Here is a 72089-nt window from a genome sequence, read left to right as displayed (position 1 = left end):
ACAAACTATAAATTAAATAAGAAAAACCTAAACAAATTACTGTAAAAAAAATCAAATATAAACATACATGTAAAAACAAATCAAAAATACAAAGAAAACTTATTGTGCTGACAATTTAATCTTATTTGCCCAATGACCTTAGATTTGGTGTAAACTATATTTAAAAAAATTATTAAGAAAATCAAAATAGAAACACATTGACTGAACAATCTTCACCTAGACCTTTACAAAGAAACATTCAAGTAACAAATTTTCAATTTTTTAGAAGAGGTTTTTATCAATTCTATCTGACATCCCTAAAAGAGTAAACTTACGACATTAAGATTCTAGTTTCACCTTTACAAATGAGAAGAAAAGTACTTTTGAAACTAATGTTAAGTTAAAAGCACAACATAAGAAGAATAAGTTCACTCCTTCTAGGAATACAAAAAGATAAATAAAAATCTTAAAAAATTACCCGTGAGTGTAACATACAAACTGATTTTGATGGTCATATCTTTTGCTACCAAAATCAAGTTTTGGTGGCACTTGATCGGAAATTTTTTCATAGCAAGAACTATCTTTTTATGACCTTGAAGAAATATGTACAAAATAATGGACAGACACTAACAGTAATCTATAGAATAACATATAGTCTTCGATTCCCATGAATTAAGAAATATGATAAAACTAAAGAAGAACATCAGTAAAGTTAATAAAGAAACTCCATTCACTTTTGTCGTTATTTATCCTGCAATAAATTAGAATTGTCCAAGTTTCCATGTTTACCTAACGTTAGGTAAGTTTTTGAAGTTCTCTATTTCTCTTTTTGTTAGAACTTAGAATAAAAAAAATCATCTAATTGATTTTAAAGGCGTAAACCTTATGTAAATAAGGAAAGATTTAATAAATTAAATTTTATTTGATTTTAGTGTCCTAAATATTTGGAGAAGCACTAAATAACAATATAACCCGATGTAAAATCATGTTTTAAAGAGTAAAAAAAAGCGAACGATATTTCACTAAGAACATTTGTGTATAGATATATGATCTTGAACAATTTTAGAGACCGACATATTTTTTTTATGTTAGGCTACCCATGTTATGACTTATGATATTCCATGGTCAGATATTTTATCTTGGGGCGCATGTGAAAGGAAAAAGGGGATATTGTTACAATACCCACATTATTTTAAGTGTATTGGTGTAGTCTTCTTATAAATTTCTGACGATTGTCACCGCTTGGACTATATTTTTAGGGTTGAGTTAAGCTCAATTTCTATTTTCTACGAGATATATACAAGGAGCAAGAAAAAGATTATTATGTTAAAGAGAGAAATCTTAAGCCAATTCAACAAAAAAAATATTTTCTTATCTATGATTAATGAAAGTCAAAGGAAATGGAGAGAAATCTTAAACCAATTCAACTAAAAGTATTTTCTTATTGATGAAAGTCAAAGGAAATAGATGTGTATTATTGGATGACATTGTAGAAGATTATTGCCAAAAAGAGATAAGTTGTTAATGGCTTGTTGGCTAATATTAGTGATAGAACACTATATTACTAAGTAAATGAATGAGCATTAATTTTGGGAGGTTGGTCATTTAATTGTTCCAACAATAGTAATTCTAAGTTAAATGTTGTTATCTCACATCTTCATATTTTATCTGCACATCTCTCTATTCTAGTTTTAGTCGTGGGGCAGTCTTGAGTATTAGATACCTGACATTAGTATTCATTATACAAGAAGCTTTCACAATGGCTGCGTTTCTCCTCCATTACTTGTTCTTCATATTAGATGTCATTAAATTTTACTTGGTCTTTTTCTATCTAGAATTCATAAATTGTAATTTAGGATGAAAGTTTTCGGGATATTTATGGAAGAATGTGTCAAATACATTTTTTGGAATTCAAAATAAATATTACAAGGATATTTGGTGTTACTCCACGTCTCACTGTATAAGAGGAAGAATATCCTAGTCTTTTTCTTACTTGTATTTATATATATTATATATTTTCCTATTTTACTTAATTTAAAGACCTATCTTGTCACTGCCCGTCCGTCTGAGGATGGAATGCTGTGCTCAACTCGACCCGTGTGCCCAACTCACGCTGAACTGCTCTCCAGAAATGTGAGGTAAACTGCGTACCCCGATCAGAAATGATAGACACGGACACCATGAAGATGAACAATCTCCCGATATAGATCTCAACTAGCTTCTCAAAAGAATAAGAGACTGCCACAGGAATGAAATGCGCTGACTTAGTCAGCCTATCAACAATAACCCATACTACATCGAACTTTCTCTGAGTCCGTGGGAGTCCAACAACCAAGTCCATAGTGATACGCTCCCACTTCCACTCAGGAATCTCAATCTTCTGGAACAAACCACCAGGTCTCTGATGCTCGTACTTTACCTGCTGACTGTTCAAACACCGACAATATCCTTCTTCATCCTCCTCCATCACTAATGCTGCCGCAAATCCTGATACATCGGCGCCCGGATGAATAGAGTACTGGGAACTATGGGCCTCCTCTAGAATCAACTCTCGAAGTCCATCCACATTAGGCACACAAATACGACCCTGAAGCCTCAAAACCCCATCATCTCCTAATGTAACCTGCTTGGCACCACCGTGCTGCACCGTATCTCTAAGGACGCACAAATGAGGATCATCATACTGCCGATCTCGAATACGCTCCAATAATAAAGAACGAGCGACTGTGCAAGCTAATACACGGTTGGGCTCAGAAACATCCAACCTCACGAACTGATTGGCCAACGCCTGAACATCCAAAGCAAGCGGTCTCTCACCGACCGGAATATACGCAAGACTGCCCATAATGGCTGACTTCCTACTCAAAGCATCGGCCACCACATTGGCCTTCTCCGGATGATATAAGATGGTGATATCATAGTCTTTCAATAGCTCCAACCACCTCCCCTGCCCATATGGCCCTGAACCTGTGGGCAAAACCAACGCCGGCACCGTAGTCAAAGCTGTCTTGAGCTTCTGAAAGCTCGCCTCACACTCGTCCGACCACCTGAACTGGGCACCCTTCTGGGTCAACCTGGTCATCGGGGCTGCAATAGATGAAAACCCCTCCACAAACCGACGGTAATAACCTGCCAAACCCAAGAAACTCCAAATCACTGTAGCTGATGTGGGTCGAGGCCAGTTCTTGACTGCCTCTATCATCTTCGGATCCACATGAATACCCTCTGCTGAAACAGCGTGACCTAAGAAAGCAACTGACCCCAACCAAAGCTCGCACTTCGAAAACTTGGCATACAACTGACTATCTCTCAAAGTCTGAAGGACAACTCTCAGATGCTGCTCATGCTCCTCCCGGCTGCGGGAATAAATCAAAATGTCATCAATGAAGACTATCACGAATGAATCCAAGTAAGGCCTGAACACTCGGTTCATCAAATCCATAAAAGCTGCTGGGGCATTTGTCAACCCGAATGACATCACCAAGAACTCATAATGCCCGTACCGAGTGCAGAAAGCTGTCTTAGGGACATCGGAGGCCCTAATCCTCAACTGATGGTAGCCAGATCTCAAGTCGATCTTAGAAAACACTTGGGCACCCTGAAGCTGGTCAAACAAATCATCAATCTGCGGCAATGGGTACTTATTCTTGATTGTGACCTTGTTCAATTGCCGGTAGTCTATACATATCCTCATCGATCCGTCCTTCTTCTTAACAAACAACACCGGCGCACCCCAAGGCGAGACACTAGGCCTAATAGTTGCCTTATCAAGCAAGTCTTGCAACTGCTCCTTCAACTCTTTCAACTCAGGCGGGGCCATACGATAATGCGGAATAGAAATGGGCTGAGTGCCCAGAGCCAAATCAATGCAGAAGTCAATATCCTTGTCAGGTGGCATACCCGACAGGTCTGAAGGGAAAACCTCAGGAAACTCACAAGCAATAGGCATAGAATCCATAGAAGGAACCTCCGCACTAGAATCACGAACATATGCCAAATAGGCCGAACATCCCTTATCAACCATATGCCGAGCCTTCATATATGAGATAACCCTACCGGTAGAATGACCAGGAGTCCCTCTCCACTCAAGACGAGGTAAACCCGGTAAGGCTAAGGTCACAGTCTTGGAATGACAGTCCAAGATAGCGTGGTAAGGTGATAACCAGTCCATCCCCAGTATGACATCAAAATCAACCATATCCAAAAGTAACAAATCTGCACGAGTCTCAAGACCCCCAATCACGACTATACAAGAACAAAGAACACGATCTACCACAATAGAATTACCCACCGGTGTAGACACATAAACGGGAGCACTCAAAGAATCACTAGGCATGACCAGATACGGTGCAAAATAAGATGAGACATAAGAGTATGTAGATCCTGGATCAAATAGCACTGAAGCATCCCTACTACAAACCAGAATAGTACATGTGATAATTGCATCAGAAGCCTCAGCCTCGGGCCTGGCTGGAAGAGCATAATATCGGGGCTGGGCCTCACCACTCTGAATCACATCTCTGGGATGGCCTCCTACTGGCTGGCCTCTACCTCTAGCAGCCTGACCCCCACCTCTAGCACCTCTACCTCCACCTCTAGCACCTCTACCCCCACCTCTAGCTGGCTGAGCGGGCTGTGGAACACTCGGTGCCTGAACCATGGCACGGGAACCCTGGTGCTGAGAACTGCTCGATGCTCGAGGGCAAAATCTAGCAATATGCCTCGTGTCGCCACAAGTAAAACAAGCCCTCGGCTGCTGGGGCTGGCGACCCTGAAAACTCTGAAGCGGAGGTGCACTGATAGGAGCTAGCGATGCACTATAGGACTGCTGATCAGAATACTGCATGTGAGAACCATGGCCACTTGGAGCACTGTGAGAAGCCTGAAGTGCTGACTGAAAAGGCCTAGGAGGATGGCCTCTACAAAAAGAATCTCTTCCTCCAGATGAGGCACCACTGAATCTGCCTAAATGACGAGGCCTCTTGTTAGACCCCTGACCACCCCCCTGTGATAAAACCATCTCAACCCTCCTGGCCACATTGGCCGCCTCCTGAAAAGAAATCTCCTCCCTGTCTCCTTAGCCATCTGAAGTCGAATAGGTTGAATGAGTCCCTCAATGAACCTCCTCACTCTCTCTCTCTCAGTGGGAAGTATAAGAAGAGCATGACGGGTCAAATCAATAAACCTGATCTCGTACTGGGTAACGGTCATAGAACCCTGCTGGAGATGCTCAAACTGCCTCCGATAGATCTGTCTCTGAGTGATAGGAAGAAACTTCTCCAGAAATAGCTAAGAAAACTGATCCCAAGTCAAAGCTGGTGACCCAACTAGTCTAGCCGAACAATAATCTCTCTACCAAGTCTTGGCGGATCCAGATAAGCGAAAAGTAGCAAAGTCGACCCCATTGGTCTCCACTATCCCCATGTTCCTGAGAACCTCACGACAGTTGTCTAAATAATCCTGGGGATCCTCAAAAGATGCACCGCTGAAAGTGGTAGTGAAGAGCTTGGTAAACCTGTCCAATATCCACAAGGCATCAGCAGACATAGCTGCTCCATCACCGGTCTGAGCTACCACACCTGGCTGAACTACTCCAACTGGCTGAGCTGCTGGAGTCTGAAATTGGGGAGACATCTGCTCCGGAGTGCGAGTAGCAGGAGTCTGGGCTCCTCCTCCAGCCTGAGAGACGGCTGGTGCTACAGGAAGCAAGCCTGCCCAGGTGACACTCTCCATAAGGCCCACTAGACGGACCAGTGCGTCCTGGAGTACTGGGGTAGCAATGAACCCCTCTAGGACCAGAGCTGGGCCCACTGGAACTGTCTGGGCCGGAACCTCATCATCAAACTCAACCTGAGGCTCCGCCGGTGGTGCTACTGCTCTGGGCTGAGCTTTACCCCTGCCTCGGCCTCTGGTATGGCCTCGACCTCGCCCTCTACACCTCGTGGGAGCTGCTGCTGGGGGATCGGGCTGCTGATTAGTGGGTGAGGAAGCGCGTGTTCTCGCCATCTGCGAAAGAACGGAGTAGAAATTCAATTAGCATTGAGAAACCAAACCGCACGACAGAAAAGAATAGATGTGAAGTTTTTCCTAACTCTGTAGCCTCTGGGGGATAAATACAGACGTCTCCGTACCGATCCCTCAGACTCTACTAAGCCTGTTCGTGAATTGTGAGACCTAAGTAACCTAGAGCTCTGATACCAACTTGTCAAGACCCGGATTTCCCACCATCGGGAATCGTGATAGCGCCTACTCGTGGAAGCTAGGCAAGCCGAATATTATTAAATCATTACCCTTTTTTTTATTTAAGCATGTTCAACAATTCAAGGTAATAAGTGATTAAACAGCGGAATAAATTAAATAACCAGAAATGCGAAAGATGAAATCTTAATAGTTCAACCAAACACTGCTACATAATCTAAAGTACAATACTACCCAAAATTTGGTGTCACAAGTCACAGACTATCTAAGAATACTACAAACAAGGTCTGAATAGAAATACACAAATCTATCTCTGGATAAGTAAAAACAGAAGGAGAAAAGATAGGAGGAGACTCCAAGGCCCGCGGACGTCTGCAGGACTACCTCGGGTCGCCTGAATGGACTGAAGACAACACCCTCACTGCGGTCCAAACGCTCCGGTATCAGTATCTGCACACAGTGCAGAGTCTAGTATCAGCACAACCGACCCCATGTGTTGGTAAGTGCCTAGACTAACCTCGGCGAAGTAGTGACGAGGCTAGGACCAGACTACCAAAATAAACCTGTGCAGTTAAATCATATACTACAAAAAATAAAAGCAGATAATTACAGCTAAAGTTGGGCGGGGGAAGCATGCTGCGGGGAGTAACAGATAACAACAAAATACCAATAGAGAAATGTAAGGAACGCCATAAACTAATTACCGACAAAAGATAAGGAAATAAGAGACAAGTACACATGTAATACCGTTGCAGGCGTGCAACCCGATCCCATTTCATATAATACCGTTGCAGGCGTGCAACCCGCTCCCATTTCATATAATACCGTTGCACGCGTGCAACCCGCTCCCATTTTATATAATACCGCTGCAGGCGTGCAACCCGCTCCCATTTCATGTATTACCGCTGCAGGCGTGCAACCCGCTCTCATTTCATATATTACCGTTGCAGGCGTGGAGCCCGTTCCCATTTCATATATTACCGTTGCAGGCGTGCAGCCCGCTCCCATTTCATATATTACACCGTTGCAGGCGTGGAACCCGCTCCCATTTCATATTTCAACACCAATCATAAAAGAATCTCAGCAAGGAAACAATAATATAACAACAACATCCCGGCAAGGGAACAATAATATAACAACAACATCCCGGCAAGGGAACAACTATATAACAACAACATTCCAGCAAGGAAACAGTAATATAACATCATCCCGGCAATGGAACAGTAATATAACATCAACATCCCGGCAAGGGAACAATAATGATAATCCTCATATGAAACACGAATAAACCATAACAGAGTCATAACAATTACAATACAAGACTCACGGGCATGCTCGACACCGACGTATAGATACTCGTCACCATGCTTGCACGTCGTACTCCGCAATTAACACATAGCAATTAAGACACAACTCCTAATCCCTCAAGCTAAGGTTAGACCAAACACTTACCTCAAACTTCCACGGCCAACTCAAGCCTCAAACACCGCTTTTCCTTTAGAATTCGCCTCCAAATTACTTGTATCTAGTCCAAATTAATTGAACAACATCAACAAATGCTAAAGAATTCATATCCAACGCTTAATTATATGTTTTCTATCATTTTCCCCTGAAAGTCAAAAATCGACCCCGGGCCCGCTTGGTCAAAACACGAGGTTCGGACCAAAACTTGATCACCCATTCACCCACGAGCCCAAATATGCAATTAGTTTCGGAATCCGACCCCAAAACGAGGTCTAAATTCCAATTATTCAAAAAGCCCTAACTCTACCCAAACCCTCAATTTTTACCATGAAAATTCTTAGTTTTTGCTTTAAAAGTGATGAAAAACAATAAGGAATTGAAAGAACAAAGTTTAGATTTGATTACCTATGACTTGGGCATGATAATTGTTGAAGAAAATCGTTCTTAGGGCTGTAATCCTCGAAAATATGGTGAAGAAGAAGATTTGCGCGTTTTTAAAAGAGTATTTATATTAGCTGGGCAACAGACCTATGCGTTCGCATAGGGTAAGGGAAACTGGGCAGTGCGTTCGCGTGGGGTGGGGTGCGATCGCATAGAGTACTGGCCTCCCCTCCCCCAGGCATGTTTTAATGATACGCGTTCGCACAGTAGGGTGTGCGTTCGCACAGTAGGGTGTGCGTTCGCACAGCTTGCCCAGACGAAGCTTTGTGATCGCACACTTAGTGCTGCGTTCGCACAGTACACAAAATAAGGCCCCCTGAGACTACACTATGCGATCGCGAACCTACCTATGCGATCGCATAGCAGAAAAACCTGGACACCAGCAAACAACCAAAACACCAGATTTCTAAGTCCAAAAACACTCCGACGCCTATCCGAAACTCACCCGAGCTCTCGAGGCTCCAAACCAAACATGTACACAACCTCAAAAGCATCCTATCGGACTTACTCGTGCGATCAAATAACATCTTAAACAACAAATTTAGCATAGAAATCAAGGAAAAATCTCAAAACTCCCAAAGTATCAAATTTCACAACTATGGGTCCGAATCACATCAAACGACTTCCGTTTCTTCCCAAATTTTACAGGCTCAATCTAAACGCCATATAAGACCTGTACCGGGCTCCGGAACCAAGATGCGGGTCCGATACCATCAATTTCAAAAACATTCAAATTTCCAAAAACTCATATATATTTCAGAAAACAATTTTCTTTAAAAATTCATTTCTCGGGCTTGGGACCTCGGAATTCGATTCCGGGCATACGTCCAAGTCCCATATTTTTCTACGGACCCTCCGGTACCTTCAAATCACGGGTCCGGGTCCGTTTACCCAAAACGTTGACCGAAGTCAACTCCAATTCATTTTAGAAGCAAAATTTACTATATATCACAGATTTTCACATAACGGTTTTTCGGATATACGCCTGGATCGCGCACGTAAATCGAGGTGAGACAAAAAGGAAGTTTTTAGGCCTCGGAACACGGGATTTATTTCTAAAACAAGTGATGTCCTTTCGGGTCATCACATATCTAGTTGGTTCTTCATGCTCTGTTAATTTAAGTTATCAAAGTAATATACAAAAGTCTATACTAAAAGAAACTTACCATATCCTTAGAGAAAGTCAATGATTCAATGAATTTAAGTTTAGTGCAAAATATATAGTATATTTTTTTGACTCCCAAAATGAAATTGTTGTTATGAACAAATTTTCTGTGTAAATCCCATTCAGTCAACGGTCCAGGATAAATCACAATATGCAACAAAACATGGACTTATACATGTTTAATGAGCTCAAACTGTACCGAGTCCAAGTTAGTTAAAACATAATCAAGTTATCTTTTCAGGTAACTGCAATTCTAGCTTGTCTTTCTAACCGACACCACGCTTTTAGAGAAAATGAATAGTAAGTTAATTTTTCTTTCCTCCATTATTATTGTTGTACTAAGTCTGCCTAAAGATAACCTTAATATCGTTTGTGAAACTGTTTGTTTTAGGTCAAACTCAAAATGCCTCACACCATTAAACATATTATTACACCATATATATAAATTTTCAATCATTTCAATTTTCAATGTGTGACTTTATTCGCATACCTAACAATTATATTAAAAGTCACAAAAGAATTTCAATCTAGCTTGTCTTCCTTTTTTTTTTTTTTTTTTTTTTGCTAACTCTCTTCCTATGATCACCATCATATAATTTGAGGGAACCAATGCACCCTCCCATAAAAAAAATATAGAGTGAGGATCGCAAAACTTATAATCGCATTACATATGACATAATTTCAATGAAGTTACTTAACTCCACTACTTTAAGAAACAAAAAGATAAATAAAGGAAAAGGATCGGAATTGTCTATTTAGAATGAGAAAAAGATAATAGTTACCATTTCTTATGCTTTCAATTCAATGCAAAAATATTCCTGATGTTCCACGAATAGCTCAAATATGCCTCTCTTTGCTGGTGATGTGGATATCATATAGCATGTCACCTTTGTATACGGCTAAAACCGGAGAGTCCGACTTTGGGATCGTTACATCATTCCATAGCCCGTCTCCAGAAGGTTCGAGGAACTGCTTGAGGTTCGACCCCGAGGGTCCCTATGTTCGACCTCGGGGCAGTGCGAATCGGTGGCTATGATAGACCGGCGAGAAATTCCCAAAACACATGGTTAGAGTTGACCGGGTCTACAAGAATAGTACAAGTCTGTACCGTGACATTAAATGGCTGTACCAACAGCAGATCTCTGTAATAAACGGCTGTACCAGCCGCCTATCTTTGTAATAAATGCATCTGTACTATGTTAGGATTCCCCCTCCTATATAAAGGGGACCCTTGTCATTTCTTGCACACATGATATTTAATAGAAGGACAAGAACATTCTCTGCTCTCTAACTTAAACATATTCTATTGTCATTCCTTTGATTTTATTGCTTACATTTATTGTGTTGCTTACATTTATTGTTTTTATCGATTTTTCTTCATTTATTACTCATCATTGATCATGAAGAGCCATCATCAAAGCTCTTAGAACTGTTAGTCCTTCATCGGCCATTCCCAATCTGACACTTTATCTCGACCTCGAGGCCCAGCATAGGCTAGCTCGAGACCCCGATTTTCGGCCATTCGATTTGCATAACATACTACCCTCAAGCTCTCATTTTATTTTCCTGATTCACACTTAGCATCTATTGCCAAACAACTAGCATAAAAATAAATTACGTATTTTTAGAACCACAAAATCAAATCTAATTGTAATTATCATTTTCAAGGTAAACAGTTTGGCGCCCACCGTGGGGCTAAAAATAATAGTGATTATTTTCGTGCCGGTTTACTGAAAAATACAAGTTATTCTTCACACTTTTTCTTGTCCAAGAATCTTTGATTTCAGGTCAAAATATCTAACTCAGTGAATGCACTTGAAAACAACGGTCCTGAGGACCATGGAGAGAATGGTGTAGCTGTTCCAGGCATCGGTGTACCACCACGAAACCCTGATGATGCACTAGAACCAATTCCCGTGGACGTGGTCTCACGCAACGCCCAACACGTCGATATAAGCTCCCACACTAACAGGAGTATACGCCAAGAAAACCAACAAGAAGCTCAAAAAACCCCAGCTCGGGAGGAACAAGGCCTTCACGTTATTTTTGAGATGTTGCAGGCACAACAGCTGGCGATTGCTCAACTGCAAAGCCACCAAAAAACTCCAAGCACAGTAGCACCGGAGACGGCTCCTCTAGCCGAACAGGTACCGGAAAGATCATGCAACAACGGGTCAGCAGCCGACCCCTCTATCATAAAGATGCTCGAGGACCTCAGAAAGAGGATTGAATCGGGCGAAAAGAAGATAGAAGCCAATGACAAAAAGGTGGAGACCTACAATTCAAGGGTCGATAAGATCCCGGGCGCACCCCCGATTCTGAAGGGTGTAGATTCAAAGAAATTTGTACAAAAGACATTCCCACCGAATGCCGCTCCAATGCCCATCCCGAAGAAATTCAGAATGCCCAATCTCCCAAAGTACAACGGAACCTCGGACCCCAACGAGCACATCACTGCTTACACTTGTGCTGTAAAGTAGAATGACCTGAAGGACGACGAGATTGAATCCGTCCTGTTGAAAAAATTCGGAGAAACACTTTCGAAAGGGGCCATGATGTGGTATCACAACCTATCCCCGAATTCGATAGACTCATTTGCCATGCTGGCAGATTCTTTTATAAAGGCACATGCCGGTGCCATCAACGTTGCTACAAGGAAATCCGACGTCTTTAAAATCAAGCAGAGGGAAAACGAGATGGTACGGGAGTTTGTATCTCGCTTTTAAATGAAGAGAATGGAGTTGCCACCAGTCTCGATGACTGGGCAGTGCAGGCCTTCACCCAAGGTTTGAACGAACGAAGCTCGGTAGCTTCAAAGAAGCTGAACCAGAACTTGGTTGAATATCCTGCCCTGACTTGGTTGGATGTCCACAACCGGTATCAATAAAAGATTAGGGTCGAGGACGACCAACTAGGAGCCCCCTTGGGCTCAGTATATCCTAGCAGGCTCCTGGCAAAGGAACCAAGGCCAAACAAAGAAAGGTACCAACCATACACAGAAGATCGAAGAAACGCCCTGAGGCATAACATACCCCGAAATGACAAAAGGGCAAATCGAGGTCAGAATCCTCGGGGACCCGTGAGCAAAGCCGGATTCGATAGACACACAGGACCGACGGAGGCACCTCGATTATCTGAGTACAACTTCAGCGTTGATGTTTCGGACATCGTATCTGCCATCGATAAAATCAGAGACACCAGGTGGCCAAAACCCATACTATCGGATCCATCACAAAAGGAACCCTAACCTGGTGTGCAAATTTCATGGCCCACACGGTCATAAAACCAAAGATTACAGACAGCTCCGAGAAGAAGTAGCCCGACTAATCGACAAAGGTCACCTCCCAGAGTTCCTCAGTGACCGAGCCAAAAATCAATTTCGGGAAAGAGAAGCGAACAGGAAAAATGAAACAGAAGAGCCACAACATGTCATCCACATGATCGACATCCCGCAGGAACCCATTGTCAGACGAACAAAAATATCCATTACCAGAGAAAAGCGAACTCGAGGTTACATAACCAAGGACGCTCTCACATTCAGCGATGAGGACATCGAGGCCCTGTCTCAGCCTCATAACGACGCATTGGTAATTTCTTTTCTTGTGAATACATTTCAAATAAACGTGTGCTTGTGGATCCAGGTAGCTCGGCCAACATTATTAGGTCGAGGGTGGTGGAGCAACTCGGACTGCTCGACCAGGTCGTGCCCGCCTCTCGAGTCCTCAGCGGATTCCACATGGCGAGCGAGACAACGAAAAGTGAAATCACCCTCTCGGTTAACATGGCCGGCACAACCCAAAATGTCAAGTTTCATGTCATCCAAGGAGACATGAGGTACAATGCCTTGCTCGGAAGGCCATGGATACACTGCATGAGAGCAGTGCCATCAACCCTTCATCAAATATGAAGTTTCCGACTAAGGACGGAATAGAAACTGTATACGGGGAGCAACATGCAGCAAGTGAGATGTTCGCGGAGCACATGTGGAACCGGCATCGACACCTTCTATATCGAAGGAGCCAAAGGACAAGCAAACAGTGAAGTAGCAATCACAAGCTACATTCTCGGCTGCACCCGAGTAAATGAGCAAAGGATCGTACCACGTCCCCAGAACGAGCGGTTGAAGCATATCGAGGCTCGAAGTGCCATCACCACTAAGGTATAACCATCTCCCCTTTTTATTTACATCTTACACTAACCTGTGTGCAGATGTCCGGTTAAAACAATCGAAGCACTTTCCAGCTTGAAGACCTTAGGTTTTAAAGCATGCTTTGCACTCTTTTCCATCGATCGGATTTTATCCTAAGAAGGGTTTTACCGGCAAGGTTATTAAAGAGGCAACATCTATATGCTACATATGGAAAACTCAACAAGTATTCAAGGCTTCTCTTCAATCAACATCGAATACTGGGGGGCATCCCCCCGGGGATCACCTCTCTGGAGAAGTCAAGATAAGCCAAAGAAGGTCTCGATAGGGAAATGATGTGTCGGGCCAAATGGTCAAATGAATCGTGTCCGCATAGAATAATCGAACCCTTGACTACAAAAACATGTATACTTGTACCAAGTAATCAAAGGAGTATCTTTTATCATCAAAACGCTTCGCGCTTCAAAGAAGTTCGCTATTTTTACAACAAAAAAATGGCCCAGGGCCAGGAATTTCTCGAACACTCGGGGACTGACATAAAAAACGTGAAGCCGTAAGACCTTCGGGTCGGAAACTTCAAACTCGTAGGCCCTCAATGATGCAACATCAAATTTCAAAAGAGCGGCTATAGAGCCGAAAACTTTCGATGTCTCGGGGACTGTCGCCGACTGTCACCCCATCGAGCGTAAAAAACTCGAGGCCATAAGACCTCATGCGGGCATCCTCGAGCTCATACGACCTCCATAAGGCAACACCAAATCAGTAAGACCTCACGCAAGACATGAGTCATACTTGTGCCAAGTAACCAAAAAAAATCTGTAGGACCTCAAGTAAGGCATGTTAAAATTTATAAGACCCTACAAAGGGCATAATCCCGATCTTAAAGTCAAGGCTATATATTCGAACTTGTAAGACCCCTAAAAAAGGCATACCCTCAATATAAATACCGAGGCTACTTCATTCGGGGACTAAAAGGCTACGGCCAAACACAATGACTACGGTCATAAGGCTCCGGCCAAAATAATGCCACTTGAGGACGCCCGACCATCGCCATAAAATCACAGGCCTCCAATTACTTCAAAAAATACTTCGAAAAGAACCGGTTAATCAGGCTACCCTCGGCACAAACAAAAGAGCTTCGATCATGTCAGCTCCAAACAAAAGGCTTCAAAAAGATTCAGCCACCGAGCGAAACCTCCCGAGGTGCTCATTTATCGCTACATTATGGCTCACAATCGAGGTTCTTATTGAACCATTGAAGAGTCGAGCAAACACAAAAACTTCAAAAAATCTTTAACGAGGGAAATATAAAGCCTATATTAGAGGTTGTACGACCCGCGTAAGAGCCTAAGTGCCAGCCTACATTAGAGGTTGTACCGACCCAACGCGTAAGAGCCTAAGCGCCAGCCTATATTAGAGGTCGTACCGACCCAACGCATAAGAGCCCAAGCGCCAACCTATATTAGAGGTCGTACCGACCCAACGCGTAAGAGCCTAAGAGCCAGCTTAAAATTCAAAAACTTAAGGGTCGATGAGCTCGAGTCGAAATCCGGCTCGAAGACTGAGCCCAAAACGATTAATTAAAAATTGCCTAAGGGCAAATGCGTAAAAGCCTACGGGACACCCCAACAAGCCCCAGAGCCGATTCATAAACCTAAGGGTTTTACCTCGAAATCCAACTCATCTGGCTAATCATTTACAAACGTCAAAATTTGAAACAAAAGAAAGCCATATACAAGCGAAGGGAAAATCATGAAAAGTGAAAACCGAATCATTTACAATGTTCTCAAAGAGCATAATACGCAGAATCAGAAAGGAAAAGCCTAGTCTACTTTCCCGTCGGGGACTACGGCTCCATCGGCCTCTTATTCATAAACTTCGGCATCGGACGCAAGAAACTTGGCGTCGTTTTCATCCGCCTTGGCCTGCTCTATCTCTTCCTAGAGATCGAAGCCCCTAGCATTGATCTCCTCGAGGGTTTCCCTCCGGGATCTGCACCGGGCATATTCATTGCTTCTGTTCTCCCGATCGGAAGCCCCTCTCAACTTAGCTCGATCATCGGCAGCGTCTTTTAAATAGACGGCCATTTTTTTATCAGCCTTATCTCGAATCTATTCAGCCTCAGCTCAGGCGTCCACGACCTCGGCCTTCATCTTCAAAAGGTCAGACTCGAGCCTTGCAATCCTGTTTGTCTGGACCAAGTTGCTTTCACGAGCATTCCGAAGTTGTACCTCGAGGGCAGAAGCCTTGGCCAAAACATTCTTCTAGGCCGCAACGTGGGCGTCTATCTGAGCCCTTAGCTCATTAAACTCATACTTGGCCTGGCCAACTTCGCCCCAAAGGTGTTCCAGGTCCTCCGTCTATCTCTGCAACTGAAGCATCAAAATATTAGTCTCCAAGGATAGAAGAAGAAACATGCATCCCCCTCGAAACAAAGGTTACCTGTCTCTCAAGGTTGCCTTCATAGTCCAGGCTTTGATTCATCTCGTACCGAAGATATATCAACTCCTTTGCCCTTTTATCACAAAGAAGCCTGAGGGATTTCTCCCCGTCCAAGGCTTTACGCAACCGGGCTTCACGGCGGAGCAACTCGAACTTGAGCTTGTCAAAAGCCTATGAAAAAGAAACCCAATGAGAAAATGAAAATGCAAAACGAAAAACGAAAAAAATCAACCAGAGCTCACCTCAGAACAGAACCACCGAGCCTCCATATAAGTTGAGCGCGCATCTGCTGGCCAGATCTCATCATCCCCAGTCGAACCACTCTCGGCGGGGATATGATCGCTCGAGACCCCACTTGACTTAGGCAGCCCCTGGCCTCGAACATCCCTCGAAGTACCTTCGACGGGAAAAGACGATGGCGGCAGAACATCTGCATCCCTCGAAGTACCTTCGAAAGGAAAAGACGATGGCGGCAGAACATCCCTTGAAGTACCTTCGATGGGAGAAGAAGACAGTGGCAAAGGAGGAGCCACTCCTCCGAGGCTAGAAATCTCAGGTATTACAGGCTCAGCTGCCTCGGGAGGCCTCTCGGCTCGAGCCATTGATATGTGGCCGCTCCCTTCTGTTGCGCCAATACCTACGCGACGGCCGATAGGTACATGATCTACCTCAACGGCTGTATCTCCTTTTTGCCTCTGGGAAGACCCTACCTTACTGCAAATCTCCTCGCCTACCGAGGATTCCTTGCGCTTGTTATTGCTCTTCGGCCATGAGGCCGACGATCCTCCCTCCTCTCCGAGAGAGCATGGTCTGACCTCGGAAAATTCTCCAACGCCTATAGTATAGAAGTTAGGAAACACGAGGGGAAATATTTCTTAGAAAGAAGAATCACACGGTACTCACCATGGTGTTTTGCCTCCCATCTACCCTTTAACAAATCTCGCCACTTACGCTCATCGTAGGTCGAGCAAGCTTCCAATTTTCGAGTCCAATCCGCCACATCGGGGACCTCGAAAGGCAACCACGGGATTGCTGCGAAAAGGGAAAGAAAACACCGTTACGGAGTCTGCCTCCGCTATGAACAAAGATGACAAAAGCACAAGTGTACCACTTACGTGTGAAATTCAATTTCTCAGGGAATGGCAGGAACTCTACGGGAATAATGCCAACAGTCCGCACTCGGACAAATCGACTCACCCACCCTCGGTCCCCGTCTTCTTCATTACTGGCAACAAAGGGCCGGGTGGATCGACGTCGTAGGATAATCAGGCCTCGGTAATGCAAGGGCCGATACAATCTAATGAGATGGCTGAAGGTGAACTCGAGCCCGACTTTATCTGCAAAGAACCTTATCTTCAATACCATCCTCCAAAACGACGGGTGAACCTGTGCCAGGGTAACCCGATATCTCCTGCAAAACTCGAGCATGACTCTATCAAGAGGGCCTAATGTAGAGGGGTATGTGTATTCATTCAAAAACAACTCTACATGAGTGGTGATGCTCTCTTCCGGGGAAAGTACCTGCAGTACCGTCTTTTCTCCCCATCCGCAGTCTCTCATAACTGCCTCAAGGTGTTCCCCAACTATTGATGAGATGAACCTCGACGCATGCTCCTAATGGCCCTGAACATTGGGAGGTCTCTCTAACGTAAAGTCCCTCCTCGAGACAAAGCATCTCGAGGTTAGCTCACCGGACGCCAGCGGTGTACCACCGATCGGGCAGGAAATAGAGGCAGAACTCTCTTCTTCTTGGTGAATGGATTTGAGCGTAGCAGCCAAAACTATGGTGAAACAAGGGAAGGGAGATGAAAACTCAGGCGAAAGCTCTCAATTAAAATGATGAAAAGAACTAACACAAGGAAGGAGAGCTCTATAAAAGGGATAGTTGCACGTAGTAGCGGAAGCCTTAAATAAGAAGAAAGCAAATACATATATAGAGCAAGCGGCAACTGTTCACCTATTCTGAAGGCCAATTAATTCTGACCATTCCATTACCACTTTTGGAGAAGTGTACTGGTGGGATCACCCCAATCACTTCGCGGTCATGTCATACGAACGACACTGTCATACAATACTCGAGAGCTATCGAGATCCCCACATCGATCGAGCCTCAAGATAGTGCCCGATCTCGTGGATCTCTGTTATCACAAGTATGGATTCTAAAGAGCTATCAACCTAGCCTCGAAATGGTGCCCGATCTCGAGGATCTCGGTTACTCCAAGTATGGGATCCAAAGAGCCGACATCAAAATTCAAAGATTAACTTTGCATAAGCACTGAAAAATAAAATTTGAAGACTTGAAGTAGAGGAATCTTTTTGCATTCCCAAAAATACATTTACATAGGGTGTCTTTACAAAGCCCCCCCCCCCCCCCAGAAATCCATATACAAAAAAGAAAAGGAAAAAACAACGTGAGTCTATTCTTCACCCTCACTACTATCTAAGTCTCTTCGGGAACTCTCATCTGAAGTGGCCGAAAGTGCTGATTCTTCCTCCAAGGTTATGGCTTCCTCAATCTCAACAGAGAGATCAGCACCTTTGGCGCTTGCTTCCTCGAAAGCTTGCCTCCTAGCTTGCAAACGAGCATGAGCAACGGCCCAAGCCAGCTTCTGCTCGGCCTTCTCAGATATCTCTCTAGCTCGATCATTTGCGGTGGCGGCATCTCTCTTATATGAAGACGCCTTTTCATTAGCCTCAGACTTGGCCACAGATAATGCAGCGGCCTCATTCTGAGCACTTCGAAGAAGATCCTAGGTTGAGGCCAACTCTCCCCGCAAAAGGTCTTTCTCCGAGGTCACGGACTCATTCTGCCTTCTCTGAGGGCCCAACTCAAAGCCGCCCGCGGTATCAATTTCTCTAAGGGTTTCTTCTCTATCCCGAAAAATTTTGGATTCGGGCCCTCCGAAATCTCCAGTCGAGGATTTGCCGGCACGGACTGTACCATGTCTAACTTGTGGCTCGGGGACTGCGCCCAAGCCCTCCTCGAGGGTCTCTTCAGCACGAGTTTGGTCCACATCGGCCACCCCGACTCGGCGGCCTTCCGACCAACAGCTTGTTGAGCATCAGCACTCCGTCTCACCCTTTGTACCAAAGGGCGGTCGCCGTCATCATCATCTTCACAAAGACTTGCCGCAACAGTCGAAGTCAAGACCGTGGCATCAGTATTAGGCTTGCAATCCTTGGGTTTCTTCGATTCTGGAAACTCGGTTGACGCCTCCTTTTTCCTCTTCTTACCCTTGTCAGGTTTCGAGGATTCTTCTTTACCAGGAGGAGCCGGTCTCATCGACACGCCCTCCCCGAGGCCTGCACAGGCACAATGTGTTGGACTTACCGCCACGAAGAATACTCATAAGGAACTTGGTAATAACAACAAAGAAAGCATACCGTGGTTCTTGGCCTGCCACCCCGTTTTGGCCAAATCACGCCAAACAAGCTCGCTGTAATGAAAAGCAGAGTCTAATTGTCTGATCCATCTCGTAATGTCCTGAATCACGCCGGAATACCAAACGGTGGCTACATAATCAAAAGAAGATCATCTCATAAGGGGAAGAAGGGATAACGAAATGTATTCGAGGTAGGGACACTTACGCTTCATGTTCTATTCCTCCGGGAATGGCATCCTATCAGCAGGGATGATGTCCGAGGTTCTTAGTCTGACAAATCAGCTCATCAATCCCCAGTCTTTGTCTTTATCGATGCTTGCCAAGAATGTCTTGGCGGATCGAGGGTGAAGCTTGATTAAACCTCGGAAGAGACGAGGGCTGTACAATCTAACCAAGTGCTCAAGGGTGAAAGTCATTCCCTCGACCCGGTTGGAGAAATATCTGAACATATAAACAATCCTCCAGAAAGAAGGATAGATCTGACCGAGTGTCACTCGGTACTCACGACAAAAGTCAAGGATCACCGGACCTATCGACGGTGAAGAAGAATCTACGGGGCCTAGAGTGAAAGCGTATGTGTATACGCTGAAGAAGCCAACTTTGTGTTCTACTATGCTTTCCTCAGGTTTGGGGATCTCCACTTGCACTGCCTCCCCCCATCCGCAGTTTATCTTTACCCTCTTCGTGTTGGTCACCACACTGATGTACCGAGACACGGGCTCGCATTGGCCCGGTGTATAAGGGGGATTTTCAATAGTAAAATCGGGCACCGTATCAAATTGGCCAAGTGTGCATTGCTCGATACTTGGAGCTATTTTCGGTTTGCCTTTAGACGGACGTGACGAAGAAGTGGTAGCCTCTTTCTGAGGTACCGTTTTGGAGGTTTTAGCCATAACTACAACTGAATTTCTAAGAAAGAAGGTAAAGAGGCAAGCACATCGAAGAGATGAATGCAGAAAGTGGTGAACATAGCTCTAAAAACTTGAAGATATTGTAAAAGTGTGAATGACAAACAGTTGAGGTATTTGTAAAAGCCGTTGGGCAACGTTTGAGAAGTGGAAGAGTCGAACCAATAACGTTTTGTGGGCTTCTCGATGATCGTGCTGACAGCGACCTCTGCGCAGCCTTTGACTCACGTCATTTAATGCTCTAACAGGATGATGTCATGATGGAAATATCGAAGAGGCAAGAATTCAAGGCCGTTTCTTATCATTTTTACTCCAAGAAACGCGAGGACTATCTGTATACGACTAAATTCAGAGAGTCCGATTTTGGGATCCTTACGTCATTCCATAGACCGTCTCCAGAAGGCTCGAGGAACTGCTCGAGGTTCGACCTCGAGGGTCCCTATGTTCGACCTCGGGGTAGTGCGAATCGGTGGCTATGATAGACCGGCGAGAAATTCCCAAAACACATGGTTAGAGCTGAACAGGTCTACAAGAATAGTACAAGTCTGTACCGTGACATTAAATGGCTGTACCAGCCGCAGATCTTTGTAATAAACAGCTGTACCAGCCGCGTATATTTGTAATAAATGCACCTGTACTATGTTGGGATTCCCCTTCCTATATAAAGGGGACCCTTGTCATTTCTTGCACACATGATATTCAATAGAAGGACAAGAATATTCTCTGCACTCTAACTTAAACATATTCTACTATCATTCCTTTGATTTCATTGCTTACATATATTGTGTTTTATGGATTATTCTTCATTTATTACTCATCATTGATCATAAAGATCCATCAAAGCTCTTAGAACTGTTAGTCCTTCATCGGCCATCCCCAATCTGACGCTTTATCTCGACCTCGAGGCCCAGCATAGGCTAGCTCGAGACCTCGATTTTTGGCCATTCGGTTTGCATAACATACTATCCTAAAGCTCTCATCTCATTTTCCTGATTCAAACTTAGCATCTATTGCCAAACAACTAGCATAAAAATAAATCATGTTTTTTTAGAACCACAAAATTAAATCTAATTGTAATTACCATTTTCAAGGTAAACAACCTTACCTTCCCAACCTACTTTAACCACCCGTTGCTTTCTTTCACCAGTAGCTCCTCCTCCCATCCACCGTGACGACCACCTTTGTCACCACCTTCCCTCAGCTATTTACCCTCCGCCATACAACTACCTAAACGTTTTTAACTTATTGGAAAGCTAATCTAAAGTTGTAGTAGAAAATTTAAATTGTTTTGTATTTGATATTCTTATTTTCCTTCGCAACTCTATTTTATCTAATTCACAGACACAACTTATCACTCCACTGAAAATGCTAAGTTTCTAGTAAATTAGGATACCCCAAAACTTAACCCACGGCAGAAAATGTAAGATTTTTCCTAATTCTGTATGTGGCCTAATAAATTGAATGTCCTTAATTAATAACAAATCTCGTTCGTCCGATCAGTTACTTGATGGATGTACCAAATTAAACAAGAACATCTATAAATTGGTCCTCTCCCTACCCATTACGGTTACCGTATTTTCTTTTTTTTTCCATCCCCAAAGGCGGCGGTAACGAAAGCTAGGGAAAGGGACGAGAAACCAATTTCAATTAATGCTTCCGCTTCAGGTATTTTTTCTATAACGAGCATGTGTAAGATTATCGTTTTTTAAGATCCTGGTATGAATTAAAGTTTATGTTTGCATGTGGTATCATAAGCCTTGGATTTGAATTTATATTCATCGCAAAAGAATATAATGTGTTAAATATGAGTTTTAATGATGAAAAATAATATATCACATTTGGTGCAGGATCACAAGGGATAAAACAAAGGAATCAAGAAGCCCTATCATTAAAGTGTGGATTAAGGAAATAATCTGCTAAAGGGAGCTCTAGAAGCAAAGCAAAAAGGAAAAGTATCAATCAATGATTTGATAGATGATTGGCGAAAGCTATTATAGGAAGGTTCCAAATCAAAGGAAAACAAGATTGCGAAGCGATGCACTGGAGATCGTTAAAGCCCAAAATCAAGGGATCCATCAGTGATCACTCAAGTCACAGAGAAGATATGCCCAGCGAATGAGCAGCCTGTCAAGACCACAAATCAAGGAAGATCAACGAAAACTTGACTTTATTTTTGGAGAGAATCAATTTATGATTCCTTTCAAGGATCAACTCCCTTGGGTTTGTAATCTCTCAAGATTCACAAGTCATGAAGGTCTCACGATACATCTGTTCTAGGCTTGAAGCAGATATACTTTGAACGAACCATTATCACTCCTTTTGTTCTACTCCAAACAAGCATTGTAGTTCTTTTTAGATCTGCTGTGTAATTAGTGAGAGAGGAAAAAATGACAAACACTGCTAAGGCATTGTATCAATAAGAGAAAAATGACATAGAGATTAAGCTGTTGATGTAAAGCTACATCAACCATTTTGTACTCAAGAAACCTCAAATAAAGAGATCACCCTTGCATCCCAAGGGGACTAGTGTAGGATTCACATTGCATCCAATCCAGTATAAAATTCTGGTGTCTTTATTTCCTGCATTTTATTTCTGCACTACCGTTATTTTATTTTTATCTCTGGTCGACTAATTGGTAAACTAGTCAACTACTTATAATACTAAAATTAAAAATAGACAATTTGCCCCCTCTTGTACTTTCAATTGGTATCAGAGCTAGTCTCACACTTTTTGCTTAACAGCTTGTGAGAAAAGATCATGGCAAATCAAGTAATTGTCGGAGCACTCTTTCAAGAAGGAACATCACAAGTCAGGCCGCCATATTTCAATGGACAACACTTTTCTCACTAAAAAGTGCGAATGGAAATATATGCAAAATCCTATAATGTCAAAGTATGGCATGTTAACAAAAAGGTAAACTATCCACTACAAGTAGCAGCTCAACCACTCACTAATCCAAAAAATATAGATGGATACACAGACGAGCAAATGGCAATTGTTTAGGTCAATGCTAAAGTACAAAATTTACTCTATAATGCTTTACGTGGAGATGGGTATAAGAAAATCTCAAACTGTGATATAGCCAAAGAAATGTGGGATAAAATGGAAGTTACTTATGAAGGAACTAGCAAAGTTAAAGAAACTCACATTAACAAGTTGGTTCATGATTATGAACACTTTCAGATGAAAGAAGGAGAATCCATTAAGGAAATATTTGCAAGGTTCAGCAAAATCATTAGCGATCTAAAAGCCTTTGGTAAACCCTACTCAAGTGGTGATCAAGTTCGAAAAACTCTAAGAAGTCCACTTACCACTTGGTAGACAAAAGTAGTTGCACTCGAATCTCAAAATCTAAACAAACTTTCATATGATGAACTTCGAGGAGATCTTATAGCATTCGAGAAAACACATCTCAAGAAAACAAACCAGGAAGAAAAGAAGAAAACAGTTGCTTTCAAAGCTACAATTGAAAGACCTGAAAATGATATTGATAACGATTCAGAAGCTCTTGAAGTAGAGATTGCCATGGTATCAAGAAACATGGACAACTTAATGAGAAGATACAGAAACACAAAAGGGGAAGGATTCCACCCAGGAGAACCAGACAATACAATGAACAAGACAAGAATGATGGAAAATGCTATGAGTGTGGAAGGTATGGGCATGTTCAAGCTGAATGCCGAAATCTTAAAAGAAAAGTCTCCAGAGGATTCAATAAAAATAAATCTTTCAGAAGCTGGATTGATGAAGACAGTTCAGAACACGAAAAAATAGCAAATCTGTGCTTCATGACCATTCTGGAAAACGACATGAACAAATACTTGGGCTGCTGGACCGATGAAGATGCATCAGACGATGAATACAAAGAAGATACTGAAAATTGATTCATGGCACGAGGTGAAACAAGCAAGCTAAGATCTTATAACTGTGATGGATATAATAAATTGCAGGATATTCTTGACTTTACCCTAAAAGAATCTCAGAAATTGATGAATGAACTAAGGAGACTCAATAGGGAAAAGAAAGACTGGGAACTCAATCTTGAAGTCCGTGAAATCGAAAGAGATGTACTTCAAGATGAAGTTCAGGAATTGCAAATGCAACTTATTGGCATGCTCAAGTTCACCACTCACAGATCTGGTAACTCTAACCAGGCGACTTACAAGTCAACTGGAAAAGGACTGGTTAGAACTGAGTCCACAAGTACTAACACACGTGGTAGATCAAAAAATGGATCAACCCCTATGTGTCATTACTGTAACAAAAGGGCACATAAATATTCTTTTTGTCGATTTCATAAATCCAATATTACAGCATGGATTTGAAAACCCAAAAACAATCCTGATCCTAGTAGAACTAACCAACAAGGACCCAAGCAAGCATGTCTACCTAAAATAAGGTGATAATTTTATCTTGCAGGAACACCAAAAAAAGAGTCGCAAAGGAAAATGGTACTTAGAAAGTGCGTGTTCCAGTCACATGACAGGTGACAAAAACCTATTCAAAGAAGTTACTAAGATAAATGGAGGAAGTGTTAAATTTGGTGATGATTCAAGAGGAAAGATAATTAGCACCAGCACCGTTCCATTCAATAACAATTGTGATATTACTGAAGTATATCTTGTAGATGGACTCAACTACAATCTCTTGAGCATAATTCAGCTATGTGATTCGGGATATGAGGTAAAATTCAAGAAAATAGGATGTGCCATTGAGGATGAAACAAGTAAAACCAATCTTTTAGGAAAAAGGTATGGAAATGTTTATATTCTTGATGTCTCAACCCATGACCAATATGAGCTCGAAGCTTCCTTCGTAACTCCCGGAACTTCTTCTTAGTGGCTCAATCTAGATAGTCACATTTGTCTAGCATCCATTTCCAACGTTCCATGGCTTTGGCATAAAAAACTTGGTCATGCAAGCATGCATCTTATTGAAAAACTGTCCAAATATGATTTAGTTATTGGTCTTCCCAAACTACATTTTTCTAGAAAGAATGTGTGTGATGTATGTCAAATTGGTAAACAAACTAGAAACTATCCAAAAAAACAAAGGATATTGTGTCCACTATCAAGCCTTTGCAATTACTTCGTATGGACTTGTTTGGACCCACTAAAACTACCAGCATTGGAGGTAAACAATATTCTTTTATTATTGCTGATGATTACTCACGTTTTACATGGGTAATTTTCTTATCTCAGAAAGATGAAGCTCTGAATTTTTTTGAAATTTTCTAAAAAAGAGTTGAAAGAGAAAAAGGGTATCTGATCACAACCATCCAAAGCGACCATGGAGGAGAATTTGAAAGCAAATCCTTTGAAGAATTCTGTAATGATCAAGGGTATACTGTAACTTCTCATCCCCAAGATCATCTCAATAGACAAGAATAGTTGAGCAGAAAAATAGAACTCTACAAGATATGGCCAAAATAATAATTTTGGAACATTCCCTACCGAACCATTTTGGGTAGAAGCGGTAAGCACAACCTGCAACATTCTCAATAAATGTCTTATAAGACCTATCTTGAAGAAATCTCCATGTGAATTATGGAAAGGTAAATGGCCCAACATAGGCTATTTTCATCCATTTGGTAGCAAATGTTTTATCCATAATAATGGTAAGGATAATCTTGGAAAACTTGATCCAAGAAGTGATGGAGGTATTTTTATGGGTTATTCCATAAATAGTAGATCTTTTAAAGTTTATATAAACTTACTTTATCTATAGAAGAATCAGTACATGTCATATTTGATGAAAATAACACAACGACCGAGAAAGGAATTATTGCAGGTGATGACGATATCAGCCAAGAAATATCACAGACAAGCAAATCACAAAAGTCGACTGATAATACAGATGCTGTCACAGAGTCGACTAATGAACCTGTCAATAATCAACCAGAATCACGGAAGGAGTCAACTATTCATACGACTGCAACACGTCCAAATGAGTGGAGTAATGAACTAGAATATCCTAGAAGTTTATCATAGGAGATCCAGGTGAAGGAATGAAAACCATGGGATCTCTCAAACAAAGGGAAAATGTAGCACTCATCTCTCAGATTGAACCAAAGAAGGTTGAGGAAGCCTTAAAAGACTCCAGCTGGGTACAAGCAATGCAGGAGGAACTCAATCAATTTGATAAAAATAAAGTTTGGGAACTGCAACCTAAGCCTACAAATGCTACCGTAGTTAGAACCAAGTGGGTTTTCAGAAATAAGCTAAATTAAGATGGAAAGGTTGTGAGAAACAAAGCTAGATTAGTAGCCCAAGGCTACTCACAGCAGGAAGGAGCCCACTACGATGAAACCTTTGCATCAGTAGCTCGACTAGAGTCCATACGGATTCTTCTTGCATATGCATCCTTCAAAAGATTTAGACTTTTTCAGATGGATGCTAAAAGTGCTTTTTTAAATGGCTTTATTGATGATGATGTATATTTAAGACAACCTTCTGGTTTTGAAGACTCAAGATTCCCTTAACATGTGTATAAGTTGACTAATGCTCTGTATGGACTCAAACAAGCTCCACGAACCTGGTACGAAAGGCTTAGCTCATTTTTACTTGAGCATGGCTTTACAAGAGGTAAAGTAGACAGTACATTATTTATCAAAAGATCTTCAGGAGGTAAGCTTATTATTCAAGTCTATGTTGATGATATTATCTTTGGAAGTGCTAACCCTCTTATGTGCAAGTAATTCTCTAGTCTTATGCAATGTGAGTTTGAAATGAGCATGATGGGAGAGCATACGTTTTTTCTTTGACTTCAAATTCAACAATCTGAAGAAGGAACTTTTGTATACCAGACAAAATATACAAAAGAATTAATTCAAAAGTTAGGCATGAGCAGTGCTAAAGCAATTGGTATACCAATGAGCCCGTCAACAAGTGTCGACAAGGACGAAAAAGGAAATCCAGTTGATGAAACTAAATATCATGGAATGATTTGCTCTTTGCTTTACTTGACTGCAAGTTGACTAGATATCATGTTTAGTGTGTGTAAATGCATCTGGTTTCAGTCAGCTCCTAAGGAATCGCATCTGACTGCAGTAAAGAGAATATTTCGTTATCTCATCGGAACTATTTCTTATGGACTATGGTACCTATGTTCTAACAATTTTAAGCTGGAAGGTTTTTCAGATGCCGATCTTACAGGTGATAAGGAAGATAGAAAAAGCACTAGTGGAACATGTCAATTACTGGGAAAGGCATTAATATTATGGAATAGTAAGAAATAAGTCTCAGTTGCATTACAAACAATGGAGGCAGAATATATTGCCATTGGGCGATGCTGTGCACAGTTACTATGGATGTCTCATCAACTGGGTGACTATGAACTATTTTTTAAACCTATTCAAATATTTTGTGATAACCCTAATGCTATATTTCTCTCTAAGAATATTGTGGATCATTCTAGGGCGAAGCATATAAAAATTAAATATCATTTCATTAGAGATCATGTCTTAAGAGAGATATAGAATTATCATTTGTTGGCACCACTAATCAATTAGTAGGAATTTTTACTAAGCCTTTACTTGAAGATGAATTTTTCTCCCTAAGAGAACTACTTGGCATTATTCCGCTTGATCATAAAAATTAGGACATATGTGTTAATTTTAATTCTTGCATGTCTAATATTTTTAGTTTTATTTTCTCTATAAGTATGCATTAAATAAGTGCCTCCAATCTCCCTCTCTTTCCCATTAGTCGCAGCTTCCAAGAAAGAAAAATCAATCATCATGACCCTTCACTGACATCCTTTCCTTTCCTGCACTCAACTGTCAAAATCCCTTCTTTTTAATCCTCTAAACCATTCTCCCCTGTCTTCATTGTTTCTATCGCTCAAAAACCTTTCTTCAAAATCCTTCAATGGATAAACACTACAAGAATCCTTCTGCCTCCACTAGAAAAAGCACTCGTTCCAAGGGAAAACCCTCTTCTCAGCCTCAAGAACAAGTAGACCTAAGGTCTGACCACTCAGAAGGTTTTGCCTCTTCTTAAGCAGAACCCACCGACCACTCTCAGTCTCTCACCGAATAGGAGAAAAAGCTCTTGGTAAAAGGCCTATGGAAGACCCCCTTGAGTCTTTTACCCCAAAGAAATTCAAAGTAGACCTCTCAAATTCTCTAGAGTCCATCCTTAATTTTTGGGATACCCCAAATAGGGATTTCTTTGTTGCTCTAAAAGACAAGCCCATCGCTCACACCATAGTAATTGACCTTGATGATATGGAGGCTCTCAATTGTAAGGTAAAGGATCTGTTTGTTTTTCAAGGATGGTCTAAATTCCTCTCTGTACCCCTTTCCAAAGTTTATGAACCTTTAGTGAGAATGTTCTATGCCAATCTTTGCTCTAGCAAGCCTGATAAGTTAGTATCCCTTGTTCTAGGAAAACACATTGTCCTTGATTGTGCCATGTTTGACTCAATTTTTCAGTGTAAGTGCCCCGATTTTCCCATGCTTTTCAAGAATACTTGGTCTGATGATTATGAAATTTCTTTTGATTAAGAAAAACGTTGTATTGCTGAGTGTCCCTCTGATTCCCTTCCTAAGGTCCCAGTGATGTTAGTTTTGAAACCTGAGTTCTGGCCCACATTGTTGCAATTACTCTTCTTCCTCGCACTGGCTCATTCTCCGCCTTCTCTTAACGAGACACCTTTATTGTCCACTATCTTGTGACCAAACTTAAGGTTAAACTATGCTCATGGGTCATAAACTTCATGATTGAGAGTGCTGATGATCCCACCAGTCTACCCTATGGTAAGGCTATCACCCATATCTTGGAAGCCCACAAAATATCTGTTTCAGAATACCCTTTTGTCTCTTTTTCTAAGTCATACATCTCTAGAGCCTTTGCCAGTATGGGGTATGTGTGTACTAAGGGCTCCTGGGTGAAGAAACAAGAAGGTGAAGTCAAGAATGTTCAGCTTGATTCTAAGATCAAAGCCCATGTTTCCCATCATAGTGTAAGTGATCCTGATCTTGTAGAATAATTAACTACTATTGACAACAAGTTGAATATCATCATGGACCTTCTTGCTGCAACTCAATCTATTTTTGGGGACATCCATTCCATCTCCAAAGAGACTGGGTCTGACGTTTCAAAGATAAGGGTCAAAATTCTCAAACTTGTAGAAAACACAGTCAAAGCCTTCAAGGAGGTACATGACATGATTGATGGGGTGACAGTTTCAGCGAATGCCATCTTTGAGCGTCTGAAGTAGGTGATTTGCAACACTCTCACTTATTTCTTTTGTCATTAATTGTGGATGTTTCAGATAATTATTTTGCCATTTTTCTGTTGTGGACTGGATAACCAGTCGCTGGATATTTCTCTTTACTTTTGCTAAACTCTGCATGCCTATAGTTTGTAAATATTTACCTGTGATGTGCCTGTTTTAAACCGTATATATTCATATCCTCTCTTTGGTGATGTCAAAAAGGGGGAGAAAAGAAGTCATTTGCAGGACAAATAGCAGCACCTGTTGAAGAGGAGTCGACTGAAGCATATGATAAACGAAGCCATACATTGCAGGACATCACCTGTTGAGGGGGAGTCGACTGAAGCATATATTGAGGTGGGGGGGGGGGGGGGTAGGGTTTGACTACAGTTGAGCAGGCCAACAGGGAAGTAAACAGTTGTTTATATATAATATTTTTGTCATCATTAAAAAGGGGGAGATTGTTAAATATGAGTTTTAATGATGAAAAATAATATATCACATTTGGTGCAGGATCACAAGGGATAAAATAAAGAAATCAAGAAGCCCTATCATTCAAGTATGGATTAAGGAAACAATATGTTAATGGGAGCTCCAGAAGCAAAGCAAAAAGGAAAAGTATCAATGCTTAGAGATGAAAAAGGAAGAAGTAGCGGAGATCCGGAAAAGAATCAATCAATGATTCGATAGATGATTGATGGAAGCTACTATAGGAAGGTCTCAAATCAAAGGAAAACAAGATTGTAAAGCGATGCACTGGAGATCGTTGAAACCCAAAATCAAGGGATCCGTCAGTGATCACTCAAGTAACATAGAAGATATGCCCAGCGGATGAGCAACCTGTCACGACCACAAATAGAGGAAGATCAACAAAAACTTGACTTTATTCTTGGAAAGAATTAATTTATGATTCATTTCAAGGATCAACTCCCTTAGGTTTGTAATCTCTCAAGATTCACGAGTCAAGAAGGTCTCACGAAGTATATATACATCTGTTCGAGGCTTGAAGCAGATATACTTTGAACGAACCATTATCACTCCTTTTATTCTACTCCAAACAAGCATTGTAGTTCTTTTTAGATCTGCTGTGTAATTAGTGAGAGAAGAAAAATGACAAACACTGGTGAGGCATTGTATCAAGAAGAGAAAAATGACATAGAGATTAAGCTGTTGGTGTAAAGGTACATCAACCATTTTTTACTCGAGAAACCTCAAATACTAAAAGAGATCACCCTTGCAACCCAAGGGGACTGGAGTAGGATTCACATTGAATTCGAACCAGTATAAAATTTTGGTATCTTTATTTCCTGCATTTTATTTCTGCACTACTGTTATTCTGTTTTTTTCTCTGGTCGACTAATTGGTAAACTAGTCAACTACTTATAATACTAAAATTAAAAATAGATAATTCACCCCCTCTTGTACTTTCATAATGTTATACATATACCCTTACAGATTATTGTATTGTTATAAAAACATCATTTTACACTTCTTCTCTATGATGTAAGATTATTCATCTGTCAATGTTTCGGACTTCATATTATTTAATCATCTGATGGCATAACCCAATAATAGCATGTGTTATGATTCAAAATTGTCTTCGAGTTTGTACAAAAACTGACTCTATTGATCTATTATTCTAGATTCTTGTTTTCCTTAAATCACTTTTGGCATAATGAAGAATCCTTGAAGGTGCGCTGATCATGAATGTGTGAAATCAATGCCTATATAGTTCTGGCATGTTTTAAGAAATTAGGTTTTTCCAACCTATTATTATTTTATCATAAAAAATCTATATCTATATTATATTAAAAGTGGAAAGCCATTTATTTTAAAGTTAAATTACAAAATAGCTAACGACCCGACCGGTCGTTTTGAGCATTTGTATTCCGTTCAGCCGTTTGATGTGTTGAGAAACTTCATATGATGTATTATGACTTGTGTGAATCGTCGATTTTGGTTTTCAGGTGTTTCGAAATTTATTTGGAAGAATGATTCTCAACCAGGAAGCTTTAAGTTGGAAGAGTTGACCAAGTTTGACCTTTTAGTATTTGAACTTGCTTCGTAGTTTTGATAATTCCGTTAGGTCCGGATGGTGATTTTGGACTCAGGCGTATGGCCGGATTTGCATTTGGATATTTCTAGAAGGTTTCAGCACTAAATGGCGAAAGTTGGAAATTTTAAGGTTTGGAATGTTCATAAATTTGACTGAGAGTTGACTTTGATGATATCGGGTTCGGATTGTGGTTCCGAGAATTGAAATATCTTCTTTAAGTCATCTGGTACTTGTGTGCAAAATTTGAGTTCATTCCGGGTTGATTTGATATGGTTCGGCATGAATTTTGAAAGTTGAAAGTTCAAAAGTTCATTAAGTTAGATTTAATGTGCGATTCTTGGTTTTTATGCTGTTATGCATGAATTGGGGCCTCAAGTAGGTCTTTGTTATGTTATGAGACCTGATGGCATGTTCGTACGGGATTCCGAGAGGCTCGGACATGTTTCAGATTGATTTCAGACCATATTTCTCATGTCTTCATTGCTTGTTTCTGATGCCTCGATTGTCCTTCGCGATCGAGAAGAAGGGGATGCGATCGCGTAGAGGAAATCTGGAGCTGGCCACTTTCTTTAGGATCGCGTAGTGTTAAGACTGGACAACTGAGAGCTGGAGAATTCTTCAACGCGATCGCATTATGTGGGTCGCGTTCGCGGAGATTTGAATCTGTGGTCATTGTGTTCGAGTGGCTGGTATCGCGAACGCACATTGCATTTTTATGGCAGTGGCTTTTGTTCTTCGTGATCATGAAGGTTGTTCCGCGATCGCATAGTGCATTCCTGGGGCAGTGCAATTTTCTTCTTCGCGATCACGATGGTATTTCTGCAATCGCGATTCATTAATTCATCTACTGATTATAAGTACTCTATTTTTGGGAGTTCTGGCCATATTTACATATTTGGAGCTATAGGTCTCGGATTAAAGCAATTTTTGAGGCTATTTTCACCATATGTATTGGGATAAGTGTTCTATACTCGATTTTAATTATATTTCATTAATCTATTCACGTTTTTGGCATTTGGTTGAGGATTTCAAAAGAGAAATTGGGGTTTTTTGCCTAAAATTTCATAAAGCAAATTTTCGACTTTTTAGCATCGATTCGGAGTCGGATTTGAGTGAAACTAGTTTGGTTGGACTCGTAATAAAATGGATTGTCGGAATTTGTAAGTTTTTGTAGGGTTTCAAAGTACGGGCCCATGTTTGACTTTTTGGTTAACTTTGGGATTTTGATTAAAGATTCAACCTTTATTGTCTGGGGATTGTTTCATTTGGCATTATTTGATGTTCTTGAGTTGCTTTTTGCTAGTTTTGAGCTGTTCGGAGGCCGGTACGCGCGGGATGGCATTTTTAGAGTATTGTTTGGCTTGCTCGATATTAGATTCGGCTTGTTTGAGATAAGTAACAATTCTAAACTTGGTGTTGAGGGTATGAACACCTGAATATACGTGTTATGTGTTTGGTGTTGAGGTGACACACATACTAGGTGACGGCCGTGTGGGCGTGCACCATGTGAATTTTGACTCGGATGATTCTGTGGTACCCTGTAGTATTCTATCTTGTTTTTATCCATGAATTCCTACGTGTTAGAGTTATTGAGCCGTGATCCATGTTAGAAATCATGTTTAAGCCATGTACTTATTCTGCTAGGACCTACTGAGGTGATTTTTACTGTTGAGTTATTTGCTTAAATTACAATTACATACTCAGTCATATTCATTCATTTGCATATTATATCTCAGTCTCTGTTATTATTTGTTGTCACATCATGTTATCATTATTTGGGCTGATTGGTATGAGATTTGCGAGCCCGAGGGACTTGAGAGATTGATGACTGAGTGAGGCCGAGGGCCTGATTGTGAGTGATGATTCTGGGATCGGGCAGTACGCCGCAGCAAGCTATATTAGCTTATATATATATATATATATATATACACACACACACACACATACACACACACACACACGCACACACACTTCACACGCACATTGACATGTAGGCATATAGATGTGCTGTCCTCATGCTAACTGAGATTTGGAATATCTTATCTGTTGTTGAAAGTTTTTGGGAAAAATCATAGGTTTCCGACTCTCTCAAATTTTGGTGATTTCGGTGAATGATTTGAGTTTTACTGTTATACTTGAAAAGCATGCCTATTTTCAGTAACTGTGAACGAGCTGAGTATCATATCGTTGGGTTATTTATTGTACTACTTTTATTATTTTGGTATGAGTTGTTGTTGGATATTGGTGTTGGACTCTGACCGTTGTCCAAGCTCATCACTACTTGCAACCTAATGTTGGGTTGTTACTTATTGAGTACATGGGGTCGGTTGTACTCATACTACAATTATGGATCTTGCGTGCAGATTTTGGATGCTGATGTTGCTGTGTATGGCGGAAGCTGGCATTGAAGATGTACCTGCGTTCCGGTTATAGCTGCCTCTTGTTCTTGGTAGCTTTACAATTTTATTAATCTATTTATGTATATCTCGAACAGATGTATTTATTTCATACCAACATTGTAAACTCTAAATCAGCTCATGATTTATACTACAAGTCCTTAGGTTGTTGTATAAAAGTTCATATGTTATTTTCTCAGAAATTCACATTTGAATTGGATTGCTAATTGGCTTACCTAGCGGGTTGAGTTAGGTGCTATCACGACTAGTTGAATTTTGGGTTGTGACAAAAGTCCATCAAAGTTAACTGACAATTTTGCCCCTCAATTTAATTCCCACAATAATTTCTTACTTAACTCATTTATAAAAAGAGTAAATCGCTAAATAATTAATTTAAACCATTGAAGACATACCTGTTAGGTACGTTATGTTTGTTGACGGCTTGACAGTTAGAATTCTGAGAAATACTCTTAAGTAGAAACCTAATCCCTCTCTGCCACTTTGATAAATTTATACCTCACCAAGCGTAGGACTGATTGAAGAACAAGAACACTAACAATATTTATAGATGGAGAGTTTGAGAATTTCTGGTATTATTATCATAAAAGTGAAAGTTTGCGAACTTTTCTCAAAGCTATGTGGAGAATCTATGTACTAGTCTATAAGCATGAATGAGCACTGGGTTTTCCATTTTTTCTCAAAAAAAAAAAAAAAATGTATTTCTTCGTCAGTTCAAAATTTTTTTTTTTTTCGAATATGGAGAAAAAGCAAGTATTGTTTATTTTTTATTTTTTTTAATTTAATTTAATTTTATTTTTGGCTAAGAAAGCAAGTATTGTTGCCGGTGAATAAAAGTAAACCAGATGCCAAGAAGGTTTGTATTTCTTATTCTCCTTTCCTTACGCGATGTTGCCTAAGACTCTTATCTAGAGTTACTTTCACTATGAAGAAGCTTATTGATTATCATTAGTATTACCAAAGAAGATCATGATTGTTTAGAAAGCAAATATATATGAAGGACATAAAGAGTTTATGTACATATTCGGTCCCTTAAAATTAAAATAGCCATCAGATGCAACATGAAAACGAAGAAAAAGTACCAAAATTAACAAATATTTATTTATTAACAAAATTAACACACCCTTGTAATTTTTTTACAAAGTTTCACCCTTTAATCATGCAATATTACTTCATTATTAAACCTAAAAAATTAAAAATAAAAATATATTTGCAATTGCGTACTTTCTTTTATGTGATTCTTTTCGAATTTCTCATGCAAGCTAGTAACTTTTACTTGCCAAATTTCATTGGTGGTTACAAGCAAGTTAGATTCCTGTACTTTTTTTAACTTATCAATACTATGACTGAAGAGTTGTGAAGTGCGTTGTTCTTTGATATACGATGGGGTAAAAGAAATGGAGTTGTGAAAGCGAAGACGAGACTACTTGATGTATAAAATATGGTTTAATACAACTAGAAATAGTTGGAGTTTCGAGTGACTTTTTTCTTCCGTTACTATCCTTATCCAACTATTTTTTACCTCCCCAAAATGAAAAAGAAAATCAGTTCGAGAAGATCACAAGGAAAAATATTACATGAATTTTCACCTCAAATTTCCTAGGCTCAACCTATAACCAAGGTTGTATGAGTGCAAAAAGATTCACAAACGATTACACAAGTCAACATATAGACTTTCGCTATTTGAATTAGGCTTCCCCTAGGTGAATTAAATAAATGTATGTGATTTCTTGTGGGGGCTACGTACGTACGTGGTGACGAGAGTCCGTGCGTAGCTACTATTATGCTAATTGTCCTGGTAGTTTAGGACCCGCATCATGCCATACTTGCAAATGCTTACGTTCTTGCTTGCTACTGAGATAACTTAGGACATGTTAGGGATTGAAAATAAATATAAACGAACGTACGTACTTACATGAGAACTTGTATGAGTTTATTTGACTATAAATGCGCCTTTATGTGCCTTCTTGATAATAATTGCTATTTGTGGATCGGGCCGATCGCCTCGGTAGAAATAGATGCATCTATGGTTCGCGTCATTCGACCCTCTTGCAGTGCACAATTATTATTATGTTGGACCGGGCCGTACGACCTCAGCATAATGTGCACATATTATTTATGTGGAATCCACCTATGATTTACTCTGTTTAAATGCCTTGAAATGTAAGCTATTATATGACATGACTGAATCCGATATATATATTGTTGCTCCTTGTTATGAGAATTTCATTATATACATGCCATGCTTAGCGTAAACCTTATATATTATTGATATTGACCTTAGTGAGTGTCAACTCGACCCCTCGTCACTACTTCTTCGAGGTTAGACTGGATACTTGCTAGGTACATGTTGTTCATGTACTCATACTACGCTTATGTACTTAACTGTACAGGATCTGAGGCCGGTGCATCTAGTTACCCCTTCGGCGCGCGTTCCTAATTCCTGGTCGAGATCTCACGGTGAGCTGCCCTTTCCGAGCAGTTCAGCAGCATACCGGAGTTTATCTTCTTCTATTGTTATTATCTAATGTCTATTCTGTCTTAGGCAGTAGGATATTGGTATTCTTTTGTACATTCTACTAGTTGCCCTAGTACTTGTGACACTAGTTCCTGGCACACACATTAGTAGACTATCATTTTTGGGTTGTATTTCTACTATTATGAAATTGTGAATTATCGACTGTTTTAAATATAAGTTAAGGGAATGTTGGAAATTTTTAAGACAATAATTGAGAACTCACTAGTTATTAGGGTTGGCTTGCCTAACCACGGTGTTGGGCGCCATCACGACCTAAAATGGAATTTGGGTCGTGACAACATAGTATTAGAGCACTAGGTTCATATTGGTATCACAAGTCATGGGCAAACCTAATACAGTCTTGTGGATCGGTACAGAGACGTATGTATTTATCATCGAGAGGCTATAGGGTGTTAGAAAACTACTCTTTATTCATCTTCTATCGTGCAGTTGATGGTATACTAATTTACCTCCTTCTATTCTCTCACAGATGGTGAGGACGCACACGACAGACATTCCAAACCCGGGAGGAGCTGCTCCCCCTGTTGCTAGAGGTCGAGGCAGAGGCCGGGGGAAGGCACCGGCCCGAGGTAGGGGACGAGGGCATTCCAGAGCTGTTCCAGTTGCACCACCGGCGGATCCTGCGAGGGATCCTATCATTGAGGAGCAGGGCAAGGTGCCCGCAGCTGAGCCTACCCCGACGGACTTTATGACAGCACCGGGTTTCCAGGAGGTCATCGGCAGTATTTTGCGGTTCATGGATACCATGACTCGGCTGGTTTATTTCCTCACACCCAGCTACATCTCAGGCGGGAGGGGGAGCACAGACCCCTACTTCGCAGGCTCCAGGTCATGCAGCTGCAGTGTATCAGACTCTAGGTGCACTACCCGCGGATGGGGCTCAGCCAGTTGCTGCAGTGGTACTCGAGCCCAGACCGGATGCGGACAGCGATCCACAGAAGTTATTGGACGGATGGACTAGGCTACACCCTCCCATCTTCGGAGGTGAGCGTCATGAGGGTGCTCAAGAAATCATTGATAGGTGCAGGGACACACTGCAAAACATGAGGATATTGGAGTCTCATGGGGTTGACTTCACTACATTCCAGTTGGAGGGCAGGGCCCATAGATGGTGGCAGTCCTATATCCTTGGCAAGCCAGCGGGTTCTCCTCCCATTACTTGGGTTCAGTTCACACAGCTATTCCTGGATAGGAATATTCCACCCTTTGAGAGGGAAGAGCTGCGGTATCAGTTTGAGCAGCTGGAGTAGGGTCAGATGTTGGTGGCCGACTATAAGGCGAGGTTTTCTGAGTTATCCCGCCATGCACTGATGATACTTCCTATTGACGCAGAGAGGATGCGGAGGTTCGTTGCAGGGTTGCATTCTGGAATTAGGGCCAACATAGCCCGAGAGGTGGAGATGGGGACTCCTTATTAGCTAGTGGCGGAGATTGCTCGAAGGACTGAGGGCTACCATCAGAGAGGTCGGGAGCAGATGTAGCAGGATAAGAGGGCTAGATTCTCAGGAGAGTTCTGAGGTGCCCCAGCTAGGGGCAGAGGTCAGTTTGGGAGGGGTCAGCCTAGCAGGCCCCCGTATTCAGCACCACCATCTCCTCGAGGTGCTCCAGCGCGCCCCTATTTCAGCGCTATTCCAGAGAGTTCTTACCGCCCACCAACTATCCAGGGTTTTTCCAGTGGGTATTCAGGTCCCCAGGGTTCTTCTGGTTCCTACTTTAGTGCCATGCCAGAGAGTTCATACCGCCCACCGGCTATTCAGGCTTCTCCCAGTGGGTCTACAGGCCATCAGGGTCATGCATCAAGGCAGCATGTCGCCGCACCGATGGGTTGTTTTGAGTGCGGAGACCTTAGTCACATGAGGAGATATTGCCCCAGGCTTCGGGGCAAGGCAGTGTAGCAGGTTCACCATCCCATGATTACAGCACCGGTTGCCCAGCCACCTAGAGGCGGAGGACAGACTGGTAGGGGCCGTCCTAGAGGTGGAGGCCAGGCATGGAGAGGGCAGCCAACTACTGCTCAGTCAGGTGGAGGCCAGCCAGCCGACGCTCCAGCCAGATTCTATGCTATTCCAGCCAGATCATATGCATTGGCCTTAGATGCCGTTATCACATGTATTATTTCTGTCTGCGGTAGGGATGTTTCAGTGCTATTTGATCAAGGGTCTACCTATTCATATGTGTCATCTCTGTTTGCTCATTTCCTGGATATTCCTCGCGAGTCCTTGGATATTCCTGTTCATGTGTCCACTTCTAAGGGCGATTGTGTAGTTGTGGATCGGATCTATCGGTCCTTTGTGGTCACATTCTGTGGTTTCGAGACTAGAGCAGACCTCTTGTTACTTGATATGACCGACTTTGAGGTCATCCTGGGCATGTAGTGGTTATCCCCATACCACGCCGTCCTAGATTGCCATGCCAAGACTATTACTTTAGCGATGCCAGAGTTGCCAAGGTTGGAGTGGAAGGGTTCCTCAATTAGTACATCTAGTCGGGTGATCTCTTTAATGAAGGCTCAACATATGGTCGGGAAGGGTTGTTTGGCTTATGTAGCTTATGTTCGGAACACCACCGCAGAGTCTCCGATGATTTATTCAGTTCCAGTAGTCTGGGAGTTTGCCGATGTGTTTCCTTCTGACCTTCCTGGCATGCCACCAGATCGTGATATTGATTTTTGCATTTATTTGGCTCCAGGTACCCAGCCTATATCTATCCCACCGTACCGTATGGCTCCGAAAGAGTTAAAGGAGTTGAACGAGCAACTCGAGGAGTTGTTAGCAAAGGGGTTTGTTAGACCGTGTGTGTCACCTTGGGGTGCACTAGTATTATTTGTGAAGAAGAAGGATGGGACCATGCAGATGTGCATTGATTATTGCCAGTTGAACCAGGCAACCATCAAGAACAAGTACCCGTTGTCGCGCATTGATTATTTGTTCGACCAGTTGTAGGGTGCTAGGGTGTTCTCTAAGATCGACTTAAGATCAGGGTATCATCAGCTGAAGATTCGGGACTCAGATGTTCCAAAGACTGCTTTCTGTACTAGATATGGCCATTATGAGTTTCTGGTGATGTCCTTTGGCTTGACTTATGCCCCAGCGGCGTTTATGGACTTGATGAATAGGGTGTTCAGGCCTTATATTAATTCCTTTGTTATCATCTTCATTGATGACGTTTTGATACACTCACGTAGCCTGGGGGAGCACGAGCAGCATTTGAGAGTAGTGCTTGAGACCTTGCGAGAGCAGAAGCTATATGCTAAGTTCTCCAAGTGTGAGTTTTGGCTAGAGCCAGTAGCATTCCTGGGGCATATTGTGTCAGGAGAGGGTATTAAGGTTGATCCAAAGAAGATTGAGGCAGTTCAGAGTTGTCCACATCCTACTTCAGTGACCAAGATCAAGAGTTTTCTTGGATTAGCAAGTTATTACCGCCGATTTGTACAGGTGTTTTCATCCATTGCATCACCTCTGACTAGATTGACCCAGAAGGGTGCTCCTTTTCGTTGGTCGGATGAGTGTGAGGTGAGCTTTTAGAAGCTCAAGGCAGCTTTGACCATAACACCGATTCTTGTGTTGCCCTCCGGTTTGGGGATATATACGGTATATTACGACGCTTCACGCGTCGGCTTGGGATGTGTATTGATGCAGGAGGGGCGAGTTATTGCATATGCTTCACGTCAGCTGATGATTCATGAGAAGAATTATGCTGTGCACAATCTAGAGTTGGCCGCGATTGTTCATGCCCTTAAGATATGGAGGCATTATCTGTATGGGGTCTCATTTGAGGTTTATACTGATCATCGCAGCTTACAGCATTTGTTCAAGCAAAGGGATCTCGATTTGAGGCAGCGTAGATGGCTTGAGTTACTGAAGAATTATGACATCACCATTCTTTATCATCCGGGCAAGGCAAATGTAATCGCGGATGCCTTAAGCAGGAAAGCAGAGAGTATGGGTAGTTTGGCATTCATTCGAGCAGAGGAGAGGCCACTAGCTTTGGACATTCAGTCCTTGTCTAACAGACTCGTGAGGTTGGATATTTCAGAGCCCAGCCGAGTCCTTGCGTGTGTTGTCACTCAGTCTTCATTATTGGAGTAGATCAAGGCTCGGCAGTTCGATGATCCGCATTTGGCAGTTCTCAGAGAGATGGTGCTGCAGGGTGGTGCCAAGGAGGTTTCTATTAGCGAGGATGGTGCTCTGCGACTCCAGGGCTGCCTCTGCGTTCCTTATGTCGATGGCTTGAGGGAGAAGATTCTAGAGGAGGCACACAGTTCGGGGTATTCGATTCATCCAGGTGCTACGAAGATGTATCGTGACCTGAGGCAACATTATTTGTGGCGGCGAATGAAGAAAGACATATTTGAGCACGTGGCTAGGTGCTTGAATTGCCAGCAGGTTAAGTATGAGCACCAGAGGCCAGATGGCCTACTTCAGCCGATGCCTATACCTAAGTGGAAATGGGAGCGCATTATTATGGACTTCGTAGTTGGGTTGCCGCGGACATTGCAGAAGTTTGATGCAGTTTGGGTCATTGCCGACAGGTTGACCAAATCGGCACACTTTATTCCGGTGGTGACTACTTTTACTTCGGAGTGGTTGGCTCAGATCTACATTCGGGAGATAGTTTCTTGCACGGTGTGCCTGTTTCCATCATTTCAGATAGAGGCCCTCTGTTCACTTCACATTTCTGGAGAGCTGTTCAGAGTGAATTGGGGACCCGTGTGGAGCTCAGCACATCATTCCATCCTCAGACCGACGGTCACTCAGAGCAGACAGTTCAAATTTTGGAGGACATGCTCAGAGCATGTGTGATTGACTTTGGGGGATAGTGGGATCAATTCTTGCCTTTGGCCGAGTTTTCTTACAACAACAGCTATCAGTCCAGCATCGAGATGGATCCATTTGAGGCTTTATATGATCGGCGATGTCGTTCTCCTATCGGGTGGTTTGAGCATGGTAAGGCTAAGCTGTATGGTATAGATTGGTGAAAGATGCCTTGGAAAAGGTAGAGTTGATTCAGGAAAGACTTCGCACCGCACAATCCAGACAGAAGAGTTACGCGGATCAGAAGGTGCATGATGTATCATTCATGGTCAGCGAGAAGGTTCTCTGTCTCGCCGATGAAGGGTATTATGAGATTCGGGAAGAAGGGAAAGTTGAGCCCAAGGTTTATAGTCCCATTCGAGGTGTTGAGGCGAGTTGGGGAGGTTGCTTATGAGCTTGCTTTACCTCCCAGCCTATCAGGAGTTCATCCAGTTTTTTACGTGTCTATGCTTCGGAGGTGTCACGACAACTTGTCCCATGTGTTAGATTCAGTACTATTCAGCTAGATTAGAGCTTTGGCTATGAGGAGGAGCCAGTTGCCATTGTTGATAGACATGATCGCCAGTTGAGATCCAAGAGGATTTCCACGATAAAAGTCCAGTGGAGGGGCCAACCAGTCGAGGAGGCTACCTAGGAGTCCGAGGAGGACATGCGGAGCAAATATCCGCACTTATTCATCGGTTTAGGTATGAATCTAAACCCGTTCGCGGATGAACGTTTGTTTAACAGGTGGAGAATGTAATGACCCGACTGGTCGTTTTGCTTTCTAGAAGCCCGTTCCCCTAAATAAGACTTCCCGTACTTGCTTTTACTGATTTATGACTTGCGGGGATGGTTGGTTCGGGATTTGGAAGAGTTTGGTTTGGAATCAGAACACTTGGTTCCATAAGGTTAACTTAAAAGGCCAAGTTTGTCTTTGGTCAACATTTTGAGCAAACGACCTCGGAATCTGGATTTCAAGGTTCCAACAGGTTCGTATGATGATTTCAGACTTGGGCGTATGTCCGGACCGGGTTTTGGATGACCCGGGAGCGATTGGCGCCTAATAGTGAAAGTTGATTCCTTAAGGATTTTGAAGTTCTTAAATATTTAGTTCGGAGCGGGTTTTTGTGCTATCGAGGTCCGAACAGAATTCAGAGACTTGGAATAGTTCTGTGTTGTCATTTAAGACTTGCACGCAAAATTTGGTGCCAATTCGAGTAGTATAAGTGTGTTTCGTCGCTTTGGATGTGAATTGAAGAACTTGAGGTTCATAAGTTTGATTCAATTGGTTTTAGGGGGTGATTCTTAGATTTAGCGTTGTTTCGGGCATTCAGAGGGTTCAAGTGAGTCCGTTTTATGATTTCAAACTTGTCAATATGTTCGAGCGGGGCCCGAGGTCCCTGAGCGTCAATTGGACGAGGCTCGAGTTGAGTTAGAAAAATGGGAAAGGGCTGAAGCTCCAGGTTGCTGTCATAACCGCACCTGCGGTCGGCCAGCCGCAGATGCAAGACCGCAGAAGCGGTCAACCCATCGCAGGTGTGGCCCCAGGGGTTGAGCCCTGGTACCACAGATGCGGCTCCTTTTCCGTAGAAGCAGAACCACAGAAGTGGCCCTAGACCGCAGATGCAGCCCCAGCTAGCCTAAGCAAATTCCGCAGATGCGGACACTTCCTCGCAGAAGCGGGACCGCATACGCGGTTCCCTAACCTCATGTTCGAATATAGCAGAAGGCAGTGCCTTCATTTAATACCGGAAATGTGTCATTTTTAATACATTTCATTCAATTGTAGGGCAATTTGGGAGCTTCCAAAGAGGGGATTTTGGCCTAGCATCGTGAGGTAAGTTATTTCTACATAATGTGAGTTTAATACATAGTTTAGGGGTAGATTATACCTTGTAAATTAGTAAAAATTGTATGTTTAGAGTAAAACCTAGGGTTTTGATATAAACAAGATTTTACTACGAAATTTGTTATGGATTGAAGTAAAAATCATATATTCTTGATCCTTAGGTTATGGGTAACAACTTCCCTCGAGAATTTTCGGAATCCGGACACGTGGGCCCGGGGATGGATTTTAGGAAACTTGTATTTAGGGTTGGGAAATTTCTTTAATAGTTAGAATATGAACTCTTGAGCTTGTATTGACTAGTTCTTACCCTGTTTGATTAGTTTTGGATCGTTCGTCTCCGAATTGAAGGTTTGAGCGCGTTCTTGATATTGGAAGTAAGCTTTGGAGCATAGTCAATCTCCTTTCTAACCTCGTAAGAGGGAAATAAACTCCCAGGTGAATTAAATAAAGGTATGTGATTGTCTGTGGGGGCTACGTTCGTACGTGGTGACGAGACTCCATGTGTAGCTACTATTATGCTAATTGTCTGGATAGTACCCGTATAATGCCATACTTGCAAATGCTTACGTTCTTGCTTGATACTGAGATAACTTAGGACATGTTAGGGATTGAAAATAAATATAAACGATCATACGTACTTACTTGAGAACTTGTATGAATTTATTTGACTATAAATGCGCCTTTATGTGCCTTCTTGATACTAATTGATATTTGTGGATCGGGCCGATCGCCTCGGTAGAAATAGATGCATCTATGGTTCGCGACATTCGACCCTCTGGCAGTGCACAGTTATTATTATGTTGGACCGGGTTGTACGATCTCGGCATAATGTGCACATGTTATTTATGTGGAATCCACCCATGATTTACTCTCTTTAAATGCCTTTGAATGTAAGCTATTATATGACATGACTGAATCCGATATATATATTGTTGCTCCTTGTTCTGAGAATGTCATTATATACATGCCATCCATGCTTAGCATAAACCTTATATATTATTGATATTGACCTTAGTGAGTGTCAAGTCGACCCCTTGTCACTACTTCTTCGATGTTAGACTGGATACTCTCTGGGTACATGGTGTTTATGTACTAATACTACGCTTTTGTACTTAACTGTACAAGATTTGAGGCAGGTGCATCTAGTTACCCCTCCGGCGCGCGTTCCTGATTCCTGGTCGAGATCTCACGGTAAGCTGCCCCTTTCAGCCGTTCAGCAGCATACCGAAGTTTCTCTTCTTTTGTTGTTATTATGTATCGTCTATTCTATCTCAGGCAGTAGGATAGTGGTATTCTTTTGTACATTCTACTAGTTCCCTAGTACTTGTGACACTAGTTCCTGGCACACACATTAGTAGACAATCATTTATGGGTTGTATTTCTATTGTTATGAAATTGTGAACTATCGACTGTTTTAAATATATGTTAAGGGAATGTTGGAAATGTTTAATACTATAATTGAGAACACACTAGTTATTAGGGTTGGCTTGCCTAGCCACGGTGTTGGGCGCCATCACGACCTAAAATAAAATTTGGATCGTGACATACAGACTCTCGTCACCTCGTGTGTACGTAGAACCCACAACTAGTAACACATAACGATCATATCACCTAGGGGGTAGTTTCGCTCTCACAAGGTTAGACATGAGACTTACCTTGCTCTGAAGTTCCAATAACCGTCTTGAATGCCCCTCTAACTCCTCAATTCAAAGCCAATCCGAAACTAATCAAACAACAAACAGACCAATAAGAATATACTCCAACACACATAATTAGTTAATTTATATCAATTTCCAACTCTGCTCAAAAAGTCAACAAAGTCAACCCTCGGGCTTATGTGCCCGGATTCAGAATATTTTCGAAGATAAACATTACCCATAGCACCACAAACTCAATTATATAATTTATTCCCAATTTCATCTCCAATTTAGTGGTCAAAATAAAAAATTTCATTTCTAGGTTTTCGTCCAAAAATTGCACAATTTCCATAATTTTTAATGTTTTAAATCCACATATAATCCATGTATTTAACTCACAATAAGTGGAAATCACGTACCTCATGATAGATGATGAAAATCTCCTCTTCAAGAGCTCCAAAAATCGCCTAATCAAGTAAAATGTGAGAGAAATGGGCTAAGTACTGAATTATAAAGTTCAACGCCCAACGATCATCGCATCTACGAAGCTAATAGCAACTTCTGCGGAGTCTCTTCTGCGGCAACGAATTTGCTTCTGCGAAAAGAGCTAGAGGCCCCTCCCTTCGCACCTACGGACTTCACTCCCGCGATATCGCATGTGCGATAATCAACCCCCGCTTCGGCGCTCCAAGAAGCCGCATCTGTGCCATCGCAGATGCGTCAAAACATCGTTTCTGCGATCCTTCGTCGCCCATCCTTTTTCTGCTTCTGCGATTAGCAGCCCGCTTCTGCGAAGTCACTTCTACGACCAAAATTCTGCAGTAAAGGCTACACCGGTACCAGAACCCTTTCAGCAGGGAAATCATGAGACAATTCAATCTGAACCATGTCTGTAACTCACCCGAGCCACTCGGGACCCCATCCGAATATACCCACAAGTTCCATAACATAACACGGACCTACTCGAGGCCTAAAATCATGCATAACAATGTCAAAACTATGAACCAACGAACGAAACCCTTCTTTGAACTTTCAAACTTTTAAACTTCGTCGAACGCTTCCGAATTATACATAAACATCTCGAAATGATGCCAAATTTTACACACAAGTCACACATCATGGTACGAACCTATTCTAAAGCTCGAAACCCCAAATAGACATCAATAAAACCAAAGTCCATTTCAAACCAATCTTAGGAAATTCTAAAAACCATCGAAATTCTAACTTTCCCTATTAAGCATTGTAATGCTCCCGGACCACCCGATACTCAATCCAAACGTATGACCAAGTCTGCAATCTGTGCTATGATATGCAACACGCGGAGTTGCCTTCCTAATCATTTACTGTACTCTATCTATTTTCTATTTCAAAAAGTTATTATAGTAGTATTATACATTCTAATAGATGCTCATGTATCTGTGACACCGGGTTTTGGAAGTTTAATCTATTAATATTTGATGTTTTCTATGATGGCATTCGGTATTGCATTTTGATCATATTCAAATTTTGAAGATAATGTTAGTATTTTCTATAAAAATAGAGCAACTCTCTTAATTATTTCACCATAATTTTAAAATGTATTATGAACCGCCAATTATCATGTTGATTAAATGGTTGGTTTGCCTAACGCCATCGTTGGACGCCATCACGACCTATGGCGGGAATTGGGTCATGACAACTTGGTATCAGAGCACTAGGTTCCCTTAGGTGTCATGAGTCATGAACAAGTCTAGTAGAGTCTTGCAGATTGGTACGGATACGTCTGTACTTATCTTTGAGAGGCTACAGAACTGTTAGGAGATTTTCTCTTTCTTGATTCCTTGTTGTGCGATTTGATTTTCGGTTGCAGTTTATGTCTTCAGTTCCTTCCTACTCATTCGTATGCGATGTCGAGCATTCGATATCAATTAGGCACCGACGACTTATGGTAATTCCATAGATATGGTGCAGAACATTTTTCCATGTGTATGTGGGCGGTATAATATCATCGTCGAGTGGATGGGTGTTCAGTTGTTTCAGTTCAGTATTGGTGTTGCCTATGGGTTTAGGGCTATACACAATGTATTTTGATAGTTCTCGTGTTGTTATCGCGCAGTGTTGTCGTGAACGGTAGGGTTCTTACTTATGTGTAATGGCAATGAATGCTTAAGGGGGAGGGTTATTTGGTACGTAATTCGAAGATTCAGTATTTAGTTTCAGCGTAAGGGAGGCAAGTGGACTATGGATGTTTAGGTTTTGGTTGGTGGAGTAGAGAGATTTGATATTTCCGAACTTGGTGGAATATTTTCTTACTTTATGGTGTTGTTGTAATTATTTGAGTGCACTAAGGCTTGTCAGTATGGCGGTCTTCATTTGTTAGCTCTTGGGGGCACTGTGATGAAACGATAGGTCATTTATAGTTTTACCCTTCATTTTTGTGTTCTGAGACCTCAAATAGCTCAATTTATCCTTCCTCGATTTGCATGCATAGATTGTGTCCTTCTTCCAGAATATTTTTATGATAAAATTGACGAAGATGTGAAATGGTGCCTTAAAATTTAATTGAGTTGACTATAGTCAACATTTTGTCTAAACGGACCTGGACCGGTGTTTTGGCGGTCCCGGTGGGTCCGTATCTTGATTTGGGACTTGGGCGTATGTCGGGAATCTAATTCGGAAGTCCCTAGCTTGAATTAACGCAATTTATTGAAAACTAGTAATTTAAAGGTTTAAAGAATTTCTAAGTTTGACCGTAGTTTGACTTTCATGATGCTAGGTTCGGATATCGGTTCTGGAACTTGGTGTAAGTTCATTACACTATTTATAACTTGTTTGCAAAATTTGGTACAAAACGGAGTATATTTGACGTGATTAGGACCTCCGGTTGATTTGTGGTTCTAGTTGTTTTTTTATGTTTCGATTGTGCGAGCAAGTATGTATGATTTTATTACACTTGTGTGCATGTTTGGTTTTGAGCCTGTGGGGCTCGGGTGAATTTCGAATAGGCTACAGAGTGATTTTTGAACATAGGAGAATGCTGGTGCATTAGGTCTGCAGATCTTGCATTTGCGAGGACCTGTTCGCAAATGTGAGTTCAGGATCGCATATGCGAAGATGTTGGGGGCTGGGTCAACTTCGCACTTGCGAATTGAAGTCCGCATATAGGGGGGGGGGAGGTTAGCATTTGTGAACTTTTGTGTCGCATTTGCGGCTAAAGGAAGACTAAGGCAGTCTCGCATTTGCGAGTTGATTGTTCGCATTTGCGGACAACCTTGGTTCGCATTTGTGATAAAAATGTCACATTTGCGACGAACGAAGACATGGTGACCTTTTCGCATTTACGAAGGGTTGATTGCGATCATCGCAATTGCAATGACTGTAGCTGGATAAAAGTGGGGAAAAAGCGGAAATTAGCCCATTTCTTTCAAACTCTCAACCCTAAACACCCTAGAGGCAATTTTCCCAAAAGATTTTCTTCCTAAATTCATTGGTAAGTGAATTTAATCTACTTCGTTTCAATTACCCATTATATTTCATATGTTTTCAATATTAAATCTAGGATTTTCATGGTAAAAATTAGGAATTTGGGTAGAATTAGGAATTTTTGTAAATTTGAGATTCAGACATGGAATTGAGGTCGAATTTCGAAATAAATTACATAACCGGGCTAGGGGGTGAATGGGTATTCCAGTTTTGGTCCGAATTTCAATTTTGACCAAGTGAGCCCACAGTTAATTTTTTTTTGACTTTTTCAATATTGATCTAAATTGAACCTCTTTTATTTGTGGGTAGTTTCTAAGGTTTATTTTGAATTTTATCGTTCATAATTTTCTATATTTGGTTGGTTTGGAGGCTTGTTCGAAAGGCAAGGCCGTGATTGAACTTTGAGTTGATTGCGGAGTGAGGTAAATGTTGGGTCTAACCTTGATTTGAGGGAATTTGGAACCCTTGAGCTATGTGCTAAGTGAAAAGTGTGTATACGCCGTCAAAATACTTGTTTTCATGTTTTCCCGCATTTTATAAATTATTTAATTCCATGTCTTAGCTGTTACATGCTTTAATTATTTTCTATGCCTTAATTTGCTACTTGTCATTTATTATTCTCATATTAAAATGCCAGTTTCTCTCATGCTTCCTTGATTAATTGCTACATGCCTTAATTGCATTACCTTTACATTTTAACTATCATATAATGGGCTTGTCTTGTTAGTTAGTACAATTGCGATAACTGCAACTGGATAAAAGAGGGGGCAAACGGGAATTAGTCCATTTCTTTCAAACACTCCACCCTAAACACCCTAGAGGCGATTTTTCCAAAAGATTTTCTTTGTTAATTCGTTGTTAAGTGTCTTTAATCTACTTCTTTTCGATTACCCATTACATTCCATAAGTTTTCAACATCAAATCTAGGATTTTCATGGTGAAAATTAGGGATTTGGGCAGAATAAGGGATTTATGTAAATTTGGAATTTAGACCTCGAATTGAGATCAGATTTTGAAACAAATTACATAATCGGGCTCGGGGTGAAAGGGTATTCGGGTTTTGGTCCGAATTCTATTTTGACCAAGCGGGCCCAGGTTTGACTTTTGTTGATTTTTTCAATAATTATCTAAATTGAACCTCTTTCATTCGTGGGTAGTATCTAAGGTTTATTTTGAATCATTTGGTTAAAAATATGCTAGATTTGGTTGGTCTGGAGGCTTGTTCGAAAGGCAAGGTCGTGGTTGAACTTTGAGTTGATTGAGGAGTGAGGTAAGTGTTGGGCCTAACCTTGATTTGAGGGAATTTAGAGCCCTTTAGCTATGTGCTATGTGAATTACATGTGTAGCAATGTATATGCGAGGTGACAAGTGTATATACGCCGTTAAAACACTTGCTTTCATGTTTTCCCGCATTTCAATAACTATTTTATTCCACGTCCTAACTGTTACATGCTTTAATTATTTTCTATGCCTTAATTTTCTACTTGTCAATTATTCTCATATTAAAATATCAGTTTCTCCCATGCTTCCATGGTTAATCTCTACCTGCCTTAATTGAATTACTTGTACACTTTAACTGGCACAAAATTGGCTTGTCTTGTTACTTAGTACAATTGTAGCATTTCTTGATTTGGTACGAGATTCCTTTATGGTTTTTGATTTCATATTCTTTATCCGTAGAGATTCTTGTGAATTGAGTTGCTAAATTTATTACATTTATTTGATATGGTGGAATAGGGTTGCACACCACAACAGGTAGAATAAGGGAGGATTGATATGGTGAAATAAAGGAGGATTGTGATATTTACTCTGATTATATGGTGGGATCGGGTTGCATGCCGCAACAGGTGGATTAAGGGAGGATTGATATGGTGCAATAAGGGAGGATTATGATATTGACTCTGATTATATGGTGGGATCGGGTTGCGCACCGCAACAGCTTGTGTGTTTGTATTCCTTATTGTACTGTGTTGGTATCAGTGTTTTCGTATGAGATTTTCAGGATTGGTATTTCTAGTTTTGCTGATTTTCGAGGACTGAGTTTATTTTCATAAGTTAACTGCCTTATTATCCGTATTACTTTCCTGTCATTATTATCGTACTACGTAGAGGTTATTGAAAGTGACCCTCCTTAGCCTCGTCACTACTTCGTCAAGGTTAGGCTCGATATTTAAAGAGTACATGGGGTCGATTGTACTCATACTATACTATGCACTTCTTGTGCAAACTTTGGCATTTGTCAGTGGCGGTCAGTAGATTGCTCGGATCGGACATCTGACGGAGGCTTGAGGCATAGCTACTCGGTGTTCGTAGCCCTAAGTCCCCTTACTATCTTATCCTAGCCGTTTATTTCTTTTCAGTCAGTTTTACTTTCATTAAGATTGTTATCTATATTATTTTAGTCGCTCTTGCGCTTGTGACACTAGTTCTGAGATTGTATCTAGATTTTTTTGCGGTTATTACGGTTTTCATACTTTATTTTAGTTCTATTTCAGTTATTACAGTTTAATTGGCATCAATTAATTTGATTTGTTAAAAATGGATTAAAATTATTCTATTGTTGCCTAGCAAGTGAAATATTAGGCGCCATCACGATCTCGAGGGTGGGAATTCTGGGTCGTGACAGGCACGATGTTACAGAGTGGTATCTACGAAGCGGTTATCGGAGACGATGGTGAGTTGCGACTTCATAGTCGAATCGGAGTTTCTAGTGTAGATGGTTCGAGGGAGGTGATCCCTGAGGAGGCTTAGAGTTGATGGCGTTTTATTTGTTTAGGTTCCATGGAGATAGATCGTGATTTGGGTTAGCCTTATTGGTGGTGGAGGATGTGAAATGACATGGTGGCATGTCTCGCCGTTCTTGAAATGTTCGCAGGCCAAGTATGAGCAGCAGAGATCATGTAATTTGCTTCGAGAGAATGCTAGACCGGAGTGGGAGTGGTAGCGTATCGTATGGATTTTGTGGTAGAGTAGCCGCATGCTTTGAGAAGGCTTAGTGTGATTTGGGTCATGTGGACATTTGACTAAGTCTGTTTATTTCATTTGAGATGGGGCTTCTACACTTAGGATGCTTAAATATGACGAAAAGAGTTTTCTTGAAATTTAGAGGAATGTGAATGCTTGATTATCATTTTTGGATGCAATATGGCTTCGAGTTTTAAACATAGGACCTTCAGATAATGTTAATGGAATAAGCGGACACTTCCAACTAGTGGATGAGTGTGGACTCAAGAGGATTAACTGATTTCGTAGTGGTTATAATCATGGCAATGTCGTTGGAAGATGTAGATATGAGGTTACAGACGTGGACTATCTCATGTGAGGCAGTTGGAGGTTGCATGATTTCTGATGAAGTTCCCGTGAAATGTTTTACCTTCTATCCAACGGGAGGCATGTACTATGATCTGGGTCTGGATCGCCTGAGGAAGATGGTGTGACCGTCATGAAGTTCAGTGTGCATTGGGGTTGGCAATTCGGGTTGTGCCATGATTTTGTGCAACAAGAACTTACGAGAATTCAGCTGGGCACCAATGTGGGATCGTGGTAACTGAGAAACAGATGTTATTGTGGGTTCTTGGGTTATGTGATGGTGGCTTAAAGCCAAGTGAGGGAGCCTACCGTTTATGATTAGGTCACATGGTCACATGTTTTTATAGTTTTTGGATTTCGATACATTGGCGGATTAGTTATGCCATGAAAAGGAGGACATTAGGGGTGATTTGAGCAAGGAATTTGATGGATGTGTGCTACATTGTGCCTTATCGATTTATGTGAATGTTGTGGAATGACACATACTTGATCTTCTTTGTGAATGTGATGTGCAAGTGAATGAATTTATTTGATTTCTTCTTTTTGAATATTCGTGTGCTAACAGACACTGGTTATTTGGCTATGTATTCGAGACTAGCTTAGGGTGAGCGACTCTCAATAGTGGTTCTAGTGGGTTCAAGATTTAAACTGTGGTGCCTAAGGGTTTGCTGGTTTATTGCCTGGCTAAAGTATTGCAGTGGATTGTGAAAGAGACTTGGAGTTCTATGTTGTCACCAGGTTTGCGTTGTGATGTTAGAGAGATAGAAGAAACAACTTCGGATTAATAGAAGGTCTCCTCGGAATGGGTGTAGCAGTTAGAGGTACAATTTAGTGCATGAGAGGGTATAAAAGAGCTTACGTGTATTGAGACGACATGGTCTTGTGATTTGGGGTCACTCAAGATGAGAGTCGATTGAGGTCCATTGTGTGTTGTAAAAGAGAGGTATTATTTTAAAGGTATGTCAAGAGAAATCTAAGGAAGTTGGGTCAGTTTAGTAGTGGCTTGGATCAACATGGTAGGAGAAATGATCGGATCTTCGGTATGTTAAGGCTATACCAGTAGTCTGTCAAGAACTTGCCGGTTTGGCAGTCTGCACACGTGTCCCGAAGAGGTTATGACAGTTTCGACCATGACTTGAGGTTTCTGACTTCTGCGGTTATGGGATGTTAGTTTCGTGTTGCAATTTTTCTCTTGGAATGAGTTAAGTGGAAGGTTCCAAGCTGATTAAGTGCTTATTCTACTGGTGGTTCAGGAGTAATGATAAAATTCTTGTACTAGAGTTATGATGAAATTCTTGTACTCACTCGTAACAACATGATAAGTGCAGTGAGCAGTATGGAATTGAGATTTGAGGGGTCAAGTTAGCAGTCCAGCTTTGACAGGAATATCATGAGTTTGAGGCTGCGGGATAGATTTCAAATGTTCAGAGTATGCTGGACTAGCACAATAGAAATATCATAGTTAGTGGCCATTGATGTTTAGATTTTGTTACTTGGTGCGGAAGATTGTGGGAGTATCTCCCATAGGATGATTGTGTAGGTGTGTCATGTCAGTCATTTAAGTGATAGAGATTGATATCAGGCATGAAGATTCTGGTATTGTTGCATATTGGAGAATTTATTTCAGAGAGGCAGACTACTACTTAGGTTGCGGCAGGGTTTGACAATTGATTCCATGTCTCATGGATAGAGTCACTGTGGATCTTTGGATATATATTCAACTATTTTGGGGTGTTTGGAATCATTTTAGAGCTCAATTAGTAGGCCTAATGTGAATGTATTCTACACTAGATCGGATATGTTTATTCAGCACAACATATGTCAATGTTTGTTCACATATGTGTTGTTGTCCTGGGTAGGCTGGTGGTGTTATATGGGAAAGATGTCTCTCGAGATTTTGGTTGTTTATTGCACATTGGTCGTTCTTGACCTTTTGTAGCGCATGGCATTATCCATCTCCCTAGGATTGTGCTTATTCACTTAGTATGCTTGTGGTTGATATACGTATGTCTAGCGAGTATGGGCATTTGGCTCGATGGGTATTCCCCTACTGATTGTTATGTGTAGATTGGGTGGCATGCTGCCACGAATTATGATGTTTGGATGAGGTTCCATGCTGCAACGCCATCATGTGTGGAACTAGTTGCGCGTCGCAATGGTGATATGTTGGGTACAGTTCCTTATACTTTTCTTTTCTGTCGGTTTCTCATCTGTGGGATAGATTCAAAGTATTTTGATTGGTTGTTATATCGTTATGCGTGCTATTTAGTTTTAGTACTTGGGGTTCCTTTCCTTACTTTTTATATTTGAGTTGTAGCTTGTTTGGCTCACGGATCGCGTTGTATGAGATTTTAGATGGCGTCTGATGTGGCTTGTCGATCGAGCATCTTGTACTGTGTAGACGAGGTTATTGGACTTGGAATCAATGCAAACAGATTTGCATAATGTATCTTTGGACTGAAAATGTCGCTAACCAGTTCAAAATGCAGCAATGGTTCTTGTCAAACAGAAGAACCCAATGATTTATTGATTTGATGGGTGGTTATGAGATTGTACACATCTCTTTCATCGTTGCAGTATTGCGAGGTTAGGTACAAGGTTTTTACGTGTCATGAGGTATATTATCGGTACCGAGTTCGGAAATTGCAGCTATTGTAGTTGGAAGATATTACTGTGCGCATATGAATTATGCGATACATTGTATGGTTACAACTTGGGTGTATGATTATGTTTTTGTACAACTTGTTGAGATTGATAGGACCTTATATGAAATTTCACATGTTAGTATTTGGTTCTAAAGCTTGTAGGCTAAGGTCACATGAAGTATAATCAATCGGGGTTATGCTAATGCGCTTATAAGGATTGAGATGGCACGTGCATGTGCATGATTAGTTATTCAGCGATTTTGGCAACTTTAGAGTGAATCTTAGCACGTTTGAGGACGAACGTATGTTTAAGTGGGGGAGAATGTAACGATATGACCGGTCATTTTGAGCTCTAGCATGTCATTCGACAGTTTGAGACCTTGAATAGCTTCACTATATGTATTATGACTTGCACACGTAGTCGGTTTTGATTTTTGGGAAGTTCGGAGTTGATTTGGAAGAGTAATTCTCAATTTAGAAGCTTTAAGTTAGAAGAGTTGACCAAGATCTGACTTTTGAGTAACCGAACTCGAAATTCTGCTGTGAAGGTTCCTATAGGTTTGTAAGGTGATTTAGGACTAGGACGTATGTTCGGGTTGAGCATCGGGTGGTACGGGAGCAATTTGACGCTTATTGTCGTAAATTTGCATTTTGAAGGTTTTTGAATTTACTAAGTTTGACTTGGCGTAGACTTCGGTATTATCAGACTCCAGGTGGTATTTCGGGACCTTGGATATGCTCATTTAGTTGATTGGGACTAATGTGTGAAGTTTGGTCATGATCCAAAATATTGAGCAAACAAACTCTAATTTGTGATTAGAATGAACTATTAGATTCATATGGTAATTATATCCATGGGAACAAGAATCATCGAAGTCCGAGGTCGTATGAGAGTATTATGCCTATTTCCGTGTCGGGAAAGATTGTTGGTTTCTGGTGCGAACTTTTATTCTTCGAGAATGCAAGGGAAGTCCAGCGAATGCGAAGAAGGAATTTTACGTAGACCGTTCAACGTGAAAAGTTGGTCTTCCCGAATGCGATTGTGTCCTGCGAAGGCGGTGAACATAAATTACCTGAGCTGTATTTGAATTAGCAAATTAAGCATTTTAGTAGAGCATATCTTGAGTTCTAGAGCTGAGTTTGAGGTGATTTTTGAATCGTTGTTCTCGTCTCAACAAGGGGGTAAATATATTACCTTTATTTTGATATATTCACATGGTTATTTTCGTTGGTTAATTTTTTTTATCTGCATTTGGATAGTAGAAATTTGGGTTTCGAGCCCCAAAGTTGAGAAATATTAAATCCTTGATTTGAGGGTCAATTCATGGACGAAATTTGATGATTTTTCGAATATAGACTATATAAGTTATGGCTAATATTTAGTTTTGATAACTTTTGAAATCCCGGCACGAAAGCTAGGAGTTGACGTTGTTGTCTTTTCGTGTGGAGTTGCGAATTTATATCTAATTGTTAAATTACGAGTCTTTAAGTACAGTTTGATTGGTTTGAACGTTCTTTGACTAGTTTTGGATAGTTTAGTATTAGTTTAAGGTGTTAGAGAGCTGTTGGAGCCGGTTATTTCGTAGCGAGTTAAGTCATTGTCTAACCTAGTAAGAGGGAATTTACCTCGTGAGTACTATATTTGTTATGTGCTACATGTTATGGGAGCTACACACATTTTAACTGATGAATGCTCGTGCATATTCTAGAGTGTTGATTATGTTCAGGTAGACGCATACTCACATGATATTTTAATTTTACTATTTGAGTTATTCTTGCATTTTTAAATGCTTTAGTTTATTCTTTAGCTCGAGACTAGACTTACCTAAGGTATTGAAAACTTCTCTATTCCAGATACTTGATGCGCTACTTGATTAGCCGCGGAAATTATACCTTTTGTTAGGGATTTGTCTCGCATTGTGCATATTTGTCCCAAAGTTTCTTGAATTTCATAAGTCACACATATATTCGCGAGTTGGGCTAGTGACCCGTTAAAGTCTCATTATTCTTATGGGTTGGGCTAAACGCCTCGGTAATACTATTATGTATCGGGCCGTACAACCTCGGTAATGTGCACTATTTTTTGGATCGGGCCGAATGACTTCGACAAAATCTTACGTTATATTCGATCGAGAGTCAGTGTACCTATTTGTCTTCTTGGCTTATGGTTTGACATTTTATTTGTTATTGATCATATACATGCCCATTCGAGGTAGTATTCGGTATTTGAGGACTTCATATCTACTCTTCTGTTGAGGATCGTGTTATGCACATATATCTATTTTCGTTGCTTTTATTGGCTATGCTTCATACATGTCTACCTTTATTGTCTTTGATTATTTTACCACTAGTAAATATTAATGTTCGATCCCTCGTCGCTACTTCTTCGAGGTTAGGCTATATACTTAATGGGTATACATTGATTTATATAAGCATACTATGCTTTTTCACTAATTGTGTAGGTACTGAGACAGGTACGTTGTTGGTCATACCGACGTATAGGCGCAATTGATGAGGAGACTTTGTAGTGAGCTTCTCTCTATGCTACGATCCGTAGCACACCTAGTCCCCTTCATATTGATTTACTGTATTCTGTCTTTTTTCTGTTCCACACAATTGTTGTAGTAGTATTATATATTCTATTAGATGCTCATGCACTTGTGACATCGGGTTTTGGGAATTTGATTCATTAATCTCTGATCTATTTCTGTTATGGCATTTGGTATTATATTTTGATCATATTCAAAATTGGAAGATAATGTCAGTATTTCCTATAAAAATAGAGCAACTCGCTTAATTAATTCACCATTATATTAAAATATATTATGAAACGCCACTTATCATATTGATTAAATAGTTGGTTTGCCTAACGGCATCGTCGGATGCCATCACGACCTATGGTGGGAACTGGGTCATGACATCTTGGTATTAGAGAACTACTTTCATTTGGGTCTCACGAGGCATGAACAAGTCTAGTAGAGTTTTGTGGATAGTATGGAGACGTCTGTACTTATATTTGAGAGGCTACAAAACTGTCAGAAGATTTTATCTTTCTCGATTCCTTATGCAATTTGATTTTTGGTTGTAGTGTATGTCTTCAATTCCTTCCTACTCATTCTAATGAGATGTTGAGCATTCGATATCAATTTGGCACCGACAAACTATGGTGATGCTACAAATATGGTGCAAAACATTTTTCCTTATGTATGCGGGCAGAATACTATCATCATCCAGTGGGGGGTGTAAGTTTTTTTAGTTGAGTGTTGGTGTTGCCCATGGGTTCAGGGCTATACACGGTTTATTATGATATTTCTCGCATTTTTATCACGCAATGTTATCGTGAATAGTAGGGTGTTTACTTATGTGTTGCGGCAATGAATGCATCAGGGAGATGATTATTTAGCCCTTAATGAAGATTCAATATTTAATTTCAGTGCAGGGGAGGCAAGTGGACTATGGATGTTAAGGTTTTTGTTGATGGAATAGTGATATTTGATATTTCCAAACTTGGTTGAATTTTTGTTTGTGTTATGGTGCGTCGTCCTTATTTGAGTGCACTAAGGCGTGGACTAAGGCCTATCAGTATGGCGGTCGTCATTTGTTTGCCTTTGGGGGCATGGTATTGTGGAGTGATATCTAAGAAGCGGTTATCGAAGATGATGGTGTGTTACGACTTCAGGGACGAATAGGTGTTTCCAGTGTTGATGGTTCGAGGGAGGTGATCTCTGAGGAGGCTTAGAGTTGATGGAGTTCTATTTATTTGGGTTCCAGGACAATATATCATGATTAGGGGTGGCCTTATTGGTGGTGGAGGATGAGAAATGACATGGTGGGATATTTTTTCGGTGGTTGAATTGTTCGCAGGCCAAATATGAGCAGTGGAGTTTGAGTAGTTTGCTTCGAGTGATGGCTAGACCGGAGAGGGAGTGGTAGCGTATCATATGAATTTTGTGTGATTTAGGTCATGTGGAGAAATAACTAAGTCTGTATATTTCATTTGAGACGGTGGCTTTTATACGTAGGATGCTTAAATATGACAAAAAAAGTTTGCTTGAAGTTTAGAGGATTGTGAATGCTTGATTATCATTTTTGGCTTCGAGTTTTTACAATATTGTTGGACCTTCAGATGAGTTAATGGAATGAAGGGACTCTTACAGCTGGTGGGTGAGTGTGACCCAAGAGGATGCAGATATAACCATGGCAATGTCGTTAGAAGATGTAGATACGAGGTTACACAAGTGGGCTATCTCCTATGAGGAAGTTAGGTGTTGGATAATTTCTGTTGAAGCTCCCATGAAAAGTATTACCTTCTATCCAACAGAAGGCATGTACTACGATGTGGGTCTAGATCACCTGAGGAAGATGGTGCGACCTTCATGAAGTTGAGGTTGCATTGGGGCTGACAATTTGGGTTGTGCCATGATTTGTACAACAAGAACTTATGAGAATTTAGCTGGGCAACAATATGGGATTGTGCTAATGGAGAAGGAGAAGTTATTGTGGGTTCTTGGATTATGTGATGGTGGCTTAAAGCCAAGTGGGCTAGCCTACCGTTGATGATTGGGTCACATGGCCACGTGTTTGTATAGTTTCTGGATTTCGATACATTGGCGGATTAGTTATGAATTGTAAAGGAGGACATCAGGGGTAATTCAAGCAAGGAATTTAATGGATATATGCTACATTTCGCCTTATTGATTTATGTGAAGGTTGTGAAATGACTCAGACTTGATACTTCTTTGTAAATGTGATGTTCAAGGGAATGAATCGATTGCTTCTTTTAGAGTATTCATGTGCTTACAGACACTCGTTGTTTAGCTATGTTTTCGGGACTATTTTAGTGTGGGCGACTCTCAATAGAGGTTCTAGTGGATTCAAGATTTAAAGTGTTGTGCCTAAGGATTTTCGGGTTCATTACGTGGCTAAGAATTGATTTTGCAGTTGATCGTGAAAGAGACTTGGAGTATTTCTATTTTGTGACCGGTTTTGCTGTGCGTTGTTAGAGAGATACAAAAACTAATTTCGGATTCGTAAAATGTCTCCTCGGAATGGGTGTAGCAGTTTGAGGTACTATTGAGTGCATGTGAGGGTATGAAATAGCTTATAGGTATTGAGACGACGTAGTCATGTGATTTGGGGTCACTCGAGATGAGTGTCGATTGAGGTCCATTGTGTGCCGGAAAAGGGAGGTATTATTTTAAAGGTAAGGTAGGAGAAATCTGAGGAAGTTGGGTCAGTTAAGTAGTGGCTTGGATCAGCATGGTAGGGGAAATGATCGGTTCCTTTAGTAGGTTAAAGCTATGCAGGTGTTGTTGTGACAAGAACTTGCTGGTTTGGCAGTCTGCGTGTTTCTGTTAATTTAGAAGATTCAGTTTTGATGGCTTGGTTATGTGGAAATTGGTCCTGAAGAGGTTATGACAATTTCAACCACGACTTGAGGTTTGTGACTTCTGCAGTTATGGGATGTCAGTTTCGTGTTGCAATTTTTCTCTTGGAATGAGTTAAGTGGAAGGTTTCTAGCTGATGAAGTGCTTATTCCACTGGTGGTTCTGGAGTTATAATTAAATTCTTGTACTCTCTCGTAAAACCATGATAAGTGTAGTGCGCCGTATGGAATTAGGATTTGAGGGGTCAATAGTTTTGACAGGAATGTCACAAATTCAAGACAACGGGGGAGATTTCAGATGTTCAGTGTTTGCTGGAACTATTTTTGGTGTTGCCTGAGAATGGTCTATTTTGTGGAAGAATCATTGTGTATTGATTTGCAAATACTAGACAAGCACTACAGAAATAGCATAGTCGGTGGCCATTGATGTTTCAATTTTGTTACTTGGTGCGGAAGATTGTGGGAGTATCTTCCATAGCATGATTGTGTAGGGTGTCATGTCAATCATTTAAGTGAGAGGGATTGAGATCAGGCATGGAGATTCCGGTATTGTCGCACATAGGAGAATTTATTTTTAATAGGTGAACTATTACTTAGGTTGCGGATTATGGAAGTTTGTTCAGGGTTTGACAGTTGATTGTATGTTTCATGGATAGGGTCATTGTTGATCTTTGGAAGGCTATATACCTATTTGTGGTGTTTGGAATCGGTTTAGAGGTCCATTGCTAGGCCTAAAATGAATGAATATTCTACACCGGATCGAATATATTTATTCAGCACAACATTTGTCTATGTTTATTCACATGTGCGTTGTGGTCCTGGGTAGGCTGGTGGTGTTATATGGGCGAGATGGATCTAGAGATGCTTGTTGTTTATTGCACCTTGGTCGTGTTTTGCCCTTTGTAGCACATGACACTATCCATCTCCCTAGGATTATGTTTATGCACTTAGTGTTCTCGTGGTTGATATACGTATGTCTAGTGAGTATGAGAATTTGGATCCATGAGTAATCCCATGTAGATTGTTATGTGTGGATCGGGTGGCACGCCGCCACGGCTAAGATGTTTGGATTGGGTTGCATGCCGCAACGCTATCATGTGTGGAACTGGCGCGCTGCAATGATGAGATCTTGGAACGGTTCCTTATACTTATTTTGTGTGTTTGTTTCTCATATGTGGGAGATATTCATAGCATTTTGTTTGGTTATTATATTTGTTACGCATGCTGGTTATGTTTACCTCGAAAATGGTAACAACAATTAAATTTGATTATGGGACTCTAAAAATACGTGATCTATTTTTATACCGGTTGTTAAGCAGTTGATACTATGTATGTGAGACTAAGAAACGAAATAAGAGTTAAGGATAAGGTGATGGTCAAACCGATAGGTTAACAATCGGGGCCTCGAGCTTGTCGATTCGGGCCTCGAGGTCGATTCCGGGGCTCGACTGCGAGCTATCGAGGGTAAACGATGTATGACTAACAGTTATGATAAAATCAAATAAGGATCTTTATGGCCAATGATAAGCAATAAATGATGAACAATAATGAAGATAATAAATGGGAACAATAATATCAAGAGAGTATGTAAGAGAGCAGAGAGAATGTTGTTTTATATTTCTTGTGGAGCAGCGGAAGCAACAGGATTTTTTACTAAATGGCAAGGACTCCCTTTATATAGGAGGGAAATCCTCACATAGTACAAAATACATTAATTACATATATATATGGGGATGGAACGGCTGAATGACGCCCTGATTTGGGTTTAGAGTAGCCCACTAGACTGTGTCAGCCCTAGCCGCGTGCCTTGGGAACTACCCAATTTCTCGATATAGCCTTTGGTCTGCATAGCTCCGAGGTCAAGCATTGACAGCCCTCGAAGGTGAACCTCGATCCCAGTCTCGAGCCTTGGGAAGTATGCTCGCGGGACATCATAATGACGGGGAAATTGGACCCCCCGATTTTACCGTGCAAAGATAGTCTCCGCGTTTCTTAGAGTGAAAGTGATAAGAAACGATCTTGAATTTCTGCCCTCTCTGATACTTCTGTAGTGACAGCAGTCATAAGGTGCCAAAAGACGATGCACGTGCAACCCCTGAAGGTCTTTGCATTGATTATGGCATTTAGCTGTCTCTTGGCCTCCTTCAATGCGCACGACGCGTTTCTATAAATACTCTCCTTCTTGTTCTTTATAACTCACGATATTTCCATCCCCTAAAAAAGGTTCGTTCTACCTTTACTTCTGTTCTTTCATAGGAACGCAACCCCCCTTTTTCTTGCGGAATTTTCTAGGAATGGCAAAAGCTCCCGCCTCTGCTTCCCAGGAGAACGTGACCTCATCCTCTTCGCTTTTATCTCAAGGTGAAGCGGGCATACCTCCTTGTGCTGAGGAATATATCCCAGGATTCTTTGCGATGGCTTCTCATTTCAAGGTCGAGAGGCCTTCTTCGAGGCCGGGGCGCCGTGAGCCCGTGACTCTGTATATTAGCTCGAGAACAGACATCGAAAGAGTGAGAGCTGATTGTCGCTGGGGGGACGCTGTGCTTGTGGAGATTCCTGCTTTGGAGGAAGACATTACGACATATAAAGCTAATTTTCTCAGTGTATATACTTACCCGTTTACACTAGGGCCGGTGGGGCCATCTTCGCCCCCGATCGATCCCGCGTTTCTCGACTTTTGCCAACGGTATCAAGTGACCCTTGGCCAAATTCATCCTTCATTCTGGCGTGTTGTTTACATGGTCTGGCACTACGTGAACATGATCGAGGAGATGCCCTTCACCCTCGATCATCTGATCAGGATGTACAACCCCCGTCTCTTCCGCGGGGGTCTAATCAAGCTCCACTGCCGAGCCCCGAGGGCCCTCTTCGCCTGTATTGAGGAGTTCGGGAATGGGGGATGGATAAGCCAATTTGTCCGAGTAAGGACTTCTGACCTGATCCCGGCGGAAAGGATGCCGTTCCCCGAGAGGTGGAATGTGGAGCGTAAGTGGACACATTATCTAGCATTCCCTGACTTCTATTTGACTACGTTCTTCCAGGCACTTAACTTTTTTTGCCAATGCAGCCGTAGCAATTTACCCTGGCGCGGTTCCGTACCTCCCGAATTGGGTTGGCCGTTTGGACTCGATCTGCCCGTATGCTGAGCGAGTGTGGCGTGATCTATCCCAAGATCGGTGGGAATCTAAGGATCATGGTGAGACTCTACCCCTGCTGTAGTAAGATTTTTCGATCTAAATCGCTATTAGTAGCGTTCTCATTCCCTGCGCTTACTTCTTGCATTTGTGTAGGTCTGGGGGAAGTTCCTTTGATGAAGGGAGCATTGCATGGCGGGGAGGGTGCTCTGGTACCCGAGGAAGGGAAGAAAAGGCAAAGGGAATCATCGGACGGACCTTCAGAATCCAAAAAGATTAAGGCGGAAGAAGCTAAGGCCGACCCAGCAGTCCTAACTCTGGAATCGACGGGAAGCCCTCGAGTTGAAGGTGAGGGGGAAAATAGCTTCTCGACAGCATCCGAGGGAGTGATAAACCTGGCCGATCCTTGGGCCGGAGAGATGGTGCCTTCCAAGCCGGAGTCTGATGTTGTTGTGATCAACCTTTGTAGCGGAGGGACGACTGAGGGAGTATCAGGTGATGCCCCTGAGCTGGCTGATGACCAGGGTTCCCCTCGGGCAGGGGTGCCTTTGGAGGGGCCTAGTTCTGGAGCCCTGATTGGACAAGGGACGGTCCTGATTGACCTTGCTAGTGTCGTAGTCGTGATTGATTCCCTTCACGAAACGACCCTACCTCCTAAGGGAGTGCAAGATGTCCCGCGCGAAGAACTTTCCGATGCGGGGAGACCAATCAAAGGCAGAGATGCGCTCGAGAGGCTTCCAACCGTTCCCGAGGAAACCCGTGAGATCGATGCTTCGCTCGTCTTTGGTGAGATGAGCAGGCTTTGCGAGCAGGTAATTTGTGCGAATCCTGTCTGTCGCTCTGGCCTCGGTTGTTCTGACCTTTGCCTTTCTAACTTGTCTTTTTTCGTGGCTTTAGGCCAAGGCGCTATATAGTCAGACTTTCACCCGGTATCAGGATGAGGTGACCCGTCATGAGCGAGAGAAGGCTCACCTTACTGAATAGGTTACTTAGTCCCTGTTTTGCTATTATCTGAATGTTTTGCCAGATCCCAGTGTTTTAACATCTTGGATCCGATTCCTGCAGTTTGAGAAGGAAAGCGCCCTACTGAGGGAGGAGCTCCGGGCCAGAGACTCTGAAGTCTCCGAACTCAAACGGCATGTGAGGGAGATAACTTCCGAGAGGGATGCCCTCCAGGAGAAGGTGACCTTAGTCGGGCGTCAGCTTAGTGACGCGAGGGAGGATAGTGACAAGTACAGAGGTATCCATTTTGAGCTTGTAGCTGCATTATCCGGGATCAAAACCGAAGCCGAGGCGCTTATATCTTTGCATAGAGAGGATGCCATAGCGACGAGCGCTTAAACAAGGAGGGCGCCTGAGGGGGCCAATCCTAAATTGATTTGAGTTGTGGAGCGTGCTTGATTTGGATCTCGGAGGCAGGCTTTTGGGGACGTATATGCGGGAGATATCATTCTGCCTGCCGAGCTCGGGGGGTTGGAGGCCCTAGAGATGAAAGATGCTGACTTGCTTGCTTTCGGAGGTGTGCCGGCAGTGGCTCGGGAGGTTATAGAAATGAAGGCAGAGCCCCCTGAGGGCAAGAGGCCGTCGAGAAGGGGCCGCTGAAGGACCCGTAGTTGTTGGGGTGCAACCCTTGGTGAAGCCATCGAAGATGCAGGCTCGATGATAGATTAGGATTTTGCTTGCTTCTCTGTTTCTATGGGTTTTTTCAATATTTGTAAATACCCCCCTTGTGGTCCATAAGAAGGCTTTTTGTTTCTTACCACTTCTTTCCCTTTTTGTTTTTTTGGAAATACTATGTGATGTATTTTGACTTTCGATCCGAGGTCCCATGTCTCGGGTTATACCCTCGGTCCTGGTTTTTTCACGCATCCGGCTGGCACGACCTTTGATCTTAGCGTTGGTGACAACGACTCGTATGTATTGGGTCAGTATGCCCTCTTAGCGAAAGCTGTTATTTGAGCTCTGGTGCTTTTCGCTCTTAGTATTCTTAGTTAACTGTTTCGGGTTCAGTCTCTGAGTCGGATTTCGACTCGAGCTCATTTTGACCCTCAACTTTTTGGACTTGTGTGGGCTTGCGACAATGGCTCTTACGCCTCATAGGCATATGTAGTTGACTATTTTGGGTTCAGTCTCCGAGTCGGGTATCGACTCGAGCTCATTCGACCCTCAAGTTTTCGTATTTTAAACTGGCGACAGTGGCTCTTACACTTTGGGTCGATGCGACCGTTTATGTGGGCTGGCGACAATGGCTCTTACGCCTTGCCCTTAGGAATATGTGGTTAACTATTCTGGGTTCAGTCTCCGAGTCTGGTTCCGACTAGAGCTCATTCTACCCTCAAGTTTTTGATCTGTGTGGGCTGGCGACAATGGCTCTTACGCCTTGGGTCGATGCGACCTTTTATGTGGGTTGGCAACAATGGATCTTACGCCTTGCCCTTAGGCATATGTAGTTAACTATTTTGGGTTCAGTCTCCGAGTCAGGTTTCGGCTCGAGCTCATTCTACCCTCAAGTTTTTGATCTGTGTGGGTTGGCGACAATGGCTCTTACGCCTTGGGTCGATGCGACCTTTTATGTGGGCTGGCGACAATGGCTTTTACGCCTTGGGTCGAAACGACCTTTTATAGGATTTGGTTTTTCCTCGTTAAGGACTTTTGAAATAGTTTTTGCCTGACTCTTCAACGGTTCGAGAAGAACCTCGATTGTGAGTCGTCATGTGACGACGATCGAGCACCTTGGGAGGTTTGGCTAGGAGGCTGAGTATCTCGAAGCCTTTGATTTGGAGATGACATGGTCAAAGCTCTTTTGCCTATGTCGAGGGTAGCCTGTTTAACCAGTTATTTTTGAAGTAGATTCAAATTAATTGAAGGCCTGTGATTTTGTATCGACGGTCGGGCGTCCCCGAGTCGCGTTAGTCTGGCTAGTACAGCCTTATGACCGTAGTCATTTGTGCTTGGCCGGAGCCATTTTTGATCCCGAGTGAAGTAGTTTAGGCGTCTATATCGAGGGTATGCCTTTTAAGGTTCTTACAAGTTTAATATATAACCTTAACTTTGAGATCGGGTTTATGCCTTTAGTAAGGTCTTACAAAATTTTCATGCCTTTGAGGTCTTACAGTTTTTAGATACTTGGTACAAATATGGTCCATGCCTTGCTAGAGGTCTTACAGATACTGTTGTTGCCTTATATAGGTCTTACGAGACCGAGTATGCCCTCTCGGGGTCTTATGGCCTCGGGTTTTTTAATGAATGGTGATTAGCGACAATCCCCGAGTCATCGAGGGTATCCTAGCTCGGGAGCCATGTAAGCTTGGTATTGCCTCATTGAGGGCTTACGATTTTTGCGACTCCGACCCTGAGGTCATGCGATTTTTTGAGATTTTGGCGCCAGTCTCCGAGTGTTCGAGACACCTTCAGCTTTGGACACACTTTATGATTTTGATGTTGCCTCGTTGAGGGCATATGAGTTTGGAGTTCCGACCCGGGGGTCGTTTGGGTGTCGAATTGTTGACGCCACTCTCCGAGTGTTCGGGACCCTTTTGACAGAGGAGTCCTTTTTGCTAGAACGTCGAGTTTCCTTTGAAGCGTGAAATGCTTTTATGAGAAAGTATTCTTCGATTACTTGGTACAAGTATACATGTTTTTGCTGTTAAGGGCTCGGTTGCTCTATATGGGCACGGTTCATTCGACCGTTTGGCCCGGTACATTACTTTCCTATCGATGTCCCATTTGAGATATCTTGGTTTCCGCGAGTAGGTGACCTTCCGGGGGGATGCCCCCCAGTATTTGAGGTGGATTGCAAAAGAAATCTTGAATACTTGTTGAATCTCCTTAGGTAGCATATGGTCGTTGCCTCGTTAAAAACCTTGCCGGTAAAACCGTTCTAGGGATAAAATCCAGTCAAAGGAAAAGAGTGCAACGCGTGCTCGAGGGTGCTTTCGGAATTTCCAGCCGGATGCCCTAGCAATAATATCGTTTTATCATTGATATGTTCCAGTTGCTTGGAAGTTGTTCGCCCTCCATGGTACCGAGCTTGTAAGACCCTTTACCAACTACTCCGAGGACACGGTACAGTCCTTCCCAGTTTTGACCTAGATTTCCTTTATTAGGGATTCGGGTGTTAAGGGTGACTTTCCTTAGGACCAAGTCCCCAACTTTGAAATGTCGGAGGTTTGTTCTCCTGTTGTAATACCTTTCGATCCATTGCTTCTGGGCGGCCATTCGGACCAACGAGGCTTCCCATTTTTTATCCAGCAGTTCGAGGGCCGTTGTCATGCCCTCGTTGTTTGAGCTCTCGATGGTGTGTTGGAATCTGGCGCTTGGTACCCCGACCTCCACTGGTATCAAAGCCTCGGCGCCGTACACTAGGGAGAAAGGCATTTCCCCTATGCTTGATTTTGAAGTTGTTCGGTATGCCCATAGCACTTCAGGAAACATTTCTCTCCACTTCCCCTTGGCACTCTCCAACTTCTTTTTTAAATTCTGGATGATGTTTTTATTTGTCGACTCGGCCTGGCCGTTTGCACACGGGTGGTAAGGCGTCGACAGGATTCTCTTGATTTTGTGATCCTCAAGGAACTGTGTTACCTTGCTTCTAATGAACTGCCTCCCGTTATCGCATGTTATCTCGGAGAGAATCCCGAATCGGCACATAATGTGGTCCCAGATGAAGTTAATGACTTCTTTTTCTCTTATTTTCTCGAAGGCCTACGCTTCCACCCATTTTGAGAAATAGTCAGTCATAAATAAAATGAATTTAGCTTTACCTGGCACCGACGGCAGGGGACTGACGATCTTCATTCCCCATTTCATGAATAGCCGTGGCGATAAGACCGAATGTAGATGTTCGCCGGGTTGGTGAGTCATGGGGGCAAACCTTTGGCATTTATCGCATTTTCGGACGAATTCCTTGGTGTCTTTCTCCATGTTGTCCCAGTAGTAGTCTACCCTGATCACCTTTCGGACTAAGGAAATAGCGCCAGAATGGTTTCAGCAAGTACCCTCGTGAATTACTCGGAGAACATAGTCTGTATCCCCTAGCCCCAGACATACTTCAAGGGGGCCATCAAAAGTTCTGCTATATAGAGTCTTGTTTTCATCGAGCGAGAACCGGGCCGCTTTGGTTTGCAGGGCCCTCGATTCTTTTGGATCCGCGGGCAATTTTCCTTCTTTTAAATAATCAATATATTTATTTCTCCATTCCCATGTTAGGCTGGTGGAGTTAATCTCGGCATGACCTTCCTCGACCACCGATTTAGATAGCTGGATAACAGCCCCGGAGAGTAGGTCATCTTCTTCAACAGATTATCCCAGGTTTGCGAGGGCATCGGCCTCGCTATTCTGCTCTCGAGGCACGTGGACCAATGTCCATTCTTTGAAACGACGCAATGTGACTTGGATTTTATCCAAATACCTCTGCATCCTGTCCTCCCGGACTTCGTAGCTCACATTCACCTGGTTTGCAACCAGGAGTGAATCGCATTTTGCCTCAATGGTCTCGGCTCCAAATCTTTTGGCCAGTTCTAAACCTGCAATCATAGCCTCGTACTCGGCTTCATTGTTAGTCAATTTTGCAGTTTTTATAGATTGCCTGATTATGCCGCCCGTAGGTGGCTTCAGGACTATACCGAGTCCGGATCCTCTTACGTTTGTGGTGCCGTAGGTGAATAGGGTCCATACGCCGGAAGATGCGCCCGATTTTAGTAAAAGTTCCTTTTCTACCTCGGGCACAAGGGAGGGCAAAAAATTGGCCACGAAGTCCACCAGAATTTGGGACTTGATGGCCGTTCGGGGTTGATATTCGATATCATACCCCCCAAGTTCGATGACCCATTTGTCCAATCAGCCAATATCTCGGGTTTATGCAATACGCTCCAGAGAGGATTTGTTGTTAGAACGCAAATACGGTGGCATTGAAAATAGGGCTTCAATTTTCATGAGGCGCGTATTAACGCGAGAGCCAATTTTTCTAGGTGCGGGTACCTAGTTTCGGCATCCCCTAGGGTCCAGCTTACATAATAAACAAGAAATTGCGTACCTTGCTCTTCTCGAACCAGCACGCCACTTACCGCTATTTCTGATACGGCCAGGTACATATATACTATTTCATCCTCCTTTGGCGTATGGAGCAGAGGTGGGCTAGTCAGATATCGTTTCAACTCCTCTAAGGCATGTTGGCATTCTGGAGTCCATTCAAAGTTGCTTTTCCTCTTGAGTAAAGAGAAGAAATGATGGCTCCTGTCGGATGACCTTGATATGAATCTACCCAGAGCTGTTATTCGCCCTGTCAGCCGTTGCACGGCCTTTACATTATTTACCACCGTGATTTCCTCGATGGCCTTGATTTTATCGGGGTTAATCTTGATCACCTTGTTTGATACCATGAAGCCCACGAATTTGCTCGAACCTACCCCGAAGGCACATTTCTCAGGGTTGAGCTTCATGTTATAACTTCTGAGGATGTCGAATGTTTCCTGCAAATGAGTCAAATAGTCCTCTGCGCGCAGGGACTTAACTAGCATATCATCAATATAAACTTCCATGGATTTGCCTACTTGATGCTCGAACATTTTATTAACAAGACGCTGGTACGTAGCCCCTGTACTTTTTAGTCCGAAGGGCATTACGTTATAGCAGTAGGTACCATATTTTGTGATGAACGAAGTCTTCTCCCTATCCTCAGGGTTCATCTGAATTTGATTATACCCCAAGTAGGCATCGAGAAAGGTGAGGGTCTCGTGGCCGGCCGTAGCATCGATCAGACGATCAATGTTAGGTAATGGGAATGAATCCTTGGGACACGCCTTATTTAAGTCTTTATAATCTACGCACATTCTTAGCTTATTTCCCTTTTTGGGTACAACTACTATGTTGGCTAGCCATTCGGGGTACTTTACCTCTCTGATGGACCCTATTTTAAGAAGTTTCGTTACCTCTTCCTTGATGAATGCGTGTTTTACCTCGGACTGTGGTCTCCGTTTCTGCTTCACCGGTTTAAACCTGGGGTCGACACTCAGTCTGTGGGAGGTTATTTCCGGCGGAATTCCTGTCATATCTTACGATCTGGGAGGTGTTCGATCAAAACAGTCTGCTTTAGATCTTCGATTGTAGAATTCATTGCATCCGACTCTTCGAGGGCAACGAAAGTTCAAGGAGCGAAGAAATCTTCTTCATCGTCCTCGGGGGTCTGTATGCTCCTAGACTCATCCGAGGTTGGGTGCGCGAGGGTCGGCGCCTCGTGGTATACTGCGAATATTTCTTTTGTCGCCTGTTGTTCTCCATATATGGTCGTTATGCCATCCTTTGTGGGAAATTTTATCATCTGGTGCAGAGTTGACGGTACTGCCCTTATGTTGTGTATCCATGGCCTCCCGAGTAATGCATTGTACCTCATGTCGCCACCGATGACTTGGAACTCGGTGTTCTGAACCATACCGGACGTGTCGACCGGGAGGGTGATTTCTCCTTTCGTTACCTCACCGGTCATGTTGAAGTCGTGGAGGACTTGGGAGGTGGGTATTGATGTTTTAGACGTCAATACCACACAAGAGGGGGGGGGGGTGATTTGTGTGGTACCTAATTTTCGCACTAGAAGAACCTGGTTCTTCTAGGTGTTCTAACTTCTACTGTTTGCGGAATTAAAATACAGAAATAAAGAACACAGAGATTTTTACGTGGAAAACACCTGGCTCAAAAGGTGAAAAAACCATGACCTACTACTCAGTAGGATTTTCCCAAACTTCCACTAAACATCAATGAGCCAAAAACATCATTTACAAAACTCTTTGTAAACCTAAGGATTAACTCTAATCCGAGTGTAGCACACAACCTCAACTGTTGCGACACTTTCAAGTTAACTCTAACTTGAATACTCAATGCACCTAATACAATTGCTTCTAAGAAAGCTGGAAAGGTGCAATGTTAAAACACCTACTACAATTGAACTAGAAATAAAGAAAGACACCATGGAATTGGTTCTTCACACTTAGTTCTTGTAGCTTCAGATTTGCACACTTGTATCACACACAAATTGCTTGCAACAATCGCCTAGATCTTTTTCTCTCAATTTGGTTTAACTTCAGCTTATGTGCAATCACCTGTAAAAGAGAACAATCGTTATATTTATAGAGTTAGTAATCAGAGTTTGGTAAGAACTCGAATTGTGGATCCTTTGACAATTCGAGTCCAAGAACAACTCTAACTCCTAATCCATATTCTTGATCCGGATGTAATTCTCTTTTCATAAGGAGACTTCAACTCCTTATCCTATATGCAATCTTTTCGATCAGTTCAGAAGATATTCATCAAGATATTGCTGCTTGATCTCAAGTACTTATCTTCTTCACGTGCATCTCATGTGTATGGGCCATAACAACTGTGTCTCCTTAGATGAACCTGGTCCTTTACTGAGTTCGTTTGTCATTCTTCAAAACTTCAACTGATCTTGGGCCAACAAATTCCCCTTTTTGATGATGACAAACTCTGTGCTTTTACTGATTATAGAACCTGTGGAACTCAGCTAAAATATCATCACTTACTTATCATTAAGGGCCAGATTTAATTAGGTCATAAACATCACAGTTCAGAAAATAGACACAATTTCTTTTAAAGCACAATATCTTCCCCTTTTTGGCATCATCGAAAAGTTGCATAAATATGTGAATCCCAGAATATTAATCATTACTCATGGCCACTGGGGCAACTGCAAGTGAAAGCATGCTTTAGATAATCAAAATCAACTTGACAAAAATAACTATTAAGAGCAGAATCATCACAAAACAAGAGAAATGCAAATTGTCATTGATAAGGCATTGCTTCTACAATACAGTCCACAAAAAGAAAGAACAAAAACTACCAACCATGAGCAAAAACAAGAATAATCCCTAATCTGGGTCACTGGGGGTAACTGAAATGGTTCGGAACTAGGATAAAGATGGCTAAGGCTTAGAAGAACTGGAGGGTTGGGATTGGAGTAGGTTGAGCATTGTTTGTAGCATCCCTTCACTCTTTTCCTTTTCTTTTGCATGTTCTGCCTTCAGCCCATTCCTTTCTTCTTCCAATTCAGCTACTCGAGCCTGAAGCCTAGCAATCTCAGCATCTTTGATCCCACATTCTTGCATCAATGCTCTAACTTTGCTATTCACTGGAGTTTTTACGGATAAACCAGGTTCAACAGGGGCAACACTTAGCAGATAATCACAGGCCTGGAGAGTCTTGATTCCAAAGTGCTCCTTACTGGAGGCATTTTCCCACTTCTTCAAAGGGACGTTCATCCTGTCCAGTACAGTTGTCAAAATGAATCCATAAGGAGTAGCATGAGCCTTTGAACCATTTATGACTCTGTCCAGTAATTTGACTATGAAAGCAGGCCAATTGATTTGTTTACCCCTCACAAGACACTCCATGAGAACCAGGTCCATATAATTTGCAGTGTGCCTCCTCTCTTGTCTAGGCAACAAACATTTGTTCACAAACTCAAAGAGCACTTTATGCTCTGGCTTCATTTCACTCTTTTGAAC

This window comes from Nicotiana attenuata, unplaced genomic scaffold, assembly GCF_001879085.1.
Source record: "Nicotiana attenuata strain UT unplaced genomic scaffold, NIATTr2, whole genome shotgun sequence".
NCBI classification, from domain to species: Eukaryota; Viridiplantae; Streptophyta; class Magnoliopsida; order Solanales; family Solanaceae; genus Nicotiana; species Nicotiana attenuata.
This window is presented reverse-complemented; position numbering follows the sequence as displayed.